This window comes from Centroberyx affinis, unplaced genomic scaffold (genome assembly GCF_046629955.1).
Source record: "Centroberyx affinis isolate AG114_WGS23_722 - 3 ecotype Tasmania unplaced genomic scaffold, CSIRO-AGI_Caff_v1 ptg005081l_1, whole genome shotgun sequence".
Taxonomy (NCBI): domain Eukaryota; kingdom Metazoa; phylum Chordata; class Actinopteri; order Beryciformes; family Berycidae; genus Centroberyx; species Centroberyx affinis.
The window spans coordinates 142,893-213,239 of NW_027282514.1; the positions used below are offsets into that span (position 1 = coordinate 142,893).

Here is a 70,347-nt window from a genome sequence, read left to right on the forward strand (position 1 = left end):
CTCCAGTGCAGATTGATTCAGACCTGTGAATGTGTTTCCTACCTGGGTCCAGAGCGGAGGAAGAGCTGCTCAGCAGAGACCGGATGACAAACACATGCAGGAGTTTCTGAAGAAAACTCATCACAACTCTGAAAGAGAACAAGTTTATTTCAGTGAGTAGAGTCTGTGTGCATTAAATGAATTAAAGCATGTTCCCCAGTAGGCTTAATATATACAGTATATATAAAAAAAATTAATCGTAGAGACAAGTAAAACAGCATTGAAATATGTGAAGCGTGATTAACATTTTTCACTTGCTTTATAAAGAAGACTTCAAGTCTTCATGCAAGGCTAAAACATTTGCTAAGACTAACATTCTTACAGTACAAGTGTCAGGTTTTATCAAAACAGATAAAGCCTTGAGAGAATTAAATAAGTTCTTACCTGGGTGAATAATCCTAGAAGCAAATCCTGGTCCAGACACTCAGCAGCATAAAGACTTAAGGACTAGTGCTGTGTGTCCTCAAGCTGCAATATTTGTCTCCCAGCAGGAAAATCAGAAAGAAGACGAGTTCTCAGTCATAGTGCAAGATTAACTGCAAACCTGCCTCTGCAAACTAAGACTGTGTCAAACCTTTTACAGTATGGAGTGGAGACCAGTGTATTCTTCCTAGGATTGGTCTACTTGTTTGAGTGTGTGTGTGAGTGTGTGTGTTTGTGAGAGAGGGACAGAGAGAGGAGGGGGGGAGAGAGAGAAAATTGATATGTACTATACTTGTTGAATATACTCATACTAGTCAATTCAATAAATTAAAAAAAAACATTGCCTCCCACACATATGCTTCAAGTTAACGAGGTAATCCACTGATTCAAACACACACAGCTCTCTGTTGACACTTGCACAAATGTATGAGCACACACGCATGCATGTACACACACACAAACACACAGCGATATACTGTGGTACTCACCTGAATTCCACTTCCACATTGTTTACCCACTCTTATACCGCAATATAAATCTTTGCGTTGAATCAATATACTATGTATTATAGTAGGTGGTGCCACACCTACTATTCTAAGTCTAATAATAATAATAATAATAATATATTAGACTGATGCATGAAAATCTGTTCTTTTCATGAAAAATTAAAGACATTCCTATTCTGAAAATGCAGTTGGTGTTCTGTTCATATTGGTAATTGCTCACTTGATGGTGATCACCCTTATTATAGTCTTTTGTTACATATCATTTCTCAAGTATATGTTGATGATACGACAGTTGAATTTCCCCCTAGGATAAATAAACTATCTGTCTCTCTCTGAGGTTGTCAAGTAATGTGATTTTATAAAGTAAAAAAGTGTTTTTTCTTTGCCTGCTCAGTCTCAATCTTCTGCTCTTGTCTCTTTGACATTAAACAGCTCAAACAGGCTGCCTTTCCCCTCACAGTATCTGCATGTAAGACTACTTGATGCTCGGAAACAAATGCTGTCTTTTGGATTACTTTCCAGGATGGACTGGATGGTTTATTGTAAATCCTTAATTATGTATTTGCTCTTGTCAATAGGCTCCTGAAACAGCTGGAGCTCACCTTTAGAATCAGGAACTGTTTCCATTTTCACAGGGAAATACATTTTGACAGGCTCAAGTTTGCAGTTCCCTTTTCCACAAGGTACAGACTCACATAAAAGGCAAGCAAACTTCTGAAGGTCTTGTCCCTATCTAATTTGTTAAAGATACACTGTTTTTGTTTTGTACAAATACACATATTGTCGATTCCCAACATTATTGAAATATATTACTACGCTAAATGGACCTACTGTACTACTCTACAAAGGGAAGACTAGTAACCGCATAGTGAAACTGACAAAAACTACTTCACAGTTTGTCTTGTCACATTTCTGACAAAATTAATTAAGAAGGTTTTAGGAGATCATCATGTTGTCTTTGCCTTTGTCTACCAAACTTGGGATGTTTGGTAGCAGCTCTTCCAAACAGTGAACCGAAAGTCGACTGACACTCCAGTAAAAGCTTCCTGTTCAGATAGGGAAGAGCACACGCTGGAAAGAACTGGAGTTTGAAATTCCTTGAACATTTTGAATGCTCTGAAAATAATTTCTCCTATTTTGTCCTAATTTGTCATGCATCCAACATGTGTACTAAATCAAGAAAACAAAGGTTGTGCTCAGCTTTGTAAAAATCTTTATTTCAGTTCAGCAGATCAGTAAAAACATGCATGCAGTTTGCTTCATGTATTCCAATTCGATATTTTCTTCGACTGACAGAAGTAAAATTGCTTAGAAAAGTGCATGAAAGATTAGTGTTACTTATAAACCTATGGTAAGCATAATAATCCCTTGACAATTACAAATATACATAGAACTTTGCTTTTTTTCTGTTTTTTCAATTTATAATTAGGATTTTTTTTTGTGGTCATAAGAAAATAATATCACCTTTTAAAAATAATACAAAATTTCACAAGTTGACATTGACACCAAAGCCAATAACACAAGAAATTATTTTTCTACCAAGACAAAGCAGCTCTATATTACATAAGAGAGTTGAGTTGAAAAACAAAAAAAATCCAAATTCATATACTTATTTTAAATGCGTCAACAAAACTGCAACAAGCATTTATTTCTAAAACCTTAATGAAATTGAACTTTAGCTCCAGTGCGCCATGTTAACTCTTCGGCATGCACTATGTTGAGTGATAGTAGGTAACATTATCTTTGACCTTTGACCTTAAGACTGACCTTTTAATAATAATAAAAATGTATTGGGGTTTTTTATAATATGGTCTGTAGATTCCTATATTTTAAAAATTAAACATCATTAATTCAATATAGCTGATGGTAGCCAGGTTTATTTTTGGAATTATTTCAGGTGAGCAGCCACGTATTCATCCGCAGCTCAGCGATTTTTTTAAGCTGTACACAGTCTCCCATCGCTCACCACCTTCACTTCCTATGGAAACAGAGAAAGTAGTTCCTGGTTGTTCAAAATAGTATGATACTGCTGTATCATATTTCATGTTACTATTACCAACCTCCAACAAAAAACTGCCAGACTTAGCCGCATATCAATTAAGATGATAGAGAGCTGCTTTAGAGTGGCTACAAGTTCTCGTTTTCTCCCTTTTGACATAATGCTAGGCGCCTACTATCACTCAACACAGTGTATGCTAAAGTGTTAGCATGGAGCACCGGAGGTTTTGGAGTCTATGTTCTCGCTTAATGGATAAACTGACCAACCTCCTAAAAACTTGGTGTATTCCTTTAAACATGTAACACTCAGGAATATTTCAAACTTCAGTTCAGTTATGTATAAACTCTTTCAACTCAACTCAATTTGATAACAAACATATTACCGCCCGTCAATATTGAAACTGAAACTTTGGACTTTAAGTAAAAAAGCAGGATGACTATATAAGACACGGTGTGATGTCTGACGCCACATGTTGAAACGGCACTCCTCCGGTCGGGTGCCGTGTCCCTTCACTGCTTGTTGGCACAGTCAGGACAGAGGATGTCTCCCCCGTTGGCTACGAAGCGCTTGTTGGCCAGACTGAGGGAGCATCTCTTACAGTTGAAGCAGTATTCATGCCAGGAGCTTCCCTCGTATTTCACCACATTCACTCCTTTACCAAAACCTGCAGGAGAGGAGAGGAGAGTTAGATACAGATTGATATATGTCCCTGTCGCTGTCCTGTGTCTGTCCTGTCTGCTCTTTTGAATTCAGGAAGTAAAAAGCTTATTGGTGATATCGGTTATGATGATGTTTAAGTACTGATGGAAACGCTGCATATGGAAAAGGTTTTCTGTTATTAGTGGGCTAGCAGCAGTCGTGCTATTCCCACTATTTCCCTTTTCTTCTTCTTCTTCTTCTTCTGCTTCTTGTTCTTCTTGTTCTTCTTCTTTGTACTAGTAGTAGTAGTAATACTGGTAGTAATTGTAATAATAGTGGTATTAGTAGTAGTATCTCCAAAATGTTAAACTCCTTCCACATACGTTCAGCTACTGTTTCAACTCTAAAATGTATAAATATAGGAGATGTGCAGATTAATCTTTTTGATACTTGAACCAGTGAAATGCGTGGTGATTGATGCCCTTCATAGACGTACATTATATTTTTGAACTCCCTTAGCTGCTTTGAATGGCACAATTAATGTAGAGGTTTTTTTTAAGATATGTGAATGACAACACCTGCGGCAGAAAGTTCGCTTTTTAACATTGCTGGCAGCGGTGAGAACCAATCTATACCCTGCAGAAGTACATCAACCATGTTTTTGAAAAAGGTCTATACGTTGTCAGAAATACGAAGCCTTTTTTTTTTACCTTGATTACTAATTCCAAATGAACTTGGAAAAATTTTTTAAAAGGGTGTGCAGACTTTTGATATCCACAGTATGTGCCTGCCTATCTCCCAGTCAGTATAGTCTCTGTCCTTTCATCTGTATTTTCCATTGGTTCATTGTTCATTTTAATGTGCCTTGTATGCACCCTGAGTATGTATTGTGCTGTATGCCTTGCTGTAGATTTCCTATTAGGGACAACAAAACCATGGTCTTGAACCTGAACTGACCTGTGATGGGGTTGTTGCAGCCGCCGCACTTCTTGGCCACGGAGCTCTTGTAGCAGTCGACGCAGAAGACCTGGTCCTGGTGGTTGGTGAAACTGGTCCCTGCCAGAGGCTTCGAACACGAGCTGCACACAAAACAGTGGCTGTGCCACGGCTGCTCCTGGTAGTTCACTCCACCTGAGGTTATCGGCTGGAGAAAGAGTGGAGGAGGTGTGAGGGAAGGGAAGAAGAGGAACAGAAGAGGAGAGAAAAGGAGAAGAGAGCTACGTGTTATTGGCGGTAATATTATATTTGATATGTCACTATGACTGTCAAATAAAATCTAATTTATTTTTAAAACTTAAACATTGTCACAAAGTGCCTTACAAGGCAACAAAAGGGTATAACAATTCAATTTAAAAGGAACATTTTAGATGTTAGTTCATAATTTTTCCCTCTAGACTTTTGTCTTGGTTTACCCTACCTTTACCTTACTAGTCTAGTCTCTCAAAATTAAAACTGTCATAATTAAAACTGAAGCGTACCTGGACAAATTCTGCTCAAATATTTGACTCAATACAGCCTGTAAAATACATGCACAGTCTCAAAAAGCTATCAAACCCCTTTCAAGATGAAATAGAGTTTGTTTGTATTCATCTATTTAGTTCAGGTCGTGTGTGAAGGACAGCGGGTCGGTCTGTTACCTGCTTGCAGCTGACACAGTGCTTGGCAAACTTCTTGTCGTGGCAGGGGCTGCAGTAAACATCCGTTCCTTTGGAGAGGAAACTCTGCGATCCTATTGGCCGTTTACACTGGCAGCAGATGAAACATTCATCGTGCCACGAGTTTCCTTTGTACTCCACGCTCTCTGTGCCTGCAGACAACGAGAGAAGGGTCGATATTAGAGAGAGAGAGTCGTGTTGTCCTCTGGTGATTGCAGTCAAATGCAAAATGTTAACTCTCTATATAGAATTTGTTATAAAATTACATTGAGTACAGTCAAACATGATTTCCAAATTAAAACAGTCTTCACTTTACTAGTTTTAATTACTTGTGGGGTGTTGAATACAAAATTGTTTTGTATATAAAATGTTGTATATAATACAAATACAATTTTTTTTAACAATTTTGTATTTAACAAGTTTTGGTCCAATGAACTTTATTGTACGTTACACAGTTATACAGTTTATATATATAAATATTTTCTATTTAAAAATCATTGTTCATACAGTCAGTTGTTCATGAGAAATTATTTTGTATTTGCCAGTTGGGATGTTCGCAAGAGTGAACACAACCAGCAAGGGCGTTTGCCGATACAAACGTTTCTATTGTTGCAGTCCTGCTGAACTATTTTTTGTTGGAACCATGTAAATTACTTTAGCTTGTAATACAATCATTTTAAATCAATATTTTGTGTCAAATGATAAATGTATTTGGTAAGTAGCCGTGCTTTAAGTGGGATAATGTACGGTGAGCTGGTCATTATTTCAAAATAAGTCCCGACAGGATGATTCAACACCCTGGTGTGAATCCACACCCTAACGTGAAAATTTTGCAATAGTGAACAGCTTGCTGTACATCATGTCTTACATAGCTGATGTAGCCAGGGTTTGGCACTATCTCAGATGAGCAACCATGTATTCATCCGCTGCTCAGTGTAAATTTTACCAGGCTCAGACACAAGACTGACGGACTTAGTCACATATCATTAAGATTAGAGAACATTTAGCTTTAGAGCTGCTAGTTCTCATTTTCTCACTTTTGAGATAATGCTAGTCGCCTACTACCACTCAACATAGTGTATGCTAAAGTGTTAGCATAGAGCACATGATTTACTGGGGACACATGGATCATTTTTGTGTTTATCTCCTTATTACTTAACTGGTAAATTGAACAATGGGCTAATCTCCCAAATATTCCTTTAAGCAGGACAATACAATACAGTGCAGTGTACTGTACTAGTGCAGTATTCTTCTGGTAATAAAGTACAGTATCAGGGTTAGTGGTACAACAGTGTGGTACATCAGTCTCACCAGCCAGTATGGGTTTGTAGCAGCCGTGGCAGCGCGGGGCGTCCTCTCTGGAGCAGCACTTCCCACACATGATGCGGTCGTCCTTGGTGCTGAACGGCTCCTTGGCCAGCGGCTTGTAGCACTTGGCACAGCGGAAACAGTCCTCATGCCAGTGCCGACCCTTATGGCCGAGCTCCTGGTGGAGGAGGGAACCGGGGAGAGATCGATGAAGGGAGCGAGGCAATGGAGTCAGAGAAAGCAAGAGAGACAGAGGGGCACGACATTGACGGGGTTGGGGTCAATTCATCAATTAACTCATAAATTCCAATTCAACTGAGGAATTGGAATTTGAACAAACCAACTGGAAAGCAGAGTTGGAATTTTAGGAAGTTTATATTAATCAAATGAAATTCTGTGAAATTCCATGTTTTTTGTTTTTTCTATTATGTTATATATTATCAATACTGAATATCATAAAATGATAAAGTACCTTTCAGGTGGTATTTGATGCATAACGTAATCGTAAAACATACATTATGACTGAATGTATTCAAATTTTATCTGTCTTTTATTTGGTTCATGTTTGATTTATAATGTTTAGCAAGTCAAGACAAACTCTCTTAGAAGTGGAATTTAATGGAATTCAGTTTTCTGTGATTCCAGTTCCAATTCTGTTTCCATGGAGCTGGGTGACATTCACATTCCAACTCCAACTCCAGGAACTGAATTGGAATTTACCACGCATTCTCAATTCAATGCATGAATGACCCCCAACTCTGATAATTGGTGCTGTGGATGTATGATGAACAGAAAACAGTGAGAGAGAGGAGTAAAGCAATGATGGAGGGAGGAAGGATGTAAAGGAGGTGGCAGGAAAGGAGATACTGAAGCGAGGGAGCAAGAAAGGAAAGGGGCAAAGAAGGAATATTGACGGCTTTTACTCTCTCACACTGTATATGGACCCAACATGGAGTGCATACGCTCATATGAAACGTCCTCTGAATGCAAACACACACACACACACACACACAGCAGTCACACACACCTTTGACTCCACGCCGATGGGTCTGTGGCACTCGGCGCAGGTGTTGGCGCAGAACTTGGCGTGGCAGCGGACGCACACCGGCTTGCCCTCGTTGCGGACAAACCTCTTCCCTCCGAGGTCCTCCCGACAGTAGAAACAGTGAGAGCTCTCTGCCATCGTCACACCTGAAGAGAGCAAGAGTAAAAACCTTTTCACCATGAAGTCATCGAACAGAGATCTAGAAATCCAGGCATCATTGTGAATAATGATACAGTTCATGATGCTTTGTGTGTTTGTTTTTATTTATAGGGGGGCTGTATGTGCCTGCTGGAGCTAATATTGGGGAAAGATGATGATGAGATGAGATCAAGAATCAAGTTGGAGAACAGAAACCGAACCATAATCCATTAATGTTGAATATAGTGTGCTGTTCTGTCATTTTACAGCAGTGTATGAATGTCACTGCCTTGTTTTCTTTACCCTACAACTTGAAACAAGAGCAAACACTACCTATAATCACCACATAGGGGCGCTGTAGGTGTGCTAATACCTACAAAAAAGGAAGTCAAGTTTATTTATTTATGCTAGCCCTTTATCACAAGCATATCTGAAAGAGTTTTACATACCATATATGCATGTCATTTACCATACATACATCATATACATGTCATATATGATGTATGTATATGGGTAGGCAGAAAAGGAAGGTACACACACAGACACACACACACACACAAAAGGGCTTCAGAGAAACTAGGTTGTGATATTTACTGAAGTGATTTGCTGATAAGATGTCTTTCATTTCCCACTCTGACACAAGAACATTAGCAGTGAACTGTTTGTTCTGTGTAAAAGCAAAGCAACCAGGTGTGCATGTCTGTGTTTCTGTGAGTTTCTGTGTGTCTTTGTGTCTATCTGTGTGTTTACATATGTGCACAACATGCATGTTAAGTGTGCTTATGTATTCTGTGTGTGACCATGACAAGCTACAGTTGTCTCAGCTGCAAATGTTCCTCCACATTCATACATCTTATCTCTATCTGATAGGGCTGATATGACTGATAAATTGGACAATAAACGTTGATGGAGGGAAGGACAAATGGTTTGAGAGGCAGACAAATGACCAAGAATGCAATCGCATGGCAAAAGCTTAACAAGTCTTTTAATCTGGTATTGAATTGTGAGATAGCTTCAGTTGCAAACGAACTTGTTTCAAGAGTTTTCCTGAATCAAATGTTGACATTTTGATAATAACAGAGTGATCTGTCTTATTTCAAAAAGTTGAGGCGTCTCAAAGAAGACAAATATGAATATGAATGAATTCCCTCACTGTGCTGTAAGTTACTTTGGCTAGAGGCAGTGTTGTAGTCGAGTCACCAAACCTCGAGTCAGAGCTGAGTCCCAATGTCCTAATCTGAGACTGAGTCACCAAGGTCAAGTCCAAGTTGAGTCTCAAGTCTTCAGTACTTGAGTCCGAGTAACCAGTTTGAAATCCATGCTAAAACAAATTAATAAGAACAAATACAAATTTACATCTGTCACATTACAAGCTAGTCTATTAGTTAGAATAGTGACTCTAAGTTGTGGATTTCAGTCCATTTCATTTGTGTTTCGAAACAGACCAAACATGAGGAAGCAAATGTGGAAATTGTAACATCATGCTGTTGTATATTAACAGTGTGTTAACAGTTTTACCTTCCTCCTATCAGTGGGTGTGTTATAAGATAAATGTTCACAGCCATTGTCTACATGTAGGTCTAGACTGTTCACCAACCAGACGATCGGATACAATTTACATTACGCTGAAAAAATGTGATGCCGATGTTTAAGGTGGTCGAGTACTAAGTTCAAGTCGTTAGTGCACAAGTCTGAGTCCTAAATATTCAAGTCCGAGTCCAAATCCTAGTCGTCAATATTCAAGTCTGAGTCCAAGTCCGAGTCGTCAATATTCAAGTCCGAGTCCAAGTCTGAGTCGTCAATATTCAAGTCTGAGTCGTCAATATTCCAGTCTGAGTCCAAGTCTGAGTCGTCAATATTCAAGTCTGAGTCCAAGTCCGAGTTGTCAATATTCAAGTCTGAGTCCTGAATATTCAAGTCCGAGTCCAAGTCCGAGTTGTCAATATTCAAGTCTGAGTCCTAAATATTCAAGTTCGAGTCCAAGTCCGAGTCGTCAATATTCAAGTCTGAGTCCAGGTCCGAGTCCTAAATATTCAAGTCTGAGTCGAGTCACGAATCATCAAAATTGGGACTGGAGTTCTACAACACTGGGTAGAAGCCGTTTCTCCGAAGTAACCCATTTCTCACACCACCGAGCAAGTCAAATAATCACTCCCCCTAAAATACGCCGCCACATAACCTTCCTAAAGATAGAACTCAAATCACCATGTTCATCACCATAAGTCTCCGACATGGATCTGTGATTACAGGGTCGGGATTTCAGATGGTAAATAAATACGCAGCGAAACGACAAAATGGGTAGAAGCAACTATTCACACAGGCTGAAATATAGAGGAGGAGATGGGTAAAGTCTGTTTACGAAGTTATTTCCCACATGAAGTTCACGCTGACTGACCATGGGGAATTCTGCTAAACTGCTGTGAGAATCGTGCACTTGTGTGTGTGTGTGTGTGTGTGTGTGTGAATGAGAGAGAGAGAAAGAGAGAGAGAGCGAGCTTGTGTGTCAGAGAGACAAAGCATGCATGTTTGTGCAGATTGTTTACGTCCATGCATGCTTCTACTGTATTGTGTGCATCAGAATTGTGCGTGTGTGTGTGTGTGTGCATGTGTGTGTGTGTGTGTGTGTGTGTGTGTGCAGTGAGGTGAACCCAAAAAGGAATGCCTGGTATGACTAATGTGGTGAGATCTGGAATGTTGACAGCCCTTTGACAGAACCACAAAACACACACACACACACACACACACACACGCGCGCGCACACACACTCCCAGTTCTAACATGGACCACTCCCTAGAAAACCACAAAGCCACAAACTATACCATTTCCCTCCTCATTGGGGCTCCATAAGGAAGTTCACCCAGTGTGTTCTGGGTTTGGCTCTGAATCGGCTTAAAGTCGATTCTGGGGCTGCGTTCACAAAGTTTCACATCCTCCCTTTCCTTGTAACGCTCCTTAACCTCTCAACAAAAGTCTGTGGTGGGTCAAGGATTAGTTAATAGATAGGGTTCGACGGATATGGGGTTTTTGAAGGCTGATACCGATATTTTTAGACTGACATTGCCGATAGCTGTCATTTTGTGGCACTATTCAATGTCTTTAAATTTATTGCCAAAAAATTACAAGTATCCAGTGTTTCCCATAGGATTTCATTCCTCTCAGAGTGAAAAAGTCTCTAAAACAGCATTTAGACCATCATGCAACACTAAAACTCTCCACTGAAACCCAGACTAATGAATTCTTTCTAGGTGTGTTAGAAGCTTTTTAAGGCACAATGAGCCACCGCACCTATTCAATGGTAAGGGGAACTCTGGGAAACATTAGGCCTTTAAATGAAGAATTAATTTCCTAAAAACAAAATGTAACAATTGCATGAATGAATAAAACGAAAGAAAATAAAATTTCAGGTTTCAATTTGCAGGTTTTACAGACAGGTTTTATGTAGCTGTGATCAGGGAGAAAACTTCATTATATCAGCAGTGGACGACATGGCTGGCCGATATCCGATATTTCATAAAAGGCCCAATATCGGCCCAATATATCAGTCTAACCCTAGTTATAAGGACAGATAAACAGTCCACTTTAGGACAAAATTAGGATGTTTTGGAACTCCAACAGTATCCTGAAGCTCCTGTATGACAGAGATATTTGGATGTTTACTGATTGGCTGCATCTTAATTTCATTTGAATCATTAGACATTTGGGTAACATTTAATGGCTGACGACAGACAACTATGTGTGGGTGCCTGTACGGTACATGCTCTCCTCTCAGTATCCTGCTAATTCATTATTGATTCATGCATGACCCAGCAGCTGCTCTGTTTGTTGACTGGGTGAGGTGAACTCATTTATCTCTACTGGAAGGCAGCGAGCGCAGCCGGCCAAAGGCAACACACATTCTTCATCTGTTATTTACCCATCATCCTCAGCTCAGCAGAGATGGGGCGATCTCTCCTGTCCCAGGTTGGAACCCTGTTTTCAACCCATCCTCATCTCTTGTTCATCTGCCTCATCTCCTTACAGTAATTAAGAAAATGAATTCCTCCTTTTCCCTGCCTCCTGTCCCAGCATAGATTAACCTTTTTCACCCTTGAGAGAAACTAGAGATGTATACGGAAGAGAACTGGGGCCATTGTAGGTGATTTTTTTTTTTTTTTTACCGCTGCTGGGGGGAGGGGGGTAATATTCTGAGAAAAAACTCTGAATTTCTAAGATTAAAGTTAAGTAAGATTAAAGATTTTTTTTTCTCGCAAATTTCTGACTTTAATCTCAGAAATTCTGAATTTTTCCTCACAATTTTCAGTGTTTTTTTCCTGCAAATTTCTGACTAACCCCCCCTCATCTACAATGGCCCTAATACAGTCATACCCTAAGTGGCTATCAGCATCGTCTAAATGTTATCTGATCACCAAGGGAGCCAAACAATGGCTGACAGGAAGCAACACAGTATAACATACAGCTAGGAGGAAAGAGCAGCAGGTTTCACTGACGTCAAAGAGCTGCGAGGACGGTGTCGCTACATGTTTCACTTTGTTGTTTTGCAATAAATTTCCTCATTGTATCATACCCCCACATTTATAAATCATATTTCATCCAAATGACAATACAAAACAAAACCTTGTTTAATCACCATGGAAACAGTAAGTGAGGGTCTGTATGGGAAATGAAGTCCTGTTTTCTAAGCTGGGTCACACAGCCGAATCTGGAGCCAGGCTGGAAGGCAGCGCAGCAGCCAAGGACAACTGTGCATGTGTGTGTGTGTATGTGTGTGTGTGTGTGTGTGTGTGTGTGTGTGGGTGTGTGTGTGTGCGTGTGCGTGTGTGCGTGTGCATGCAGGCAGCTGTTTGTGCTTGTGTATGTGTACAGACTCATGCTGGTTGCAGCCACTGGATTCAGAAGAATTCAAAACTATCCTTCCTTCCCTTCATCTCTCTCTCCCTCCCTCTCCCTCTCTCTCTCTCTCTCTTTCTCTCTCTCTCCCTCCCTCTCTCTCTCTCTCTCTCTCTCTCTCTCTCTCTCTCTCCACCTCTCTCTCTCAATCCTTCTCCCTTTCCCACCTCAGTTTGAGTTTTATGCACCTGACAATTACAATTAGAGCTGGGTGCTGCTCCTCATCCAAACCCCAAACCCAAAGCAGCCACACAGCGGTGGGAGATCGACAGTATAAAAATAGAACATGGAGAGGTGACATCATGTTATGTGGATGAGAAGAAAAACTCACACACATTTAAAACACATGGAGAGAGAGAGAGAGAGGGAGAGAGAGAGAGAGAGAGACAGAGAGAGAAAGAAAGCAGAGAAACAGGGAAGCAGGACAGACAAACTTGGTGAGGCAATCTAAGTAAAAGAGAAGAGAGCGAAATTAATGTGATGGAGAATGTGGAGCGTCTACAGCACACTCTTCCAGCTGAGGAAACAGTGTGTGTGTGTGTGTGTGTGTGTGTGTGTGTGTGTGTGTGTGTGCGCGCCCACCATCTGCGTATGTCTCTGTGTGTGTGTGTGTGTGTTGGCATGAGCTTATCGCTGAAGAATGTAGTGGAAAGCTGAGAAACAGGAAGTCTCCATCAGAACGGTGAAGTTGGCACAGTCCAGCCACACACACACACACACACACACACACACACACACACACACTCCACAACGCAGACGCAACATAAACACAACCTCGGGTCAGTAAAAGCACAACCTGCGTTGATCGTACTGGCCACTGCTAAATTTGTCAACATAAATATTGCATCAATGTCCGTGGATTCACATGAGCGTTAAACACTGACTGAGCTCATGTTCCACTCAGTGTGTTGCAGGTGTGATTCATGCCAACGCCATTTCCATGCAGGCTTGTCTTTGCAAATTCCTTCAGTCCTGGACTTGGTAGCATGGCAGCCTCACTAGATTTGGCGTGGAATATAATATTGCGATACTTTCCCCCACAATATGATATTCAAACACTGATGCCAACTTGCCAAGTCGCAGTGTTTTTGTTCAAATCTCAAGTCTATACATGGAGAACCGCATCATGTTGTTCTGTTAGATGATGGATGTGGAAGAAATGCTTCAAAGTCTGAGAGATGTCTGAAGATTAGTAGGTGTAATATGGATTTTACATTATTTATTTTTGACATCTTATTGCCTGAAGAGATAACACTTAAAGGAGAAGTCCACCCTTGTCGATGTACTTTGCATTTCTGAGTCCATTTTGTTTTTGGTGGTGTATTTTTTACTTATTCCTGTGGATAACAGATGATGTGAAATCATTTTGAGATATTTCCAGCGGAGCTACAATGGAGATTAATAGTAGAACTGTCACAAAAGTGAGGAGGGGGGCTGGACCCAAACGCAAGACCGGCTCAGAGAACAGGGGTTACGAAAAAGGCTTTAATGACGAAACTAGGCAACATACAGGACAAGAACAATTTCCAGCAATCTAAAACATCAACAGTAATTGTCAGGTTTTGGCGTCAGTCCCCCAGAATCAAAGAGCGAGGGCTTCTTTCTAGAGCCGCCATTTTGCACCGACGTTCAACAATCATACAGGTAGAAACCCACTGTATAGAAGAAGCAGAGAGACCAATTTCTCCACTGACAGAAGCCTCAATAGACCAGAATGCAATACAGCAACAAGACATGTTGTGTTTTGAGTAAGAGGCACTAGTTGGAACTAGTTGGTTAGAAAGTAGTTGGCTATCTATACTTATATGTCCATACTCCAACCTTTGATTGAACGCAACAAGTCCATTCCTGTTCTCTGGGGGTTGTCAAAGGGCATTCTGGGAAATGTAGGAAATCACGACTACTTCAACTGAAGTAGCAGAAGTAGATGAGGCAGGTTGAGTGAAAGTGGTTACACCAAAAAAGTAAATAACAACACTTCATCACAGAATAACTCCTGGAATGCATTGAACATCACAGACTGATATGTGAAAGTGTATCTGAAGTTGGATTTTTCCTTTAAGATTTGTACTGCAGTGAAGTGAAAGAAACCCAAAGTGTCCCATCACAACATAATGCAGTAGAAACTCTTAATACTTAAAAATGAAGGATCACAGTCGTGGCCCAAGTGTCATAACAACATGGCAGTGGGAGTGCTGTGGCGATTCCCACCCATAACACTGATCCACACTATCTCAAAAGTAAATATACAGCAGTATTTCAAGACTGAGCAGCGAGTTCAACCAAACATTTGCGCTCCACACTGGCGTTCAAAGTCAGATAATTGTTTTATTTGGCATAAGCGAGCCACATTCCAGACGAGAGCCCTGCTGCAGATACAACACAGATTTATGCCTCGCAGAGTCAGGGCCAAAGCAGCGCGGCGTGTTGCAGCACAATAGGATCTGAACGGCATCTGTATGGATCGACAGACATGATCGCTTTACCAGATGCTCTCACAACCACCGGAGCAACGCACACACAGCTTGTTAGTGAGCTGTACTTACCATTTAATTTACCTCGCCTTCTCTGTCCTGTCCTGTCTCTCTCTCTCTCTCTTCATATGAGTTACACTCTCCCTTCTGTTTCCCCACTCACCCTCTTTTCTCTCGCACTCTCCCCTAGTCCCATCCCCTTCTCTCTCTCTCTCTCTCTCTCTCTCTCTCTCTCTCTCTCTCTCTCTCTCTCTCTCTCTCTCTCTCTCTCTCTCTTTCTCTCTCTCCACCCCTTCTGACTTTCAGATCAGAACAGCTGACAAAACTAAAAACCATAAGAGACAGAGCATGGAGGCAAAGAGCAGAAATGGATGACCAACTGTCAACTCCACAACTATAACTCCAACAATACATTTCTGTGTATTGTTTTTGTGTGTGTGTGTGTGTGTGTGTGTGTGTGTGTGTGTGTGTGTGTGTGTGTGTGTGTGTGTGTGTGTGTCGATAGAATACAACAGGTGGTGACACCACCTGGCACCAAAGATCAGCCAATAGCAGATGGCAATTGCATGCTTTTTACCATTAGATGTCAGGCTTTACACAGATTTGGGTTTGGGGTTTAGTTACTCTTCAGAGGATAATGTTAAATTGAAAGATTCACACCTATTCCCATCATTACGGTAACTCAAAATCAATGTAATATTCACATCTATTAGCGTCATTACAGCAGCCCTAAATGCTGTAATCCAATGGTTGCACTTTTATGTGTGATTATAAAACTGGATCCAGGATGATTTCTATCTATCTATCTATCTATCTATCTATCTATCTCTTCCTTCCTTCCTCTCACATTACACAAAAAGTACGTCCAGAAACAACCACTAGTTTACACTGTCTATCTGTCTCACTGTCTATTTCACAGCCAGTCGGCGGACTCCAAACACAATGGAGTAGATTTTATGGCTGCAGGTAAATGATGATACACTGCCATGTTTGTCAGTGAAGGTCGACTTCTCCCTCGTCCTGTCAGAGCACTAAAACTACTGGACTTGAGCACTTGAGTTTCCCACTGGGGATCAATTTAAAAATAAATAAACGTCTGCATTGCATTTACATTCTAGCCTATTAAAATCACAAGAGGCAAAACATAACGCAGTTACCATGACGTGAAGTCAGACAAACTGCATAAAATTTTATGAGCCTATGATGTATTTTATTAGGCTGAGCTCATGGTAATTTCTTTCGCATGCAGGCAGGCAGGCAGGCAGCAGGGCGGACTAAAACAAAAACTCCCTCCGGCCTGCTGGTGTGTGTCTGGTAGCGAAAGGTCAGTCACAGTCACACATATGGCTCTTGGTTTACTTGTTCTGTGTGTGTGTGTGTGTGTGTGTGTGTGTGTGTGTGTGTGTGTGTGTGTGTGTGTGTGTGCTGTTACAAATTACTCATTACCTGCTTAGACATGTAATACTCTAAGTAATTCCACATGATTATTAAAAGTCAGAAATGCTGTCTGCTTACTTTTAGATTACTTTTTTTTTAGAGGTTAAACTAACAATTTATTCCAATTTACTGTCACTTTAATAGTGTTGCTATCATGCTCTATGATGAAGCATTATTTCAAAATGTCTGATATGATGTTTGCTTCCATAATCTTACAGTAAAAATGTCTCCTTGTTTCTTAGTGAGATTAACGCATCAATAATCTGATCAGGTTTTTCCTTCCAATAAATCAAGGATTACAGTTACAGTTACAGTCCTGCTATATGTGATCTGTTACACTCCAAGCTTGTGTGTATGTGTGTGTGTATGTGTGTGTAAGAGAGAAAGAGGTCAGCTACACATATGGGTCCTTGGTTTACTTCATGACTCCTTTCAGAATAATGATAGCTGGGGGAAGCAACACTGAAACCATAAGTCACTCACAAAGACACACATACACACACACACACACACACACACACAGACACACACAAGGAGAATGAAAAATAGCTGTACAGGAATTTTAATTGATCTTGGTGATGCATTTTTTAGCCTCAGCCTCAGCGGTTCCATCCTGGAGTGAAAAAACTCCTAACTGGAAACAGATTTCAGGAGTAGGATAGGCTTTCAGAAGTCAGCATGTAACTGTAGCTCAGACACACACACACACACACACACACACACACACACAGACAGACAGACAGCCAACGCCCCAGACAACTTGAAGGCTGTTTCCTTTCAGGAAATCAGATGCTTTGTAAGTGAAGTTTAAGAGAGGTCTCATTGTGTCTCAGCTACACAGGCCATGTCCTTTAAGCAATCACAAAACACCACTTGTGTGTGTGTGTGTGTGTGTGTGTGTGTGTGTGTGTGTGTGTGTGTATGCATGTGTGTGTGAGAGAGAAAGAGTTGTCTGACATAGGCTACTCTATGTTCACACTGACACACACAGAAAGAAAGAAACACTGGAAAAGCAGGCATTATAGTGTCATTCTGGTTATGCTTGTCTATAAAGCGGAACTGATTTTCTCTGATCTGTCTTGTCAAAAATAATGTTAATATTCTTGTCAGTCACTTTTTAAACCTGGACTAATACAAAGATATAAGCCCAAGTCGGAGTCTAGAGGCAAAGAAGGTTATTACACCACATAATGGCACAGACCGCATGCTCAAATAAATAAAATAGCTACTCAGTCTTGATATTGTTTTATCTACAGGAGACAACCAACATAAGGTTTAAATAATCTGTACAGAAAGAAACAACGAGCTCCTTCCTCCAACTTACCGGGTATGCGATGACTGCAGCGCTGGATGTCTCTGTGCTGTTTGCAGGGAGCGAAACTGCTGTTCAAGTTCCTGACAGTTGAAGAGAGAGAAACTGTAGCTGCGTCAAGCTATCGACAAATAGTCAGACGTAGATCGGAAGTTGAAGGACTCTACCTTCAAAATAAAAGCGTAAACCATTTTTAATAAAAAATAAATACTAGATTAGCTAGGCTACATTTTCTCAAGAAAATGTGAACATGCTTCTAGCAACAGACTTCTTGACTAGGTGGACTAGTTTGCTAGGTGATTTCTTGTGGTTGTTAAGCAATTACTAGTTGTTGCTAAGTGTTACTACATTGTTGTAAGATGACTACTAGTGACTGCTAAGATGTTACTAGATGGTCGATAGGTGATTACTTGTGGTTGCTAGGGTATTACTAGGTGGTCGCTAGTTGATAACTATGGTAAGGTATGGTATGGTAAGGTATAGGTGATAAGTTAAACTAGTGATTGTTGGGGTGTTTCTAGTTGCTCACTAGGTGATTACAAGTGGTTGCTTGGGTAGTATATGGTTGCTTGGTGATGCTAGTAATCACCTAGAGACCACCTAGTAACATTGTCAACGCATTGTCATGCGTCAACCAGGTTGAGTGATTACTGGCAACCCTTAAACATGTCTCCAGTGTCTTTCCTGGATATATTTGTTTGTTGTCACCATGACATTAGAATAGTATGGACACTCTTACAGGCTGTCTGCTACGTTTTGTGTTGGAGTCTTTGTGAATTTTTATAGGCCTCTTCCATAATCCTATTGGGGTATGTTTCATGTAGGCTATTTGGGGAAAAAAACAAGTGTAGTCCCATTTTCTACAGATTTCTTCTTAAATATATTCTTCATTTGCACATTGACGTTTTGTAACAGGGGAAAAATCTAGTTTGAGCAATTTAGTCAATAAGGGTTTTGTTAACGGGAAGTCGTTTTCATTCGGTCTGACTTGACACTGCGATCAGCTAACAAATGTAAACGGTAGCCTACATGGGGAGAGCCTACTGTACAGGATATGAGGGGAAATAACAACTCAAGTTAAACTTAAGTCTAATGAGATTTAATAGCGGCGAGACTGTAAGAGAAGACTCATTTTCGCAAATTGAACATGAAATAAAGGTGGAAGTGAAAACAACTGTTACCTGCGCAACTGTGCTGATTGGTCAACGGAAAAAAACACAGAACCAAGAAACTGCTATATTTTAGAGAGCCCTAAAACTGAATTCAATACTTAAACGATATTTAACGGTATCCAATAGAAGCATTATAATAGCGTTTAGATAAGAGAGTTTAGATATTATGATTTAAGACATTTTAACACATTTCAGTCTACAGAAACCCTGTGAACGGGATGGGATGGATCAATTTGTATCAGCGTCCTTTTCATTCATGAAGTGTTACCGGCTAATGAGCATACTGGCTGCTGCCAAAGGGAAGCATAGTTATGCAATGCATGTTTTGGAGACAGAAGATCAGACAGAAGATCCATTTCAAGAAGTTGATTTTTTTATTTTTTTATTATTATTATTATTATTTTTCAGTACACTCCCAAGATGTCTGAACTGAAGAGACACTGTTAATAACTTCGGGACAAAGGCAGGGAAAATCAATTAAGTACATCTCAGAATATGTTTCCCCATAACCTCCAAAAGTCAATTTGAATATATGTTCCGAGTTCACATATTAAAGACATTCACATGTTGCAGATGCACATTTCACGATTAAAACGTCCCATAAACTGTCAAACATCCACACACAGTAGAAACATACAGGTCTTTTTAGATATTTAGTTTCATGTGATGTTGCTACTATGAGATTACAGCTGTTTCTTGCTTATAGTAGTTATACTTCAAATTCCCCATATAAACAAAGTCTGTTTTTATTATCCAAATACATATGAACACCGACCAGGTACAGGTACCTGTTACAGGTACCTTGCTCAAAAAAGATTGTGGCATATCCACTCATGTCAATATCTCCAAACGGTTATGCATAAGCACAAGCCTCATAAAAATTAGTATTTGAAAAAAAAAAAAAAAAGATGAAAACCAAAATGATGAAATAAAATAAACTGTATCCAAGCAGTTAATGCCAAGACAGGTTTACTGGGCCTGTGAACAAAGTGAATGTACGAAAAAAAAAGACAATTTTATTGTAAAAGACCATTTGGATTTGTGATTTCTAATTAATTTCTATCTCAAACAAATCACCTTTACTGTATTATACTGTATTTAGCCAGCATTGCAGTATATAGGTGCCTTGTACAAAACATCTTTGACTGAAGTGGGAAGAGAATAGAGGAGTGGTTGCCAGACAAAGGGGCGAAACAGACAGAAATATTGCATCGGTAAAAAGTTGGCAGGGATTTAAAACAACACAATGAAATTTAAGAGTTCCAAATTGAACTTAAACTGGAGTGTATTTAAAGCTACACTTGTGAGGGGAGATGTGTGAGACTTGTAACTTTCCCTTGAAAGAGGTTGCCAGGTTTTTAAAGTCTGAATGCAGCCACTAACTGTGAGGCAAGGTTGCCAGAAGTGTACCGTTATGCATTTTAAACCAAAGAGAAAGAGAAGGTCTCAAAATAGCTACTAATTGAAATAATATTTTTTAGTAAGTGTTATGATCAAGCCAGAGATGTTTTTAAGAGGAGGTATCGAAAGGTGGATGTGCATTTTGGAAGGAAACAGTGCCTCTTCAGACGTACCGTGTGACTCAACATTATTTGCTGTCAATACTAGTGCTTTCTTCTAGTTTGCACTCTCCTGGGCTTTCATATGTACAGCACAAAGCACAACTTTACTTTTGAATGCATCAAGAACAAATAAACGAAACCATTTCTGAAAACAGGTTCACTGCACACAGCCACCTAACGGCCTAATCAGCCCGGGAATCCAATGTTAAACATCAATAAAAGGGTTTAACATCATATATAAAAAATCAAAAACGATCACCTTACTGCACATTAGCAAATCAAATATGTACAAATCTACATAAAGTAATTGGATTTCTGAATAGGCACTTTAATTCAAAACAGTTCAGCCAGCCCTCAAAGTCGTCTTTGACGGTGTGACGTCGTCACTCCACAAAGACACGGCAGTCGCTTTGTTAGAAAGAAGATCAAACAACATAAAAACCAGAAACAGACATTAGCCCTAATAGCCACATCAGTAGATTTGGAGGATTTGATTCTGACGGTGGCCACACACACACACACACACACACACACACACGCTCATAAAATATACACACACAGGGAAGCGCTAGTTTTCCAAGTATACAGTAGAAGCATCTGCTACAGTAGGGGAAGGAGATATTATAACATGCACACAACACACTCCTGGAATGATTATGTTGCTTATACATATCCAGTTCCCTACTGTATGATGCACCGTGTGCCGGAGGAGTCTTGGTGCTTTTCGGGAAAGGGCGTTTAATACCGACAGTGCAGCCTTTCACTTGTAAGCACGAGACACACTGTAGGTCTTTATACAAAACATCGTAAAGTCTAGCTCTTTCATTTGATCTATCTTTTCACATAAACTTATTTTCCGAGCATGAGTTGAAACTCCCACCGCAAAAAAAAAAAAAGGAGTCCTATTTTAAACAGGGCAAGATAATCATAACAAAGTGAAGTGACACTGCAAAACAAAACAAAACATAAATACATCAAATAAATAATTCAATAAATAAACGTCTTTTTTCTTAAATAAATAAATCAATAAATTAATAGATTGATCAGGAGGAGAAGAGGCAGGCATGGATGACATTGAGGAGGGTGAAGTGGCTCCTGGATGCCGTTGTAGAAACAGCTCTGAGTTGTTTTTAAGTTGTTGTTTTTTTATCAGTAGCTAGCTATAATCCAGATGTAGGCAATCTCCTTTTCTCTCGTCAAATTCAAAACTCCCAGTGTTTTTCATCCAGAGGAATCACAGATGTCGTTCTCTTGGACTACTTGCTTCCTCCCCTCTTTGCCTCCTTGCCCAATCACAATCAAAACGTTTCCTGGGTTCCTCCTCTTTGAACCTTTTCCCCAACAATGAACTTTGAGAGGAAGGCAACAAGACAGGATGCAGAGAAACACTACTGAAAGTCACCCATGGCCTGTGATCAAATTAGACACTAGAATGGTCAAACTGCTCCATAACCACACTGAATATCACCGAATGATACCAAGGCAATGTTACAAGGCGACAGAAACTGTCCTACATGCTAGACAATATGAATTCATCTTACGAATACTTGAGGGAAGCTAGACAAATCCTAGAGCTGTTGTCAGGAGCAACTTCACCACAGAGCAAAGGGGTAAACTGCATATAAAAACAGTTTTCACCAACCGCCCACTACAGCAGTAAGCAGTTGGGGCTTTTAGAGCACAGAGAACAACACACGCTGAGCCTCAAGTCAACACCACAGTAGTACAAACCTAGGAGCAAAAACTACAGCCCCTCTTTAGCCTCCTTAAACAGGGGCAAAATGTGCATTTCAAATGATTTCAAATAACATATAAACTTGAGGCGCACTTGATTTAGGGTACCATGTAGTGTATTCACATTCCAGTTTACAGTAATCCACCCGTCCGGTGAGTTAAATCAAGCGCGCCTCAAGTGCGTCACACATTTGAGACCATTTCAAATCCGCATGTTACCCAGAGAGGTGGTACCATCAGCCTGGGTCCCATATGACTGTAAACGCAGTTCGTCATTTCAACTTAAAATCCCGCTTCAAGTAGCCAAGTCAACTAACAGTTTAAAATTTCACTTGGTTGGATGACTTGTGATTTATGAAGGTGAAACAACGAATTGCGTTCTAACAGCACAAGCCTTCCTACAGTCTGTGTCTGCGCGGGTCGGAGCGCGGCGGGGAGGGCGGCGGGGGCAGGGTGACGGTGGTCGGCGGCTCCACCGGGTCGTCCATGGGCAGAACCAGGCGGGTGCCCCTGATCACCAGTTCATGTTCCCCCAGGGCGAGCTCCTGATCCAGGCCTTCGTCGGACGGGCCTCCCCCGGTGCCGGCGGCGGCGGCGGTGGAGCGCTTGCGGTTGACGGTGCGGGAGCCGGACGCGTCCGTGCTGACGGTGACGTCGGCGTACATGGAGCTCACGTTGGCATCGTTCAGGATGAAGTCGGAGTCGTCGTCGTGGAGCTGACCTTCGTTCTGGCAGAGGGAGAGAGAGAGAGAGAGAGAGTAGAGAAGAAAAGTGAGGAAGGGAATGCATGTGAGAGATGAAGAGGGATAGGATCACGGGAGAGGGAGAGAATCGTGAAAAAACTACTGTAATGAATGAGATTCCGCTTCAAGTGCATTCTGGGTCAAAGAGTATGTTGTGTGTCTGTACCTCATAGGCCTGTGGGCTGGTGAGGCATCGTGCCAGCGGGCCACAACAAGCAGGCATAGTGGCAGTGAGTGGCGGGCCACTGTGGGTCAGGAGGGGCTTCAGGTAGCTGCAGAACGAGCTTCTGTCAAGGACTCATAACATTTCATTCAACGGTTAGTTTCGGCCAAGCAATCTGATTGGTCAAAGATCCATTCCAACTGTGCTGAAAGTTCTGCTTAAACAGGGCGAAATGGAACTGGTCGTCATGCTAACTCTTGTGGTAATCAGGCAGCTAGTTAGCGATCTTTTTTTATTCAGACAGTATGTGTGTGTTGTAACCGTGGTATGAAAGCCAAACTGCAGTCACCCACAGCACCTACATTTTTTTTTTTGTTGGAATATACACACGTTATCAGTACCTTGATGCTTGGACAAACATATTCCATGAGACTTAAACAACGTCCATAACTTACTACTCCACATACAGCAGAAAATAATTACCATCTTCACCTAGAAACAATAGTCCAACCCACATTTTCATACAATCTGAAATGGTTGGGGTCAAAAACTATACCTTTCTCACACCAGAAAAAAAGAAAATACATACATATGTGTATGTGCTAGTGATACAGAATAAAGTTTTGTGGCTCTATCTGTGAACCTCATGTACAAAAAATTCAAGTTCATATTCATTATAGTTTGTAAAGGGAGCCCTCTGGTGTTCAAAGCTGAAATCAGCAGCTACACATTTCACATTCTTCCACACACTGATTAGAGCCAGTACAAACACATAGGATCTGGAGCAAGCCTAAACACACTCTCTTCACTCTGACAGAGCCTCAGAAAGAAGCTCTACAGTTCAAAGGATACTTGTGGTCAAAAGTATACCAGATCCTGAAGGGCCAGGCGCTCTCGTGTTTGGTGTTCCTCCGCTGTGATCCATCCACCATTGTCACCTGTTTATATACAAGGAAGTAAAGGGGGAAACAATAATTGAATTCTACTGAGCAGTGCTATTAATTTAATGGCTGTTTCAGTCCTTGAAAATGCTTTAATTGTGATTATTGCAACCAAAAATGTTTTATTAAAGAAATAATATCAGGGCAATTTGTGGTGTTATGTGCTCATTTGCAGTAAATTGCAGGGATTCAATGAAAACTCCAAGTCAACAAAGTTCACATGACGCTTGTTATATTAGGGATTACGGTGCATTAGAATACTGCAAAGTAATTATGGGTTTTATTTTAATAAGAATGTAGTGATTAGTCAAAACTGCAAGCCGTTGTGACATCTGAACTGTCGATTTGGCAAAAAAAAGAAATAAAATAATCTCAAGTTCCTGGAACACTGTATGTTTGACCTGCCGACCCTGTGACTTATCCAGCATTGTCACCTGTTTCCACATAGTACAAAACATATTCAATGATGCCAGCAGAGGTGGATCCATTTACATATGTCGTGTTCTAGTTCATGAACTTTACATATTGTAGAGAAAACAAGATAATTGCATCTGCAGCGATTACTTACGGAGCTTTCTTGATCCGAGTCCACACCCACCCTGAAAGAGACAAGGACGCAAGTGTGATTTTGGAAGGAAAAATGCCCACCAGACGGGCGAAACACACACAGACACAGAGAGACATACACATACACATAAGATGCTCAGTCTTACGGTATGCTCATGAAGGACAGCATGGGCGTGGTGCCACCTCCACAGATCCAGACGGTGAAGAAGACAATGAGGAGGGTGGTGGAAAACATCATCTGACGGGCGTATGTCGCTGTGTCACGGATAGAGAGGGCAAAGGTCATGGCCCCACGCAGACCTGAGGAGGAGAGGGAAGAAAAAAGAGAACATAAGACAATGAGAAAGCGTGTGTATGACAGAGAGAAAGAGAGAGAGAGGGAGAGAGAGAGAGAGAGAGAGAGAGAACACAACTGAACTTTTGAAGAAAAAATCTAAAATCTCAAACCGCATCCATGTTTAAATAACTGATCGGTCTGAAATGAGAGACTACAGGGTCAAATAGATTTCAGATCAGATTGCATTTCACCTTAATTTTGCTGCTCTTTTGCTCGCTTGGCCTAAATTCTGCTGTGATTTGTTGGCGAGGTTCTCTTACACAGTATGCTGTTGTGAGTGTTTTTAGTACAGAGCATGAAAGCTCCCAGTGGGGGGCAGTAAAGGCATCTATCTCCATAGCTTTGTCTGCAGTCTACACTTCAACGACTACAGATTGTGACAACTGCACATGAAACGTCAGAAGCCAGTTCAAACACATTTGGGGAATGTTCAATAGACCAAACAAAAATGCCAAAAAACCAATCTAAAACCAGTTCAAATTCTCTAAATAATACTGGGATTTAGGAGAATATATGAATCATTTCTTGTCTCAAGCATTTACACACAGACAAAAAAGATTATTATGTGCAGAGGCCTTTAGGTGAGTTCTATTATTAGTCCTGCTTCAACAGTAAATGTCAGCCGAGGTAGGGCTGCTGTTCATTACAACGTCTGAGTAGGAGTGTTGGTGTAGAAGCAGACTGACTGTTATCTAGGCCAGTGTTTTTTAAACTATGGGCCTGTTTCTGTTGGGTCCCCATGTGACAGGAGTGGCAGAATATTTTAATGAGACCGGGTCCCAGGGTGAGAATCAATGTACCCAGTTTGGATTCTAGACTGAGAAACTTTAAGAATTCCTTATCTAGACTATGAAACACGTAAGGAGGCAGGGTCAGTGATCCTAAATCAGCTGTCCTGTGAGACTTGACAGCTGACAATAGAGAGCACTTGGTTGACAAGTTGTATCCGCTCAGTACCTGCAAACATCATGACATGCTGGAAGTTGGATCCGATCTTGTTCTTGCGTCCCAGGTTGAGCAGGAAAGACAGAGGGTAGATGTTCGCTGCCCTGCCCAGGAATACTGCCACCTACACAATGCAGTTAGGTCAAGGAAACAACACACTGAGAAGTAACACAGTGCTTGCTAGGCCTTGATTTCTTTGTGTGGGGTCTAACACCAAGAAGAGCAAAGGATACAAAGGCTCCTATGATGAACAACGGGTTGAAGACGTGCGACTGGAAGGAGAAGAGAGTCAGACCCATGTAGGAGAAGATGAAGTTCTCTGCCAGGAAGTTCAGCAGCTCAAACAACTGATGGGGAAAGAGACAAACAAATACATTCACATTTTTACCGAAATATATTTGGCCTAGTATAGCTAGCTACCGGAACAGTTAGTAAGCTATATATGCCAATCTTCCAGGTAGAGTTTCCCACCCTGAGTGTTCAAAATGGCAGCTGTGAGAATAACGTTAATAGGTCTCTGTGTGCGTATCACCTGTTTGGTCCTGTCCTGGGATTCAGGGGAGAGATTGTTGTAGGTGTAGTGAGCCTGAGTGATGCCACAGAACAGCACAGCCACCACACCTGAGGGAGGGGAAGACACAAATACACCTCACTTCAACATTAAGAAAGGCTGCTCTTTGTGTGTATACCTGTGTCTGTATGTGTGTGTATGTGTATGAGAGAAAGAGAGTACAGGTATAAATGTGTTGAATGTACCTCTACCAGTCTCTCAGCAAAAATAATATTGAAACATGTTGAACCTAACTGATTCTTGTGTAAATTCTACTTTAATATAGTGGGTCCAAAATGTATGGATGTGGCGAATGTGCCGGTGTACCGGTGAACCCGCAGGCCTCGGCCAACAGGAAGGTGCTCCAGGACATGAGGAAAAAGAGAGCCGTCTCCAGCAAGGGGAAGTCCCTCAGCTTAGTGAACTTGGTCACGTGATGAAAACAGGAAGTCAAGGAGCAAAACAAGAACTGGAACTTCCATAAAATACACACTACAGCCCGCGTTAGTCAATACAGCAAACAAGTACATACTGTATGTGAAAAAATATGAAACAAATTGCCTAGTGAAAATCTGAACTGTCAGGACAGAATAAAGAAAATGATACATCATATCCCAAAGTTGTGGCCTATGTTACTAAATATTACACAAGACTGCAATCAAGTTGGGACAGCCAGGACATTTTAAGTCATAAGTAGGGCATCTGATGTCGGGTTTTGTAGGGGACCTGCGAAAAATAACAGCAAACCTCATGTTAAATGTCAAAAGTTTTATGTTACTGCTCATGCCCACCTACTAATATATTGCTGTTGTGGTATAAAAACCTCATAACACGAATTTCGATATTTTCATCTTTTCATTTCAAATGATGGATTTCATCATCCTCTAGGAGTTGAGAAAAATCAATTCAAAAAATGCCCGGTCATCAAGCTAAAAACAAAGCTTTCAGGGTTTTTCTTAGTTCCTGAAAAGTTTACATTTTGCAGAAACAAAGGTTTCACCCGACAGCGATGATATGTACAATATGTAATGGTATGCAGCAGCTCAAAGGATATGAGAGCAGTCATGACACCTGTGGCCACTCCAAGAGCAAAGGACCCACTGAAGACCCCCAGGAAGACACCGAAGGATTTCAACATGGCCGTGGCCTCGAAGCTGTGGCTGTTGTCTCCTGCTGGCTGGTACGCCACGATGGAGCTGGAGGGCAAGACAGGAAGGCAGACAGACAGAAGTACAGACAGACAAAAAAACACAGAGTACACACAAACAAACATGCAGAAACAAACATGAAAAATACAAATGGACAATTAGAAAGAATCTAGGAGAACGAACTGTTCAAATGATAAACACATGCCTACATGGTAACAGAAAAGAGCTGATTTTCTTGAGAAAAATCTAGTCAGGTTTCAAATCCGACCTGCAACAACCCAAATCCACTAGTTTGTCATTTATCTGATTGTGTATACATTTAAGGACACAGTTTATAGTTACAGTTACAAAGACTTAACACATATGATCTGGAGTTGGGTTTTACAGTCATAAAAAGGGAAGAAGTTAGGGTCTTGCATGCCAAACTCTAATTGGATCTTGGATCTCTCAACTCCATATGGTTGATACTGCCAGTATCCAATAGAAAAACGGTACTAGAGAGCAGAAAAAATAGCCAATTTAGCATCCAAAAGAAGTACTGCAAAGTATAGACAGAGAAAGCAAATCACCAGCACTAATACTCATCATCAACAAAAGTTGTGTTTGCTGGTGATTTGCAGGATCTACAGTACACAATGAATACTGTAGAATGATTAAAGGGATGGATATGGATGGGTTGCAAGGGAAGGGAGTGCAGGGAAAGGCAGCGGTCATCTCATGATGGATGGGGATTGAAGGCTGCATTCTAAATAAAACCTCTAATATCTACTCCACAGGGACTGAATTGAGATGATCAGGACCTAGCTCTAACTCTGCCACCACAACTGTACAAACCCCTCCAACCCTCCCACCCACCGGGGGGTCACTGTCTGGTTCTCTCCCAGCCACTCCTCCTCCCCCCCGGGCCAAGCTGGGCCCTCGTCCCCTGGGGAGCGCACAGCTCCAGCCCCGGCCCCCTGCCTGCCCTGCTTCTCCACCCGGAGGAGAACACTGCATACGTACGTACAGGTAGGTGATGAATGACATGGATGGATGGGTGGAGGAAGGCAAGCAGTGAAATGACAGGGACTGGGGTTAGTAAGGTTAGTGTCTATTAATGTTCAATGTACACAGTGTGCAATACAAATGGCAGAATTTTTCACAATTAGCCTTCTTACAGTGCAGTTCAGCATTTAACTATTCAGGGTTCCTACACTCTCTTGGACATCAAATTCAAGGACTTTTCAATGACTTCCAAGGTCTTGTTTGGTGAAATTTAAGGACTCAAAATTGGCATGTTTTGGGGGGTACGGCACTTGGTCAAAATTATATTATAGACTTTGATCAAAATTATATCATAATCATAGAGGCCTCATTTTTTAGTTCTTTTTACTCTTGTCAAGCCAAGCAATCATGGCAAAAGCATTCATTTTCATCCAATCAACTTATCAAATTGCTACTATATGCAAATATCCATCATAGGGTTTTCCTCAGGATGTGAAGTGTTGATGCTAGAATGGTGCCGAGGCATATTGATGAATTTGGGTGCTATATTTCAATGAAAAATCAAGTACTTTCATAGCTATCCATTAATTTTCAAAAACCTTTGAGGCCTTTTTCTCAAACCCACAAACTCACGGATTTTCAAGGCCCGTGGGAACCCTGACTACTGTTGCCCTGCTGAAAGTAAGTGATTGGACATAGTTGTGTGTATATTTATGTGTATGAATATGAATATGAGCGTGTGTGTGTACGCTACGCATGCTTACGAGGAGAGGACGATGGCCACAGCATCATTGAGGACGCTCTCCCCAAACAGCAAAGCGTACAGGTCCACATCTACCTTCAGCTCATTGAAGATAGCCAGCACTGTCACTGAGAGGGAGAGGAGAAGAAACACTGTGTCACGAATCAATGAAGCTGCAGAACACATGACACACAGATACTGTACAGCAGAACAGGAACAGGGGAAGTCACCATACAGAAACACAGATATAACTGTCAGACAAACTGAAAGATAAAGTGCAAAACTGCCTAATAAATATATTTTTTAAGTACAGAAAAGTGAGATATTCTAAACAACCTGACTTTGCATTCATTTTTAGTATAGAAAGCCCTTATCGGAATCAAAGCTCTGACTTTATAAGCTGTAGAGCTGAAACGATTAGTCAATTAATCGATTAGTCAATCGACAGAAAACTAATCGATTATAATTCTGAGTAAAAATACCAAACATTTGCTGGTTACAGCTTCATAAATGCTAAGATATGCTTGCTTATATAATGAATACTTGTGTTTTTTTTGGCTGTTGTTCAGACCAAGTAAGCAATTTTAACTTTTTAAATTATCACTTTGGGCTCTGGTAACTCATGATGGACATTTATAATTATTTTTGACATTTTGTAGACTAAGTGATTACTCAAAAAAATAATTGATGGATTAATCGATAACGACAGTAATTGTTAGTTGCAGCCCTAATAAGCTGTCATCATGTGCTCGTATTACACTGCATTGCTTCTCCTGTTTTCTGGTGAGTTAAAACACAGAACCTACCTGGATCTGTTGCTGAAACGATTGCCCCAAAGAAGAGGCAGTCAGTGAAGTAAAAATCTCCCCCTAGCTGACCCACAACCTTCATGAAGGACACAAAGCCATACATGGTCAACCTAGGAGGGAAAAAGAGAGACTTACACGAGGCATACAAGATATTGGCACAGCTTGCTCTTTCCATGCAACAGACTGATCAGATAAACATAGGGCCAAACCAATCAGTCTGTTTGCAGCTTTTTCAGAGATGGCTAAATGACTTACCCGATAACAAAGCATGATATGACTGTCCCCATGAAAGCATAGGTCAAGATGGAGCCAATGTTCCTGAAGAAGTGTCTCTGAGACAAACGAGAGGAGATATTTAATGATGTTATCATAGTGAGACTATTTAATACTAGTAGTTAGGGCTGGGCAATATGGACAAATATCACAATTATCATGAGAAATTATTCTGATATAGATATATGATGATATCTGTATAGCATATGCAGAATCGCATGTAAAACAATCAAATTGACATTCATTGCATGGAACTGCATGGTAACATAAAGCACAATAAAGCTCATTTTCAAATATTATTCCCGAAATTGTTTCAAATCTGATTTTGCAAAAGATTTTGATTATTTGCTTTTTATCATCAGAATTCTGTATCACAGAGTAGTCTATTATTGCTAATATACAGACATCATAAGTCTTTGTCCTCTGCAAGTTACTTCATATTAGTTGAGATAAGGTACTATCTTATCTAATTTTCAGGGCATTTTATTAGTTTATAGTTAGTTTTGAAATGGTATTTATTTTCTTCACATCCTATGCCTTTGCCCAGTGTCTTGCCTGTTTAGCATAAGTCCATTTGACCATCTTACCCTTTTCAAACTGTAGCCAGCGTGGAAGATGATGGGAGGCAGCAAAATGTTGAAAAACACCTCTGGGTCAAAGGTCACCTAAGGATAGTAGTAAGTTAGAAGAAGTTATAGACTCCAACCTGCATGTACCGAGCTGTCTGATTCTTCAAAACTTTGCATGGCCTTGAACCTGATAACCCCTTTCTTACCCTCATCCTGTGTGTGTGTGTGTGTGTGTGTGTGTGTGTGTGTGTGTGTGTGTGTTTTGTCCAGTCACCTGCCAAAGACTGGTAAAATAAAATTATTAACCTGCCAACAATAACTTAAATTATAATAGAAATATGTAATTTTATTAGGACTATGTCAAAGTTTGGAGACGTTTACACAATACCACTTTGTGTAGAACCAGTTTAACGGGCAGCCAATCAGGAGCCGGTTGGATACAGAGTCTCTGTTTTGCTTTGTTTTGATTGACTGATGGTCAGAGAGAGTGTACGGTGGTCAGCAGGGACAAAGTTAGAGAACAGGCACCGAGGCTTTCAAATGTTATCATCACAACATCACATGTTAAATCACAAAAAGTTACCTGCCAGTGTGGTGGGTAGCCGGTATTGATTTATCCGCCAAAGACACATTTGGCCAGCATTTGGCACTTGCCATGTGGTAATTTAAGACCCTAAGTGGGAGGTTTCTGTTTAACTAATTACAGGTAGGCCAAAATCATTTGTTCCCTCCGCCCATTCCTCCATACATTCATCCCCTTACCTTTCTCAGCATCTCATCATCCTGCACTTGGTGGCCCTTTCCCCGACTCACTTCCCCCTTCAGAGTGTACTCAAAGTATCTCCCACTGACATTAACCAGTAGAGTAGCAGGACTGGCGTTGACAGCACAGCTCAGGATCACGTTACTCATGTTCTGGGGCACATGGACCCCGAACCGCAGGATCACACCCACCAACAGACCTTCAGGGAGCGGGGAGGGAGAAGGAGAGAGGGAAGGAAGTAAAGCAGTTAGCCTCAAGCACAGACATATTGGAATGGAAGTCAGGTTAGGATCTGGTGTGTCTATCCCTTGTATTATTTAATACAATAGGGTGAGGGTCTGTTAACTGAGTTGGGTGAGTTTGGGCATGCCGTTGTGGTTATTTTTGGGTTAGGGTTAGCGTTATTTTTAATTGAAGCAAGCTCACTATCCTCAAACAGGCAGGGGGCATTACTATGACAACACAAGCTCTACGTTATACAAGCTAGTCAACAACGCAGTTTAAAGAGAATTGCGTTGCTAGTTTTCTGGCTAGTTAAAGGAGGTGGTGGGTTGCTTATTTTTAGCTAAGAAGCTCATCCATGTCTAAAGATGAGCAAATGTTAGCAGTAAGTTAGCTGTCAACTAGAGGAGCTAACAGCATCTTAGCTAGCATTAACTTAACGCTAACGTTAGTGGTGGACAGATATTAGTGGTCATCTTACCATAGATCATGGCAAGTCCTGTTTCGTGCAGAAACCTGAATCGCCGGTGTTTGAACAGCCATATAGTTAAAATGGTGAGTGTTAAGAGCATTATGAATATAAGGAGATTGGCACTGTCTTGTCGGTGGCTTTCCTCAGCCAGCCTCTCGGTTGCAACATTGTCCATGGCAGTGCTCTCGCCTTGGCTCCCGACAAGCAAGACTGTAAACAGACAAGGCAAGAACAGCAGCGCTTTCGACGGTTTAACACCAAGAGACAGTCTTGATGCAAATCCCATTGTGGCTTTCTGTCAAACGGTCACATTTGTTGATGAATTAATGACAATTTAGACGGCAAGCTAATGCCTACTCGGGAAATCGGGGAGACGAAACGAATGACAGTTTCTTCCCTAGCCGTAATGGCTTCATCAAAACATTGGTACTTCCGGTACTTCAAAATAAAAGTCACCCCATGTCGGCTGTCAATTTCCATCAGAACTGTAGTTCTTAAAATGGGGCCCGGTGCCCTTGATGGCATTCCAAGGGGTCCCCTTCAAAACGAAGAATAGTTTAAGTTCATTATAATTCAACAGAAATCATCCCAAAAATTAAATAATATAGAAGAATGCCTAATCAAATAATCGATGTCACTTTCACCACTACTATATTCCCATGTACACTGTAGACAGTTGAACAAGTCCTTACTAAATAATCATTTTTTTTAGTAATACAATTAACATACAATGAAAGAAGAGAGCATAATCGAATATCCTATTGCATAAAACTGTAAGGTGTGGGGTCTGAGACACTTGCAATGTCAAACTCATAACTCATAGTAACTCCTGATAGAGCCATGGAGCCAACAATCTGTGACAAACATGAGATAAGCACAAGATGTGGGACAAGTACTGAGTGCCATTGTAAGTGTTTAAGGTCCCGCAGCCAGTGGAAAACTTGACCTGGCATCCAAGACTTTAAGTCAGTCAGACCTAAGTGTATAGCATAGGGACAGAACACACACAAACACATTACTGTAGACTACAGTCCCGTAGCCTTGCTGAGTAACCTAAAATCTCAAAATCTATGCATACTGATGCCAATATTGTTATTTTTTAGCTTGGAAAAAAACAGTTGAGAGACTGAGCTGCTAGTTAAGTTATAGCCACAAAGCCACAGCAGTACAGGCTCTAAGTTCACTGCTGCATTATAACATAACATTTAATTCTCTTGTCTGAGAAGGCAATGTTTGACACCCACCTTCTCTGACACATCAGTGTCAGGAAAGTTTGTTTGCTAACCTAACTCAAGTACAAAACAGGGCCCTAAGTTATAGATTATAGCTATAATATTGCAAGTAAAACAATATCTCTGCTGAGTACCTAATTTCCTTATAAGCAGAGTAAATGCCTCATCTGCACCAGTGACTCAGCGGAAAATCCCACTTCACCAACTGTTTTTCCAGGAAGAACTGAAGAATCAGTCAGGAATCTCCAAAGAACCATATGGGGACAGTAATGGTTCTTTGTGTAATGGTGGTACGATAGCACCACAATCCACTTCAAAGAACTACTGAAGAACCTGAATTTGTCATGAAAACAATTTGCTCTTAAACTTAATGCTTGCCAACAATGCAATCAGAGGAAATATAGCAGGACCAGTGACTCCTTTGGTTCAAGTTATATAGTAGGAGTGTGCCAGCCTTGCTGTCTTGGGCTCAAGCCTTTGTGTCTGGACTGCTTGTTAACGTCTTGGATTCAGACCTGACAAATGCAAGATCATGAAAAACACTCCTGAGTAGCTTTATTTTGAACAACTGCCAACTCTTTCTCTGATATTTTAGTATTGGTCTCAAATCATTCTCAACTTGCTCACCCCCATTGGCCTTTTTGTTGATTTTGGCTTGATTATTTCTGGTCTCGTTATGTCTTGGATGTGACTGTGATCTGTGGTCTTGACTACATCCCTGCCATAGAGGTACATGCATCATCATACATCAGGTACATGAGTAGGTAGAAAGCTTTTAGCACTATAATATGGGGGCATTATATTACCTTTGATACTTGAGTGCTTTTAATATCCAATTTTAATATTTTCTATCATTTTGCCCTGCTGTTCTATCTTTATTTTTTTATTGTTGTTTTTTTTTGCAGTAAATTGATCAGTCAGTGCAAATAAGAGATAGGCAAAAAGGCAAAAACACATCTGAGTGTTAGAAATTTGACATACTCCTTCAACAAATGTATCAAAATAAACTACAAAATACAGGTGCAAAGAAATGACATTAATTTATTGCTATAGTTTATGCAAGAGCTGACATTCACTGGACTCCAGTATGACACTTCTTAAGATGACTGTTAACAGCTTGGCCTTCTCTTTCATGCAAACAGGCCAAAGGGCAATCAGCATCTTGCTCACAAAAAACCCTTTGCGTGTTTCACTGGAAAAGAGCTGAGATGAGCAGATTGGCAACGAGGCCGCAAAGATAAAATTAGATAGAAAAAAAGGTCTTCACAGAGGTGGGGGTTGGGCGCTAGTGCTTGATAAAATACTTATAGCAAATTTAGTAATACTTTAAATGATTGTTACCAAATTTGTTGAGAGTCTGACCCAGTGTTCTGGGACTTCAAATATATTGCACAATACATTGATTGTAATTTTCAATTATAACCTTTTAGAACAATGTATTTTGCTGTTGCTTTTGCATTTTGACAGTGAAGGATCACCACTGTGCATTTAATTTCCCTGTTTCAGAAACATGATACTGGTCCAAAAGTTACTGTCATTTTTGTTGTTTTGTTAGTGTGTCATTTGAGGTAAACAAACACTTTACTGTATGTGCTCTGTTTTACCATTCATTTATTATGGGTATATCTGAAATAGGCCAACTTACAGACTAAAATTATCTTATCATGGAGGCCAGTAATGACCCATTATCCCATTATTATTGATTATGACCCATTATTATTACCAGCTTTAGCTCACTTTACCATTACTTGCTTTTGAATTTAAGTAAGACAATGATTACACAATTACTGAAATTATTAGTTGTTCCACAAAGTATAATACTGTATGTACAATAGAAGTGACCGAAATTAAGGTAGTCAGTGTGATTTGACTTACAATAAACATGCAATAAAGATGATTTTTCAACTTTTCTGTGTTTTATTTCACAACTTCAAAAGTACCTTCTCTGTAATTGTGAAACAGTTTCCGCTGACAGGAAACAAAACCCACAAAACTCAAGTTAGGAGAAGCCAACGCAGCAATGAAACACGTATCAGATGTTCACATGTAGAAGTACGCCTAGTATGAAAGCATCCTGTTTCTAGTGCGCCACGATGCTGCTTGGATTGTTTCTCCTTCTCTATTTTACTGAACATGTGTTTGCCAGAAAACCACCAGGTAAGAACATTTTGAAACCTCTTGGTAGCGCTTCTTTTAATGTATAGTTATTATTATTACATTTAAACATACTGTATTTGTGGTATGTGTCAGATCAAAGCTATTCAACTATTCAACAGGGCTTTTCCAGCTCTCAATGTGCATCCAATTTCTAATTCTGACACTTGGCTATTGTTTTACTCTAATTTGTATTTCTATTTAAAGATGTTTTGTATTTGTATATTCATTTTTAATCACTATAATGTTCCACTGTAAAATATCCACAGGAAACAATAATGCCTTACATACAGTTTATTTTGGGGATTTTCCCAATGTTTTTACAATTCTTTCTTGAAAAGGATTGGAAATAGAAGGAAACAAAAAGCACAACTGTATTGAAATTTGATCAAATGTTAGCAATGCTATCAATAATCAATCACTTATGGTGCCATATTGAATTAAATTATCGAATTAAATTAGTACACATTGGGTCACTTCCTTGAAACTCTCCATTTTGAGTTTTCACCGTTTGTAAATTCCCTTTGACGTCAACATGTGCTGCCATTTGAGTGCTTGTGTATGTGTATCGTATTGGCATAGGTGCAACCATGCATGTAACAGTGTGTAACCAAGTTTTACAGGTAAATTTACATGTACGGCCCCTCTGAAACTCATAGTAAACTTGTGAAAGAGCAGATTTTTGGTTTATTTTCATTATAAAACACTTTGCTGATCTCAACTCTCCTATGTCTGACAGATGTGAATTGTATGGTGATGAATCTGGAGTATGTGCAATGTATGTGGAACGGGCACGGGACTCCAGACGTCAATTATACCTTCTCCAGCAGGTCAGTACCAACTTGGAGTTAGAGGCACCATGTGAAAGTATATGAAGAGTTTAGATTTCAAGATATTTATGCCTTTTGGAACAACTGAGTGATAACTTTCAAGTAATGCTTTTCCTGAATAAAGATGTGTAGCATACTAGAATGAAAGCCTTTTATAAGAACAAATGAAAACAAGTCCTGCACACTGCCTTAACTTGCAGGAATTACTTTATTCCAAAAAATAAATTCAACCACAGACCACCTTTACTTTTAGCTAATACTATAATGTTTTTCCAGCATGTGTCCTTGGAGCAGGCTGGTAGGTTATTTTGCAGGGGCACTTTGGTAGTATTGGGTACTGTTGAAACTGTTAGGTACTTTTGAAAGTGGGTATAGTACTGTTGAGTGCTGTTGAAACTGCATATCTTACTGTTGGGTGCTGTTGAAACTGGGTAACATAAGTGCTGTTGAAACTGGGTATCTTACTGTTGGGTGCTGTTGAAAATGGGTATCTTACTGTTGGGTGCTGTTGAAACTGGGTAACATAAGTGCTGTTGAAACTGGGTAACGTACTGTTGGGTGCTGTTGAAACTGCATATCTTACTGTTGGGTGCTGTTGAAACTGGGTAACGTACTGTTGGGTACTGTTGGGTACTGTTAAACTGGGTAACATACTGTTGGGTGCTGTTGAAACTGGGTAAAATACTGTTGGGTGCTGTTGAAACTGGGTATCTCATTGTTGGGTGCTGTTGAAACTGGGTGTCTTACTGTTGGGTACTGTTGAAACTGGGTATCTTACTGTTGAAACTGGGTATTCATTGTTTTGTGTGTGAATGACTGATCTGTGATATATTGTCTATTCAGGTTCAGTCACGAAGAGTTCAGTAAGTGCGCCACCTACATCTCAGAGAACAGCACTGTCATTGGATGTAACCAGCCCCATAAGAAATTGGCCCTATCTAGATTCCACACCTTTTACACAAAGCTGCAACTTGACAACGACAGTTTTCAGCTTCAGCATGATCTCAAATCGAAAGGTATGTTTATTTGTTTACTACCTTATAAGTTCAAGAGTGCCATAATATTGATAGAGCATCATTATGTGCACAGTGCTAAGGGCATTAGGGCATTACATCATTATTTGCATCATGATATGGTGACAATGATGACAACCTCAAAATATTGCTAATCCCATTTGAACATGAGGCAGCTTTTTGGGCAACAATGATAGACAAGCTCATAGGGGCACTATAATAAGCCCTAAAAGTCTAAGGCTCAGCCTCACCGTGCTGTTAGTCATAGAAATGTGAAATTTGGCCGAACGTTTTTGCCTGTAGGAATTTTTGGCTGCCATTTTGGATTGTGACACAAAACTTGATTTCCCCACCATGTTGAGAAGGTTAAAGGTCATCATTGTATCATAACTCGGAAACTCTGGTAGCAAAATTTCCCCTGACATCCCAAATTTATTATCTGACTTTGAAGGTGAAATTTCCAAGAAGATTTGTTTTTCCAATATATCTGACAGCACATGAATGGGTCAATTGCAATCACAAATCTTAAATTGTTGTAATTTTCCCTGGGGAACCTTCCTTCAAGGGCTTGTTAGTTGTGAGTGAGTTGGTATTATCCCAGTAATTCTGCCCCATCACTATGTCATCACATTGTATTCATTGTCATTTAATATTCTGCATCATCTCCAGTCAAGCTAAATCCGCCAACCAACCTGACTGTCAAGAATGGAACTGACTCTAACCTGTGGTTCTACTGGAACCACACCGCTTCTATAGACTGTGTGGACAGTGAGGTTCGCTACAGGACCAACAACAACAAGTGGGAGGTGGGCAAAGGTGGTGGGTCATGGAAAGCCTATGCTGGAATTTTCATGAGTAAATACATAATACTGAGATTTATTTGAAGTAATCTGGCTCCACCTCTCACCCTTCCTCGTTCTCTTCTTTCCTTTTCTTTTCTTTTTTTCTTTGGGCTTCCCGTTTCACATCCCTCTCCTCTCTCTACTCCATCTTCTCATATTTATCTTTTCCACAGACCTTTCCACTCGGTAGTGGCAAGCAGAACTACTGTATCAACTTGCCCTCCAGCAGCTCCCTGTATGAGCTGCAGGTGAGGAACAGTATAGCGGATTCCTGTGGTCGGTCTGAATGGAGTGACTGGAGTCAGCCTGTGTTCTGGGGCTCCATGAGGCAGAACAATCGCACGGGTAAAAAGAGAGAAAGAAATGGCCACAATACAACTTTGTTTTTTTTGCTTGTTTTTTTTACTTTAAAGTCACACTGAAATTAAAATTACTCTTTTTATACTGTACACCTATTTGACAATTTATGCTAAAATACAAAAAGATATTCGATCACAATCTCATTACTTTTACTTCCTGGAAAATGTAAGATCTTTAGTGGTGACTTCATCGTGTACCAGGAGGCCAAAATTCCTACCAATTAAATTACATTGATTTTTTAACAATCCCACCCCTCCCATCAAATTTCTCTCCTTAACTGATATCCCATTGGTTTACACTTTTGAATGGCCCCTCTCCACTTTATGTCCCGCCCCAATATCCTGTTTCAACAGGAAATACATCACATTAAGCAAGAATACAAAACATATACAAAAATGCATTTCATGGTGAGTTTAAAGGTGTATGAATTAAACTATGACCTCTGCTGGTGACCAGTGGGAATTGCAACAACATTGGGAGAATTTGTCTCCTCCTACCATAGACTGTAAAAAACAGATGGACGTAGTGAGTTTGATGTCACCCATGGGCTTGTGAAGTGCCATTTTGAAGCCTGGAGATTGTGTTTACGGTCGCTGCCATGTTGACATTTTTTTTGGAGCCAGAGCAGCCAAAGCGAGGTAAAGGGTGGAATTCAGGTTGTCTGCAGAGCCGCAGCACCACCTACTATTGGCCCATAACTGATGACCTGTCGATCACAGGACAGGCGACCTGTCAATCACCAGGCAAACAACCCCATTTTATATCCATTATATCCTGTTAATGACACAATTATTTTGAAAATCGGCATGAGGACACCCACATTAGAAGATGTACTACTCTTGTCGAAAAAAATTATTGACTTTATATTTTTAGCAGAAGTTGGGTTGTGGTCCCATTGACTTGCATGGAGTTGGGCCGAGTTTGGAGTCTTTTTGGAGCCGGCCCCTAGTGGACGTTAGAGGAACTGCCACTGCCGCCACTAAGCTTCAAAATTCACCTGTGGTTTTAGCCGCTTGTCTCCTACACAAGTCTCTGGCACAGACCCCAAGCCTCTCACACCTCCAGCCCCCCTGAGCTACGGTGGCCTGTAATTGACAGAAACAATAAAGTGATAATTTCATGATACAGATGAGTAAGCTAATTAGACCAGAGAGCCAATAGAAATATCTAGTGAAAAAGTAATATATTGCACTGCAAAACACTGAAATAAAAAATATAACGATTTCATGATTCTGTTTTTTTCTAAATAGAGATGAGATCACCAGTAATCAGGTGATCAGGTCAGGGTGCTGTCCTCCACTTGGATAGCTCACTTGGTGTTTCTCAGTCTGTTTGTGTACTTTTGAGGTTACAATTAGTTTCCCTAGACACTCTTTCCAAAGTTAGTACTGGCTTCTAAACCTACAGCCTGCATGTTTGGCAGCCTCTCCCTGCAAAACTTTTCAAAGAACTTTTTCCGATTGCAGGACCCTCAAGGCTTAATATCATCAGTTTGTCACTTTCTACTGGCATTGGACATGTGCACAACACAGTGAAGGTACACCGATTATAATATGCAGGCCTATAAAACTGTCAATCCACATCTCTCTCTCTCTTTCTCAGTCAATTCACCGATTGCTATGTCCGTATGGACTCCAGTGCTGTGTGTGGTGGGTGCCTGCACCCTATTCCTACTGGTCATAATGTTGGTGCACCATGAAAGGTGGGTTGGCTCATATGAAATGTTTAGTTATGCTTGACGGTTATATTTTGGGGGCTGGAAATTGATTGGTGGTAGTTATAGTGGGATGGATGGTCACAGAGCATCAATGAAGTATACTTATCTCATCATTTTGTCATCAACATTGTTAGCATCATGCAAAACCCTTTATCTGCTCAAGAACTCAAAAACTGCTTGATATTCCCATTGTCACTTTTTGACTTTTTATAATACACTTTCAATCATTTGACTGAGCGACTGTCAAGAAAAATGACATGTGAGAGACAGTGTTTTCTAGTCATGGAAGACATTGTCTGTCTATTATAGCCAAATATAGAAAAAATGATTGGAGAGAAGATGCTAGTGATGTTTTATGTAGAAAGTGCAGCAGCACCCGGGTGGCCATACAGGAGCATGGACAATAGAAAATCGAATGAAATCAGAATGACTTCTATAACCCCAATCTGGTGCTAATGCCATGTGCCAATTGATCCAGGTAGATGACTAGGCTTTATCCACTCCACTACAGTGTTAAAGACTTGCAGAGTACCAAGGTCATGTCAGCTGTTGTCTCTGTGATCACCTGTGAGAGAACGTGTCTCTATTTCCCATACAGGCTCGGAATCATCTTCATCCCCATCGTTCCCAAACTAGACATCCTGGATGAAATCCTGATCCATGACAATGTGGAGGTTAGTAGCATCCAGAGCCTTGTGCCTAAGAGATGCATGAGATAGAAATCCCTGGAGGCCCCGATTACAAAAAGATTTGTATTTAAAGCTAATGCTGCCTTATGTGGCAGCCAATACCCTGCTAATTATAATATTAGCAGGGTCTGTTTTAAGCCTCCAGTGATATAGTTTCTATTTCTGAGATATAAAATTGTAATGTAATAGTTTTAGCCAAACTAGGCTTACTGTCTGTGTTGGCTGCCACATAAGGCAGCATTAGCTTTAAATACAAATCTTTTTGTAAACTGGAATCTGGAAGCTCTGGAACAGTCATTTCCATATAGTAATATCTGATGTTCATACTCAGCTGAAGAAATTCCCATTTGGTGGAAGAGTGAGTGACAGCAATGTACTGTATTGTGAGGTTACTTCAAGACAAGTCATGTAACATTCTTTTGTTTTGTTTTTAAAGAAGTGGCTTCCCATCAACAAAGTCCTGAAAGAGGGTTTAAAGGCTAACTTCAATGAGCGTGCCTGCCCCGTCCGCGAGTACAGCTGTGTTCCTCCGTCTGATAGCGAGAGCTCTGACAGCTCCAGCTTCTCCACCACCACCGACCAAACTGACTTCTCCATCTCCATGCCAGCAAACGAATCAGAGGACCTGTCTACTTCCTGCTCCTCTTGCTCCACCTCCACTCTTCCTGTCTCGTCTGAGGAGGGGCAGAATGCCGTTTAGGAGGCAACTCAGTCAGGGGTGGGGTTCCCCAAAACATTATGATCCAGGGTGTCTTATTTGACGCATGTCTTGCATAACTAACATATACTATTAGAAAATGTGAACATGATTTATGGTCAGTTCCCTTTATGAGAAGAAACCAAATTTGTATTTGAGACACTTTGTAGCTCTTGGAGAGTTCAGAGAATTGTTTACAAGGAGCCAGGGAATTACACATAGCTACATATAAGCTATGAATGTTTGGGGATACCAAGCACCTGATGGGGCAATAATGTGAGAAAAAAAAAGCAGTTAACCCAAGACAAACCAAATTCTCCTTAAAATGCTTGATTCTAGCAGTAGAAGTAGTTGTCGAGCATTTTAAGGTTTTCACTTTGAGACAGATCTATTGATTTCACTGCACTGGGAAAAATCACGTTCGCCTCAAATACGGTCATGTATTTCTTACAAAGTGCATTTTAAATCCTCTCCTTTCCTCCTTTCCTTTCTGTTCAGATGATTGTTTGATTGGTTAAATTGTCTTTCTCTTGACTAATGTAATTTTCTTAATTCTTGCTTCAGCCAAGTAACTTTTTTATCTGCAACTTTAATGTGTATTTGTTTTTTTGAACTGTTGAATAGACCTGAATAGAGCCAGCAGGGTCAGCTGTCCCTAAATAGAGCTTGTTGATATCATGTTGATGTGTATTTGATATAGGCCTATGTGTATTTCTCATATTTTTAACCTCTTGTAACCCATAATGGGATAATGTGATTATGTGAGACCACATCCACATGCACCAAACTTCAGATATTGACTAATACTCAGCCCAAGACCAGGTACCCCAAATTTGATCAGTCAAATTTAGAGATGATCTATTTGCGGCATTTGGCTGAGATAGTTAACAAGTTTTCTTTAACATCTGTGCAATGTTTCATGATAATTAGACAAACCATTCACAGTTCATTTTTTTATAATAATGGTTATCAAAATGGTAGTTTACAGAACATTAACTCAGTCCTGGGAATATAGGGTTTCAGTCTTACAGACACATAAAATGCCAGTGGCAATTCTGAGGTTCGAACCCAAGTGTTAAAGATTTTTGATCCTAGACCAGTTCACCTCGATTCTTCCTCTGTTCCATTATTTCAGGAAATATATGCATATAGGCCAATAGATCAGCATTTGAAAGGTTGATTGAAGGTTCATTCCAACATGTATATATTTTGTGGAAAAGGTATGAAATGTATTTCAGCAATACTGACGGTTGCATACCACAATTATGTTTTTGTTTTTTAAGCATATGTAGGCTATATGATTTTTCATAATCATTTTTGAGTAAGTTTCATGTCATGCAATCATTTTTAAGAGTAGGTGTTACATTGTTTCTGTGTATCTTATTTTAGAGTTGAACTTTTCGTTTAGTTGGATATTTTGTACTTGTGCTTTGTATTTTTTGTCTTACCTGCCATTACCAAGACTGACTGAAGTGTATCCCTCTTACTGTATATTTTCCAATTTGCACTTGAAATAAACATAAACTGCTTACTTCCGTCAAAATCATTTTTACACTACTAACGACTGACATTCTTGGTGTAAAATGCAACTACAAAGATTGACTGAAGAAACGTGTTAGGCCAGTTCAGGCTGCCCCGTCCAGTTAGTTCCTTGTCCATTAGAGGGAGTGAAGAGTGTCCCACACACACAGTACGGAACTGAGTCAACGCATTTTTCAGAACAAGCAGGGTAGGGCGCAGGGTGGCTGGCCCCCGCAAGAATAGCTGTTGTCGGAGCTACAAGTCAGCTACTCACCTAGCTGAACCGATCAGCTATCACAACAATTTGATGTCTTCAGATGAGATTTAAGATTTTGCGGTGCATTTAGTTGGTTTGACGTTGTTACGCCGTTGGTCGTCCAAAAAACGACAAAATGTCAGAACCTACGGTGGCCGACACTCGCCGGTTGAATTCCAAGCCCCAGGACCTCACGGATGCTTACGGCCCCCCCAGCAATTTTCTGGAAATTGACGTTTATGATCCACAAACCGTCGGAGTTGGACGAACCCGTTACACAACTTATGAAGTTCGCATGCGGGTAGGTTTCCAGGCGGCTCGCCAGAAGACTTGATTACCAACGTTAGCTTTTCTCGCTAAGCTAACTGTTAATGTCAGTGTTTTGCTAGCTGGGTTAGCAGACTGGCAGAAGTTGTCACACGGGGCTGTGACGCTGACGTTAGCCGGCCGGAGGGCACCAAGATGGCGCGGCAATAAAAATCGAGGGCCGGGATTTTCCGCGGCCTAGCTAATGTTTTGCCAATGATCCTTTGGTGTCGTTAGCAAGTCTGGCATCTAGAGCTTCCTTTACACACCCAACATTAAGTAGTGAAAATAAACTAGCTTTTCCATTTCGAAGCACTTTGTTTGGTTTAAACGTATTTCAAAGGATGTAAATCTTACTAAAATGGAAGTTTAAAGATGGAGACTCCAGGTAAATAAGGGACACTTGGCAGCTAAGCTACGTGCACGGTGGCTTTAACCTTCAACAAAATAAGGAGTCACTATCTCCAACGTTAAGTTGTTGGTAACAAAGCAGTATTTTTTGCTAACATTATGCATACAGGAAATATCTTGACGCTTAACATCTGACTCGTGTCCTTTTTAGTTAAAATGAGGATACTATCAATGTTAGCAATTACACCGAAACGGGAGATATGTAAGGCATATCATAAAGTTACAATGGACAAGTGTGAGTGACGGGAACTTAGTGACACAGCTAACTTTAAAGACAGCCTTTTCGGGAAGTTAATGCTAACACTTTCATTATGCAATTGTAACGATGAGAGTTTGCTTGTCATGACAAGACAGGCATCCGCATTTTGTGGCATCTGCAGCTGTCTCTCACGAGAGGTTGGGCACAGTACTTCTCTATTTATCGTGTTTTGAAGCACCTGAATGCTGTTTTGTAGCGCAGCATTCACTCAGGTGTTTTACAATGGCTGTTGGTATATCAGTATCTTTATCAGTACCTTGTGTAACTACTAACAGCTAATTGTGTAACTTACACATCCAATGCTTATGGTCTGCTGATACAGGGAAGTCTCACAACCACACACACAACCAAACCATGCCAAACCAAAGAGAAACCAACAACCAGCTTTAATGCCACTGGAATGCATTGTATCACAACCCATTGACTGTCCACGGACTTGAGCAATGAATCATGGGAGAGTCATGGGCAAGGAGTTCTCACTCAGTTTTCAGTTAAAAATTAATGAACAAGTAAATAAACAAATAAAGTCATTTTTGCATACATTACCAGTTATGTAAATTTATGGATATAATGCATAAAAGAATGAACTTCACAGCACTCAAGCTTTTTTACGTGCAGGCAGTTGAACTGCCCCTTGTTTGACTTCGCACTGAGGACAAATCACCCCTCATATTATTTCTGGCCAAATAAAACTGTAGTGGGCTGCACAGCAAAATAACTGCATCCCCAGCTCAAAGTAGCTTGCTGGCTCACAGTAGCTTTTTTGTCTGCAAAATTAAAGGTAATGCAACTAGTCAGCAGATGGAGAGTCCCTCGACTGATGAGTTAACACAGCCAAACCACCAGTTGATCCTTCATTAGTGGTACTTCCTATAAAGCCCCGTTTTCAACTCTAACCAATATGACATGGTAGCTGCAGCCCGGTAAACAACCAGCTAACACCGTGACCCTAAATGTGCTACATTACCTATATATTTGATTAGGCGTTAAGATACATTTCCGATTCCTGCTGTTTTTATTGTTCATAAAAACTTAGCCAAGGGATCCATCAGTAGCTCAGTAAGTAGTCGTCTCTAGGCCTAAGTAACGAGGTCGAGGCCTAAGTAACCTTCTGTTGGCCAATGTCAGTAAATCCGGTTGTTTTCACTTTCCAACAGAAGCCATACGTAAATGAATGTTGTAAGTGAACTTCTGTTTTGTTTTTGTGCCTTCTCCATGTAGACAAACCTTCCTATTTTCAAGCTGAAGGATTCCTGTGTGAGAAGAAGATACAGCGACTTCGAGTGGTTAAAGAATGAGCTGGAAAGAGACAGTAAGGTGAGTGAGAGCGATAATGGCAGGTTTCAGGGTAATAATTTCAGTGGGTTGGCCGGTGCAAGCTAATAGTTACGATGATCTGATAAGTGATGATGTTACAGTGTTACAGCCTGTACAGTTTCTCACATACACTAAGTATTAGGATTATATGTTCCTTCTCTTATACTAATACAGCAGATGAAAGTCTAAGTCTTGCTGGTGACCTCCTGTTCATTGATGAACAATTGAGATAAGTGGTGTTAAACTGTATTGAATTAGTTCAAAGATTTCCCTACTATTTTTCCACATTCCAAATAACTGTTTATTTCTTGTCTGGACCTAAAGTTTGCTGAACATGTTTTGATTGAAATATTTGTATTTGTATTTTTCATGTTATAACATTAGGGAAAAGGACAATATGCCTATCCCACGATACGATTCAATGTCATTAAAAAGAGCAAATAATATAATTTAGATGGAGAACTTTTGAAATTGTGATTGGCAAGCCGTCTCATTTGTGATTACTGTGGACTGTGGGTGTTGTTTTGCAATCATAGACTGGAAAAAAAGATGGACGTAGTGATTGTGATGTCACCCATAGGTTTCTAAAGGGCCATTTTGAAGCCAAAAGATTGGGTTTACGATTGCCGCCATGTTGACAAGTTTTGGAGCCAGTGCAGCCAGTACTTGTGCCAGCCCTGAGCCGCAGCTCCGCCTGCTATTGGTCCGTAATCGGCAACCTGACGATCACTGGACAGGCGACCTGTCAATCACTAGGAAAACAACCCCATATTATAGCCGTTATATCCCGTTAATGACGCAATTATTTTGAAAATCGCCATATGGACACACATTAGAAGAAGTGAAATTAGCTACTGAGATCATAACCTCTTGTTGAAAAAATGTATTGAGTTTATATTTTGAGTGAGAAGTTGGGTTGTGGTCCCATTGGCTTGCATGGAGTTGGGCCAGGTTCGGAAACTTGGAGCCAGCGTGTAACAGACCTTAGAGTAACTGCTGCCGCCGCCATTTCCTTGTTGGCTTCAACATTCACCCGTAGTTTTGGCCGCTTGATTGCAATGCTTGTTTTTCACCTTTCTTGTTCCTGTTGTGTTTTTTGGTTTTGACCCCTGATGCCTGCAGATTGTAGTACCACCTCTGCCAGGCAAGGCCCTGAAGAGACAGCTGCCGTTCCGGGGAGACGAGGGCATCTTCGAGGAGTCCTTCATTGAGGAGCGGCGAGTGGGCCTGGAGCAGTTCATCAACAGGTCAGCCAGTTCAGTGCCCATGTCATAAAATAGTAGATACTTTGTAAAATTGATGTTATGTAAAGAAAAAAAGCATGTAAAACCATTTGTCACATACAAAAATGTTTAATCTTGCCGAATTGAGTCTGAACTTATCATGACTTGGCTGACGGAGGAGCTACAAGACTAAAACCCATTTGTATCAAAAATCACTTTGTGGGAAAAATAAATCTACTGTTGAAATTGTTAACTCTGGGTGGTCTTCTGTGTTATATTCAGTTTGCAGATAAAGCCTGAATCAAAGCTGTTACTGTGTTCTCTGCAAGTTTTCTAGGCACAAAACGCTTTAGCCCAAGTGGAAATTCAAACATTCAATGGAGTTAGACATTGCCAAAAATGTCGAGCACTAGAGGAGGCTTAACCTAATCTGTGTCCGGATAAGCAGACCGAAGTTGACTAACTAACCCACAGTTGCATTTTTCCAGCCGCTGTCCACGAAAAGCAACATCATCAGCACCAGTTGAAGCGTTTAAAAATGTGCACTGAGTGAATTTTTATCTCCTCTGTCTGTCTGTCTGTCTGTCTGTCTGTCTGTCTGTCTGTAGAATTGCAGGTCACCCCTTGGCCCAGAACGAGCGCTGTCTTCACATGTTTCTGCAAGAGGAAGGCATTGACCGTAACTACATTCCTGGAAAAGTACGACACTAGGGTTACTGAGGGAGATGGGGAGGTGGGGGTTAAACTCTGGGATGTAGAACGGACTGTTTTCTGTCTTTCTCCTCCCTCGCTTCTTGTCTTTACCTCTCCCAGCCTCTCTCTCATGCTCTCTTTCTTTCTATTTTTCTCTTTCTTTCTCTCTTCTCACTCTGTGTATACAATTGTAAAGTTATGTTCACTTTATCTTGGAGTTAGAGTACGTTCTTCTACTTATACAACAGGACATGTTGATAATGTTTCAAGCAGCTCTGTGACTCTTCCTCTCTCCCTTGTGCATTTGTTTTATAACTGTAAAATAAGGAAAGCAGCCCTCTGTAGTTGTGATTGTATCGTGAGGATTTGGCTCTCTGATCACTACTTTCAGGACAAAAAAATTGTCAGATACATTCAGTCTTTCTCCCATGAGTGTCATATATTCATGCTTGTAATATAATGTGAATAAAGTAGAATAATGTATAAAATATGTGTGTTGGCACTAATGTGTACCGTAGAGATGCATGTACGCATAAATGAGTGTCTCTGATCATGTTTTATTCTCTTTTCTTTTCTTTTTTTTAGGTATGAATGAAGTAAGTTTGTTTTATTATTGACATCCTGTCTCTAAAAGCTTCTATGGAAATCACAGGTGGTTGCATGGGCACTGTAAAGACCAAAGGCGATAGTTCACAGATACTTGGATTGTAAATCAATACAGATACGTTTGGAATAAATACCTTATGGAGATCTGACTGCAATCTATCAATACACACTGTAAATTTGTTTGACACATACTTGGTTGATTGTCACAGAAGTCAACCAGTTATTCCACATCACAAACATGTTATGAAGCTGTGTTGCAATGGTTTTGTACGTGTCAGTGCTAGTGCAAGGGGAAGAATGTTCTGCAATACACTTTTGCAATACCCATTTTCTAGCACACACAAACATTTGGGGTAAATTACCCATTGCAAGTTTTTGAGTGTACTCCTGTTAATAACGGCAACACAGAGTTCTCTGAGAAAATGTGGCTTGCAGAAATTTCTCAGTGTATTAAGATCAGACTAGTGGAAACAAACCACCACTACTGAGTAGAGTTATGTGAACTATTGTTTAAAAGGAAATTGACACATCATCCATGACTAGAGCTCTTTTAAACATTTCTGTCCGAACTAATTCTCTTCCACCTTGTCGTTACCAACCGTACTAATCATTGGCTGCATGGCAAGCTTGCACGCTTTTTTGTAATATCTGTGTTAGTTCTGCTTACAAAAAAATATTATTTCACGTGCCTCCGATCTTCACTGCTGATTCAGATCTTATTTCCTTGAATTCACTTGTTGAGAATGTTTTTCCAGGCATGGGCTAAATATCGCACTAATATGAAAAGAACATTTATAGTTGTAATTTTTCTGTCAAAACACACATTTCTTAGTTTCTGTGTGGAAAAACAATGTAAACAGTGAATTCTGCCATGAAGCCAATATGGATATATCCTGCATTATGATTTTGCAATTATGAATAGCCATTGTCTCTTGCTTCTGAGTTCATCTATTCAACATATTTACATTGTATAGAATTAACTATTTTCCCTTGATACAATTGATATATTAATATGTAGACCTAAAACACTTAATTGGAGACTTAATTAAATTCAGTATCCAGACACATGGTCACATGCAAGTATGGGGCAATATGCTTATCACACAATACGATTCGATACGCGATATGGGGTTCACAATTTGATATAACCGCGATACGATGTAATAAAAGTTCAATGACAACAAAGCATAACTGCAGAATCCTGTTCATTTCTGAGCCACAAATCTTTCTAGCGATGGCATTGGCTTGCTAGAATGTAAACAAAGATTAAAAACTGTCATTACAGAGCAAATAATATAATTTGGATGGAGAGCTTGTGAAATTGAAATAGCTAATATTGCGATAAATTTTTCCGCCCCACGATACGTATCGTCACGTTTTTGTATTGCGATATACTGAATTTCGATATATCGTCCCATCCCTACATGCAAGCAATGGAAAACATTAGTGGCAGCATGCACGTGTCGGCAAAAAAGACCTTTTTTGACATCTCAGGTGACAAACCACCTCCCAGTGTGGATGATAGAAAACATCTCTGTTGCTTGATGCTTCAGATGTTTTATTGGTGAAGCATGATACATGGCCGCCAGCTCAGGATACATCTGTGCAGTTGTGTTACTGTGTCGTCGTGGAAACCGCACGCCGTCCTGTGCAGTGTACCGTGCTTAGCTGATCAGACCCACCGTCAACATTTCTGTTAGCTGCCTGCCTAACAGAAGAAGGGTCAATTACATTTTCAGTGCAGAAAGTCAGTTGCACAGTGGAAGAACAGCATGTTAAATTTCAAGTGTCCTTCAGTAGATGCTAAAGGTCTGCGTAAGCAAGAATGTTTTAATGTCTTTGGTGATAATTCATATTCCACTTCCTGACTTGTCTAAATTAAAAATGGAATTGACCCCGACCTGCAGAGCCGGAGCCGTATTCCCACACCGTCCCAGCATGCCAGTCCACAAATTGAAGAGTTTCATTCCAAAGCAAGGTGTCCGTTTGAAAAGAAATGACACCTGCTCTTTCAGTATGACTAGCACTAAACTAAAACGAATTATAGTACTTTTTGAAAGAAAGTCAGTAACTTAAATCCAAATAATATCGATATTTTAGAGATACTGAATCTAATATCTTTGTTTTCCAAAATAGATTTATAGTATTTTGGAATACAGCTCTTCAATTGGTCTACAGGTCAAATGCAGATTTGTTTTTCCTTGTGAAAAACAAGAATACACATTTAAAAGGACTTTAGGGACTCGCAGCTATGCAACCTGGTCCCGTGTCTTGTCTTGTACTGTATATATACTTCAATGCCCAATCAGCTGCCTGCTCTTAAACACAAGATTGCCACATGTGTGGCACTGGAATAATCAGGGTTCCTACACAATTGTGCAAATGTATGAGAAATTAATCTTTAGTCTTTTTGTTTTTGGGAAGAATTCCCTTCAGCTAGAGAGTCATGTTGCCTAGTTGCCATTGTCATTTTAGGCAATATGTTGAACACCAACCGTAATCTTCAAATCCAGTCAGGAAATTAAGATCTGGGAAAAGTATTGGAACATTTTAAGATGGAAAATATGTTGGAACCCTGACTAAACAGCATTACTATATTGTGCAATTTACTTTATCAGTGCATCAGAATTTATTGATATTTTAGATATTTCCAAGCGCTGTTCTTTTGGAAATAAGTACACGTTAATTGAAGGATACTATATTGTTTCTCATGTTTCCTCTCTCTCTTTCTCTCTCTCTCAATCTCACTTTCTCTTTCTCCCTTGTTGGAAAGACAATACAGACTGCTGGAGCTGGCCCATGTACATTTATTTCTACATCATGTCATATTAAAGCTGGTGGAAATGTCCGAACTAATGAGTATCAATGATATAGAAAAACTCCTATTGCTCCTGGAGAAAAACCGAGTAAGAGATCAAATGTATAAATTGTTTGGTATATCTTTATTTAGTCATTCCGCATACATAATTTGAATTTATTAATCAACGAAAAGAAAACACGTTCCATCATTTTTATCATAGCTAGAATTTATTTTTTTGCCTTTTTTTTTTTTTTTTTTATACAATGAATATTACATTGTTATGAATGTCTTTAATTGTTTAGATGTTCAAGTTAAAAAGTGTCATTCCCTGCTTTCAGTAGTGTTTCCTTTTGCTAGTGGAGATTTGATATTGGTGATAACCTCCCAAAGTCGAGCAACATGTAGCATTATCAAAAAGAGACAGTAAAACGGCATTCGTTTTGTCCGAGCATTTTCCCCATGGAAATGAACCCCAACTTTATGTTCTTGACACGCTTTCACACGATTGTTTAATGATTACTTGTTATTTTAACCCTGCTGTCTCAGTTGGATCATCATGCCTAAGTTCTGGCTGTGTGTTGTCAAATCAGCTATTGGGAATGTTAAGTCAGGTAAATAACCATATCTAAGCACTGTGACAAGAGGTTCATTATGAACAATATTTCATTGTTTAAAGAAGTAATCAGCATCTAGTTTATTGACCTGAAATACGGCTTGTTCTCTTATTTTCAGCGGTTTTGTTATTTCTATCAATATTATTGTGAAGCGTATTAATACATGTTATCATTGCAGTTTCACTATGGGTGAAGAGGAACTTCCTTGTTGTTTGTATCCACCAATAAAATTCCCTGCTGCCTGCTGTGTCATGTCCACTGGTCTCTTTTCAGCCCACACTGAAGAAGAAATCCAAGTCACTTTTACTCACATTTCTGTTAGTTTTGTTGTTTGTGATTACTGTAAAAATTAAGGAATTCTATTCTGACCAAAAATATAAACGCAACACTTTTGATTTTGCTCCCATTTTTCATGAGTTGAAACAAAAGATCTAACACTTTTTCTAAGATAAAACTGCACATTTTAGAGTGGCCTTTTATTGTGAGCAGCCCAAGGTACACCTGTGCAATAACCATGCTGTTTAATCAGCATCTTGATATGCCACACCTGTCAGGTGGATGGATTATCTTGGCAAAGGAGAAGTGCTCACTAACACGGATTTAAACAAATTTGTGAACAAAATTTGAGAGAAATAAGCCTTTTGTGTGCATAGAAAAAGTCTAATTTTTGCTTTTTTGTGAAAAACTGAATAGTTTTCAGCCTTTAGGCCTCCTCTGATAATTAATGTAATGAAACAACCTGAAAAGGGAAAATCACTGTTTGGTTGAACTGTTCTCCACTCTGTAACTGGGGTCGCGAGTGGGCATCGCTTCGTTTTAAGGGGTCACGAGCCAAAAAGCAGCACATCTATTCTGCAGTCTTTCCAAAAAGAGGGATCAGAGAAAGTCACGGGACTTAAAAGAATTACCTCAGATTGACAGATGACCTAATTAAATACAAGTGAAATGGAAAAGGAGATTGACTGAATATTTTAGAAAAAAGATGGAACACTGCAAACTAAAATGCTGCTTTTCTCCTAATTGGGCTTGTGATGGTCAAATGTGTTTTCCAGAGGTATTATTTTGGAGGATATTTTACTTTTGTGCACATAAATTTCACAACTTGTACATAGAGTATATGAAGAGACTTATAATGATAAAAGACATTAAGACTGTATGTTGGCCTTACAATATTCAGACTAATATTTACTACTTCTGACACATCTGGTTAACAAAAAACAATTTCATATTTTCTGTCTATTTTTACCTGGGCATCGCATTGGGTGCAACCCTACACCCACTTTTCTGTGCAGTTCCCATTCAACATAAGCATCCCAAGAGAGTTGCTGAGTAATATTATTGAGTAATAATTTATTTGTTTGACCTTTAAGATTTAAATTATTTTTTTAACAGACCTGGCCAAGCAAGCAGCATCTATGACAAACATTAAACCAACAACATACAATAATGTACATAAGCAAAAATAAGAATTTACAGTGTTTATAAACAGGATTGATGCTCTATCATGTCACTATTTTAATACAGCAAGAAATTAAATACTGCTAATGCGGCAGGTAGGAAGTAGGTCTGGTACTTATATGGCAACACTTGGTCCTTTGATTTGACAGAACCTGAATCTGAAAGTCTTCTAATCTTTTTCGTGATGCCAATCTTCTCTAGGAAGTGATGGGATTAACAGGGAAAGGGGAATGTTGGCCACAGGTGGATTAAAGTTCTCCCAGAATAGCCATCCTGTGATGTGGACCTCGACCTGCAGGTGACCCAAAGTAGACATGACTGTAATTGGACACAATTGTGGCTTACACACATGGTAATTATAGGAATTATATATACATACATGCACAACGGCCCTGAGCTGCGCAGAGTTCCTAGAAGGCGGGAAAATGTTTTTGATCATTTCCTTGTCTTGAACAGTTTTGGAATTGGACAGAAAGTCTGGAACAGAGTGGGGGGGGAACTGTTGTATGCTCATGATACCCATACACACATTACTACACAATTGATGTTGTTGTAGGCTGTTTCACGTATAACATTATGTTGTTGTGAAGAATAATGTTCAGCTAGAGAATAATAGCTGATTCATTCTACCCAGCTGCTACCAGCATAGAATATATTGAACAGAAACCTTTATCTTAAAAAAAAACAGTAAAAAAAAGACATAACAAGGTGAGTAAAAAGTAATTTAGAAATGGGAAATGTGTAGGAAGCCTAGGATACGTCTGCTGATGAAACCACTGAGACCCGCCTCGCCAGTGAAGTCTGTCTGACCTACAAAACCAGCGAGCTTTGATGTGCTGGCCCTGTCCCGAGTAATGAAAGCAGGCAGACTGGATGGGCACAGTGGGCCAAGGCTGAGATTAGGTTCTGTTTTGTTAGTGGTTCTGACACTGGAGCCCAGTGTGCAGCCATGACGCTTGTTGTGTTTGCAGAGACACCCAGTTGGGTTAGCTTGATAAAGTGGAAGTAAATTGAAAGAGCAACCCAAAGCAGTGTGGCTGGGCAAGGACAAAAGGTGAGACGAGTGGCTACTATAGTTCTGTCAAACAGGGAGAGAGAGGGAGAGGTTCATTCAATTTAAAAATCCACTTTTATTAAAAGTTCCTTTTGTGGATGTAGATCGGGGTATGAAAAAGAAGCAATCCAGAAAAGACACTGTGCAGCCTCTCCCCGAAACAGAAACAATAACAAGGAAGTCGAAACCACACACATACAGGAAAAGAAAGTATATCAAAAAGGAAGATACAACATTCCATCGTTTTGGTGTGTGTGTGTGTGTGTGTGTGAGAGAGAGAGAGAGAGAGAGAGAGAGAGAAAGAGTGAAAGAACAGAGGGAGAGTAGTTGGTCACTGGTAGGCAAAGGCCATGCTGATATCAATGAAATATTTTGGAAATATGCATCAATGTCTGGCTTAATGATGGGCCTAAAATTCTGCCAAAACAAGCTGTACTTGTATTATGTGGTTGTAACATGACTTGCAAACCTGCATGACAAATGCACAAATGTGAACTCCAACATCTGTAAAGTTGAAAAGTTGAAAAGTTGTTGTGACACTTTCATGCGGTGAGGGCCACTGATCTGAGCTCGTTCATCATCTTCAGGTTTCGTCTTTTTTGGGAAGAGAGGTGACTGTGACTGTTCTTTCCAGACCTCTGGTACTTTTTGCTTGATCATGGAGGTTTGGAATATAATGAGTCGCCTAATGGCTCACAACTGACTATTCTCTCTGTCCAAACCTGGGCGTTTCCTGCCCTTGGGTGACTGATTCAAGACATGATGGTCAGGACTCAGCAGTGGATGACACTGACCTCAATTGCCCACGCTGTTTTCCTGAAACCATGAACATCAAATCTATTACAGAAGTCATTCGGTCTGTGATGAGTTTGTTGCTCTGCTGTGAACCAGTCGGTGTCTTTATATCCTGCCAAGCTGATCTTAAATGTCCAGAGGTGAGATTTTCCTCAACTTTCCTCTCATACTTTAGTTTGTCACCCTTTTACATCCACTATTAGCTTTCTTTCTATCCATAATAGACCCATGATGCCTCTTCATACCTGCCTCTTTAATGGTTTTGTTATCCAGGGTTTGTCAGACGTACTTGTGTGGGCTACAGCTGGGGAAACACTAGACAACTATTGCCCCGATTTTAGCCAGGATTCATACACAAAACCTTGGCTGCCAGATGCCGATTTTAGACCGGAAAGTCAGGTTTTATAATTATTATTTATTAGCCTACATGTCCGGTTGGTAGTCCTGACCGGACAATGTAAATGCGCAGTCCGGTTTTGCAACATAATCATCTGTCACCGTAGCCAACATCGCCTACAAACATTTCCAGCTCCCACTTCATAGCTTTGGCTCCATTATGTAGCAACAGGTATTTGATTCACATTATTGCTGCTCACCTGCAGCTCCTCTGCGGTCCATACTGCCAAGTCTGCCCTTCCACAACTTTATGTAAATGCGTTTTGGGTCTGTGTATTTTTTGGTCATTTTATTTCCTCCCTGTCTGCTTCTCTCTCTCCTTTCTGCTTTCCAGGCCTCGATGGTGCTGAAAGACGCACAGCTCTATATTGTTCACTAAAGGTTGCAATCCCAAAATTGGCTTTTTTAAGTTTTTGTTATTTTATTTTCTGTTTTACAAAGGAAAAAAGGAAAATCAAGTCCTTTGTAAATGTTGCCTGTTTCTCACCAGGAAAACGGACAATGCCTTGAATATTTCGGTTTTCCATTTTTGAATTTTGAAATGAAAATTAAATCATCATTCGTTTTTCATTTTTTATTTTCTGTTTCTGAAAAGAAAATAGAATGACCAAAAAATACACGGACTGTTTTGCCCTCTGTTTCGTCCTTTATTCCATGCAGATGGTGGCGCAACAACAACAGCAACTCTAGTACCCATAAAAATGTATAATGTGAATTTATATCTATGCTGTACCCCCGTGTTTGCTTTGCTATCGGCATCTCGTAGCGTACCGCGAGAGCTCGTGTTTTCATGTGAGTTTGGTGCGTTCAGTTTGGTTCAGTTGCAGTGACCAGTCGAGTAGTGTGTGATCTCCCATCTGGCGTATAGTCGTTAAGTGTGTGATCCCCAGTTTTTCAGTCGTCATGAAAAACCTGCAGAAACCAGTTGGTTAGTGTATACGCCCAGTCTTTTCATAATCTATTAGGATTTTAAAAATTCTGTGGTGTATCCCCAGTTTACAGTTGGCAAAGCATACTGTAGGTGATTTCCCGTATTTTACATGAGATTTGAAGACTGTCCAGTTAAAAAGGCTACCAACATGCCCAGATAAAGGTCACTGGGTGCGCAGACGGCATGAAGGACATTGTTCAGGTCTTTCCCTCCTTTTCGTTTAATCTGTGGAACAAAGCAACAGCGGATACAGTGGAGAGCCGCTGGAGCCTATAGATAGTTTGGAGAAGGGGAGGAGACTGACGCTGGTTTTCCATATATGGGCATGCCTATTTAGGCAAGAACACACGCATACGCACACAAACACGAGCGCATGGACATACATGCGCGCGCACACGCTCTCTTCCATTCTCTCTCTCTCTCTCTCTCGCTCTTTTCTCTGCCTTTCTAAAACTCTACGACATTTTTGATATCACACTGCAACCGTGTCATAAATGTTTTATGGGTGGAAAAAAACGTCATATACTTCCATTCATGAATGGCAAGCTCCACCTCTCGAGCTGCGTCACGGTTTGTTTATACACCCCGCCCCTCGCGGATGATCAAAACCACACACCAACACACCCGAGCGGGATATTTCGTCAGCTACCGCGGAATCAGCCGCTGTCTCGTTTCGTCGCTGGTCATTTGAACATATCTGCAAGACGACATAAAAAGGTAACAGTGTTAATGTTTAATCACAACATAAAACTGTGTTATATTTTATGTTTATCGAGTTGTAGGCTAGAGATTTTTTTTTTTTATCAGATGTACTCCGCTTCCGCTAACTGTAGTACTCACCTTGTGGTAGAAGTGGACTGATGCAATCCTCCTCGTGTGTTGTCAAATATAAAGGCGCACCAATTCGTGAAGTGCTTAATGTTTCCCGTCTTCAATGTGTAACGTTAATTTGCAAAGAAAAATAAAAAATGGTACATTTTCTAGCAAGGCGTTACAGACAAATACGCGATTCGTAATAGTTTACGTCTGGTAAGGCGGTTTAATTGTCATTTAAGCGGGTAATCAGCTGATAGAGACCACTACGTACACGGAAAAGCGGAGACATAGTCGAAACAGGACAGTTGTGGAAAAAACGACGAGAAGGTCTTCAAATTTTAATGACATAGCTCACCACGTTTCAGTGGCTATCAGTACGAGTTTTCATTCATTGTTTTTGGTACTAGCGTGCTAGCACACACACGCTATTACTGGTAGCGTCGTGGTTGCTACAAAGCGTGAGATGTACTGCTGCCTTCAGTGGCTCCTCGTAAACTCCCTCTTCCGATTGTCAAGCATTCGTCGGATATAATCACAACAAGGACCTTGTGACAAAAGCAGTTTGTTTTATTTATTTATTTATTTATTTTAGAAACCAAGTAGCACAGAGCTGAAGAACTGAATAAAACGTGTGACTAAGTGTTAACGAGTTAAAATGTAAAACTCAACAACCATACTACTTACCTAGAACACCGAACAATTGCATAATACTAAAACATAACTTTTACCTTCGGTTATTAAAACGGCTTCCGTGCACTCCGTCCCCTAAAGGTCGCATCTCGGCAAGTCTAGTATCAGAAAATTCCCACTTTTGCAGTCGTATTTACCGCTTTGTCAGGTCCTTTATATGTGTACATTTGGTAATTACGGTATTATGGCAGCACTTGAAGGTAGCAGTTCCACCACGCGAGAGCCGACTGAGCCACGTAGCTCGTTAGTAAGCAGCAGTCACTTGCAGAGGACAGTTGGATAGTTGCATCTTTCAGTCCGGTTGAAACTGGTAGCAGGCGAGCTAACTTATCGATAAACATTATTTTGTGCGGTCTCCCGGCTTCACAACATCTGCACCTGCGAGAGACATCAAAGTGAGTCATCGTTTCGAGACATGAGCCCCTGTAAATGTAGCATGGTGCTGTCTGTGTCCCTATTGCATCAGCTAGCGATGACAGCTACTCCTAGTTGACCAGAGCAACTAAAATAATTGTGGTGAGCGCAAGAGTGAAGGAAGGTAGTCACCAGGGTGTGTAATGTGACTCTTAATTTGCATGACAAATTAGGTTAAGTGTTGGCATTACATGAGGTGGAGTCGGTGCTCACTCGGGTTGTAGCACTAACCAGGCAGCCAAATGCCACCTGTCACTACCTGAACTGGACTGACAGCTCAGGACAGCGAAAGGCAAAAGTCCTGAACTTGCTTCATGAGATGCAGGACTTATTAATTCCTATCAAAGAGCAACTTTTTAAGATCTACGGTACTAACTAATTTCTTCAACAGCGTTCCCAGCTTGTCATGTGTGGGCTGAGAAATAAGCTCAGATGTTGAATTTACATTGTATTTACATTTTTCTAGCTGCGGGGGCAATTTTCCCACGGCAGCCGAAACAAAGAAAACACCTTTCTTGAACATGTTTTAAGCGTCAACATTCCTCTCCCAGACATTAGGTCACTGTGGCCTGAGAGGAATTTGAGAGCAACTAGTTTGATAGAAAAGGCTTAATGGGCCGATGACTGTCAGAGTCGTTACATCCTATTGAGTAATGGACAGAAGAAGGGAACTGAATCAGAAATACTGGGTGTGTTTCACAAAGGGGTAGATTTGGAAGATTTAAGGTCATCAACCACAATCAAATCATGATTCTGGTCCCAATAGCCCCATCTAACACAAACCTATAGCAGATTTGGGTGAGTATACTGTGGCAAGGTTTGTCTTGCCACAGTATAAAATTGGCTAAGACGGCAACCTTGTGTTTAGGTAGTCAAAACAAAATATTCAAAAGTGTGTTATGCCTATTGAGCCACAAAGATGGGTGGAATATTATTATCATATTAGAAACTCCTGTTGTGTTTTTGTGCATGTTTAATCTCTTCTGAAATGATAGACTGTATCTTTACTAACATGTTGGCGTACACGTTTCCAGATAATGTACAGTGATAAGAAAGGCTAGCCAGCCGTGTTAAATCACTATCATTTCTGCTGGAGAGTCGAGGGTGCCTCTGTTGGTGGTGACGAGTGGCGAGGGAAGTTAATAGCGCCGGTGTTGCTCATGGGAGAGTGAGTGAATTCTTCGTTTGTCACATTCCATCACACGGGGAGAGCGGTTGTTAGTGGTAATGGTGGCGCCCGGCCAGTTGACTTAAAGGGTCGCTCAGTTCAGTCCCAGCGGTCAGTCTGTCCACACAAGAGTACACACACACACACACACCAGTCAACAGAAACACACACACGGCCTCCATATGCACATGCAGTGTACACATACACGGCTCAAAAGACACACTGTTCCATAACTTCAAACGGTCACACAGCCATTGTCTGTGACGCATGAGCTATAGTTCGCCTGCCATCATGCAGCGCACCTTCCCGGGTTACAGGAGTTCACGTTCACTCCTCCTACTAAGGTTGACCCTGCAGGGTACTGAACATGATGTTCCTTTGTTGCCCCCCCCCCCCCCCCCCCGCCCCTTCCCCAACACCGGCTCATATTAGGGAAACAAATCTCATTCCAGTTTTCTTTGGATTATCGCTGTTAATTGTCATGCAGCTATTTTTACATGATCATTTTCTTAGATTTTTCTTTTTGGTTTCTCTCTTCTTTTTTCATCTGTCTTTGCTGCATGGACGTTTCGGTCAGATGGGCTGCCCGTCTATAACTCTATAGTTTAGTCGATGTCTTGTTTCTACCACTTCGTTCTTACCTAGGTTCATGTGTCCCGTTTAGCTCACATGATGCACCGGATGTGGACTAGCTGGTAGTATTGTGCACATAAGTCAGTGCGTCACAAAGAGGTTTCTGTGGACACCCCTGAATATTTTGTATTAAACCTGTGAGACGGGGAGCCTGGAAAAGTCTGAGTTTCCAAGGATTTCTAAATCCTCTTTCGTCACAGACTGTGCCATTCTCCTTTTTTTAACAGTTAAACTTGTTTTAAGTCTGGGTGGCAAGGTGAGATAATGCTATAGAATAATGTCGACATTTTAGAGGACACATAATCGAATCATTTAATCTGGTTTGCATTTGATAATTTATTTACCAGTTCTACCTTAATACAACCGAAATAAGCCAGTCAACAACGGAGAGCTGTGTTGTTGTTGTTTACTGTGGCAGTCAAAACAAAGCCATGCGTTGTTGAGATGGATGGAGAGAGCAGCAGCAACAGGCTATAATGACATTAGCAGGTTTGTTAGTTCTCCTGCTAATCCTCTTAAGAGTCTGTGGCAGCAGCAGCAGCAGCAATCCTCAATCAAGTAACAGGACCATTAGACCTGCAACCTGTTGTAACCCCGTTGTGCCGTTGGCCATAGTCCTCCATGTGAGGTAGGTGTGGACTGTGGAGTGTTTTTTTTCTCTTTTTTAAGGTTTAAGTGCCATTTAGTTGGTCCCATTTTGGTGAATTAGTGTGTTATAGCTGAAGGGACTAGGATCAAGTTTACATGTGGCTAAGGAGGCTACACAGTCGAATCCAACTGGACAAGTTGATTATAGCCGAATGAAAAATGGAGACTCCTGTCAGTATCTCTTAACATTTTTTTTGTTGTTGTTTCCTAGCCAAAGTCATCTGTATTCATTTTACAACGTGGAATGGAAAATGGCTGCCAGCTCGGGGCGTGGAAGTCATCTAGCAGGCTGGTTTACTCTTGTGGTTAGACTCACTCTTGTGAGTGTGTGGGTGTGTGTGTGGGGGGTGTTACGTGGTGGAGTTTGCAGACGGCACCTTTCTGAGTATTGCGCTTCACCTACAGCCACGCCTCCTTGCAACCTGACGTAAATCTGCCCCACTTACACACACACACACACATGCGGGCACCCTCGTGAAAGCCACAAGGAAAAGATTAGCCTATTAACTGGCTGAGGTGATGGTATAAGGTGCTTTTAGCATCATTTTAATGAGACCACCCTAAAGTGAGGCCAAACAGCAGTTAGGTGTACATTTGTATGTTACCTTGAGCTAGGAACTTTACTATTGTATCTCTGAAAACTCCAGAAAACATGCTTACTTTCACTAAGGAAGTACAGATCTGAACACATTCCCCAATAAATCAATCTTGTCTGTGTTGGAGTTGTGGTTGTACTAATTTTCAGTTAAGAAATTAGTAATCTTAAGTGTTATAGGTGTTCTACAACCTAATTTTGCCTGGTTTGAATTAAACTTTTGACCCACTTACTGAAGGTATGTACGATGCTGGGCCAACCCCTGAGGAGATCAGAGTCGGTTGGGCACAGTAGTTTGGTAGTGAATGTTTATTGACACAATATTTACACGCTCAGATCTCAGTTCCTGGTGTGGGAGTGGTAAATGCTACTTGGAATGTCACGCCAAGCGGGGAGCGGCGGCATGTCCACTATGTACCAGTTTCCCATCACTCTTCACAAGGCTGAATGTTTATTGTTGCGGTTGTCGGTTTCTTTCTGTGCTTTTTTAAATTTCATTGTTTGACGGTGTTTGTTTTTTCTCTCAACACCTAACTGTACTAGGCAGGATATTCTCTTTTGAAATGGTAAGACGAGAAGCGCTTTGATAATGTAGGTTTTATTGTTTTAATGGTATTAATAGAATGTTGTAATTGTACTGAAACATCCCACACTTCTTTCCCACTGATAGAAACCTGCAGCAGTCCTTACAGAGGAAGATGGTGCTGTTTTCCCGTCTCTGTCCCCAGCCAGTCCATCCTCCGTCCTTCGATTGTTGAATTTTTTAAGTTTTATTTTTTGTTGATGCAGTGGTTTGTGTGGTTTCGGCATTTTCTTCTACTGCTGGCAGTGTGGTGCCAACATTTTGTACTGCTTCAGGATGCGTACGCAGTCGTTTACTAATCAAAAACCGATCCATTTTTCTCATCCAGAATGCAGTGGAAAGATTCCCTTAGTGGCAAATATTTGATAACTCGACGAAAAAATATGAACGGAGTGAAAGGCAAAAATTTTTTGCTCCATCATCTTTAATTTCACAGGCAGTCAATGAACTTGAAAGGGCATTTTTGCCCAGAGCCCCGGTTAATTTCTGACCCTTGCAGACAGCCACGTGCACAGGTCCAGACTGTACCACACCACCACCTGTACTGTCGGGTTAGTGTTTCACTTGTTCTCTTTGCTGCCTGTCCACTGTCATGACTGATAGGCCTGAAATGTCCGTCTGCCTCGTCATCGGGCGCACCGAGGCTCAGGTGTCATGGCAGCAACGGCTTCAGACTGGCATCATTGGGGCAACAGTTCTGCCCCAATACTGACCTTAAACCTCTTTTGGGAAAATTGCAGGTATCCACTACCAGTGGATTTCAAGAGGAACTTAACTCTACATCAAATTCGTGGCACAAATTTAATGAAATGCAAGAATGTGAAGGACAGGTGGATCTTTTGTCAATCAGTAAATGTCATCAGTTAGGGCATCACAAGGTATGATGCAGCAAAGAGATAGGCTAGATTCATGTTTTGTCAATCTGAAAATAGCATCAATTGGGTCACCACAAGAAATGTTTACATAGCCATGAGTCTGTCGTCAAACCTCTGAGAACTGTGGGTAGCTGTTTATTCTTGGAAAGCTCCAGGATGAGGATTGTTTAATTGTTTAATTATATAGAATTGTATGCCAACACACACATCAGCACGATCCTTTTTGTCAAATTGTTATTGGTTCGTCCATGAAAAGGGCGTTTCATTGTCACAACCCTGGTGTAGTATTTGCAGATAAGGTTAACTTGCTTTGGTGTGACAGCAGAAACGGCTCAGAAATGTTAGTCATTTTGCTTATGTATCTGTTCTATTCGGACAGTTATCCAACTTTACAGAAACAATTATAATGCCTACATTTTTTTAATTTAAGCTTTTAATTAAGCCTCTGATTATAAGAATGTGCCCCAAATCCTTCATTAGCCTACTCAAAAACAATCATTGAAATGACAGAAATTCTTACAACTACATCACATTTATCAAATATGCCAACATTGCTTGGAGAATTAGGCTAAAGAATCTGTTTTCCGGTATGTGTGCTTCTAGAAGAGGCACTTGGCAAAAACAACCGCCTGGCAGATTACATTCTTACTGTTGGCCCAAAATCTTGCTGAGCATTTTTTCGGCAAGGTGGGGTGGACGCACCTACCAAACCTTTTGAAGCACCAGGTGTTTCCACTGCCTGCAGTCTAGGCATAGGCTATGGGGAGACACTGATCCATGTAAAAATTGTCAATTCTATATAGCACTTTTATCATTTTTAAATTCTACAGTCTACTGCCTAGAATAAATGTAATGGCCAAAAACTTTCCTGTGCATGTGTGTGCACACTTGGGGCGTGTGCTTGGTATGTTGCCGTGCATACATAACGACCAAAACATACCACAAAGGTCATCAACCTGGGGCCTTGTTGGTGCTGTTGACCTCTTGTGACATTGTGTATACTCATGTCGTTGCACCTGAATTTACAACAGCTTTGTGACTTTATGCACAAATGGTGATTGACGTCAGGTGTGTGTGTGTCCATCCATCCTGGAATCTGACTACCACAACAGTATTGCTCATTATTGTCAGTATTGCTTTGCAGCATGTCCTTGGACTGTCATGAACTCCTTGTGTGTGTGTGTGTGTGTGTTTTGCTGAACATGGTGTAATCATTATTATCATTGACCCTTTCCTGGACTTGACATGCTTATCGCTATTGACGTAAGCTTTGTTGCTGCTGTCCTTGAAGATGGTTCGTGTGTGTGTGTGTGTGTGTGTGTGTGTGTGAATGAATGAATGAATTTAATTCTTAAAAGAGATTTTGAGGATTGCTCAGATTTCAAACCACCTTTCTAGTCACCAGTCACCAGTCTCTTGTAAGTTCAGGTGTTCAGTTTTAAGTGCATTTAACAAGGATGTTACAAATAACTTCACAGAGCAAGGATGATAAAAACCATAATAAAAAAAGTTGAAATTGTTAGCAATGTGTACAGTTCTAACTAGAAGTCACCACAGTTCACTACCAAAAGCACACTTGACGACCTGTCAACAATAGTATCTGAACCCTTCTAGTAATATTGTAAAAAAAAAAAAAAAAAAAAAAAATTTGAAATATGAAAATATTCATTGACTGTAGCAGAACTGTCCTCTGCATCTAGTATAGGAGGTTTGATGATGGTGATTTCCTCTACTGCACACACATTGTCTATTTGGTTCACAAATAGACAATATCAAGTGCTCACCCATAGCTTTAGTTGGTGATGATGATAGTAGAGGTGCTGTGAAAGAGCGCAGCACAGGAGTGTCTTTTCGTTCGTTCTATTATCTTTTCTTTTTTTTATGTAGCAGCTGCATTGTAGTATTCTCTCGACTTTCTCCTAGTGTGGCTGGTTCACCTTATCAATCTGCTGGCTATCACTGTCCCCCTCCTCCTTGTTGACATTAGCTGGGCCGGCTGCAGCCATATCGTCCCTTCGCACCCTCTGGCTTTCCCAGGCTTCTCCCTGTCAGCCTCTATCTGCTGAAAAAACGAAACACGAGTAGTAGAATTGCCGGGATCTCAGTAAGGGAGTGGTGAAGTACTAAGCTAGGTGTTCTTTTGTTTTTATAAAGGTGTGTGCCATGTTACGTTTATTTACGTAAGTAAGATTAGATTAAAACCTAGTAGACTGACACTATTACAATGTCTTGTGTTTTCATAAGCCTTCTCCATGTCTCATGATGTGCTATTACATTCAGAGGTGGAGGTATGAATTCCAGGAAGTTACATAACTGGTATTTGCACAGCTACATTACAGGCTCCTGTAGTGAAATGTCTTTCTCGTCTCTCCTTCCCTGCTGACTGACTGACTGATTAGCTCTTTGGTTGTTTGAGGGGAGAAGAACATTCCAGAATGGGTTCCAGCATCTCTGGTATTAGCTGCCTTCACTGGAAACCGATGTGGGACACATGAGTGCAGAAATTACAGATGAAATTACAACTTGTTCCTTGTAGCATGAAGTGTGGCTCAGTTGGTAGAGCGCATGGTGCTCACTGAGGTAAAGTATCTCAGTTGTGAGCGTTTCTGTGATTTTTATAAACTCTGCTCTGGTTTCCCTGCAGTTCAGAGTACCTTTTGTTAGTAAATATTCGTTGTTGGAAAGCATTGCACAGTGCTAAATCTAAGCTTTGGCAATTGCTGAATAGTTCCCTGTTTTGAACTTGTTTTCTTTTTGTGTTTCCTCACAGGTCCTAATCTGCTGCTGCAAAATACTGTGACCATACCTGACACCTCCTGTTCTCTGTCTGCTTCAGTGCCTGTTGCTAAAACGAACACACCTACACTCAAGGACCTATAGCAGTCGAGCACCTGGTTTACCAAACTACTTCTGCTCAGTCCAGCCACACACATTGCATTTCAGCTGTGTGACTCACACACACACTCACAAAAAGAAGATACACACAGTCTCTCTTCAGCGCCCACACACTCACACCAAATATGGCCAACAAGCTGGCCACCCTGGGTAAAATCCTGCTGCGTCGCCGGGCATTAGATTGCTCTGGCGAGGAGACCCGTTTCGCCCGCTGCCTGTCCACCCTGGACCTCATTGCCCTGGGGGTCGGCTCCACACTTGGCGCTGGCGTCTACGTACTCGCCGGCGAGGTGGCCAGAGAGAAGGCAGGACCCGCCATTGTCCTCTGTTTCCTAATCGCTGCGCTCTCCTCCATGTTGGCGGGACTCTGCTATGCTGAATTTGGCGCCCGCGTCCCCAAGACGGGTTCTGCATACCTTTACAGCTACGTGACGGTTGGAGAGATCTGGGCCTTTATCACAGGGTGGAACCTCATCCTCTCCTATGTGATCGGTGAGCTTACTAATGTTTCAGTGAATTTACTGTGGCATGCTTTATATAGCGACTCCTGTTCATACCACAGTGACATTGATCAATTAAATTAATTTTATTACACTCCCTGAGTAAAAAATGAAAATGACATGGTGCAGATGATGAATCCTGTCTTCCCTTGGCAGCTTATGAAGAATGAGAGAAGCTTGCGGAAGGCAGCTCATTTTCCTGTCATCACATCCCATCACAACTTATCTCTGTTTCTGTCCTCTCTCTCAGGTACGGCCAGTGTGGCAAGGGCATGGAGCTCAACCTTTGACAACCTGGTGGAACAGAAGATCTCTGGGTTCTTCAAAGCTTCCATGGCAATGAAGGTGCCAGGGAATGTCCTGGCAGAGTACCCCGACCTGTTCGCCCTCATCCTGGTCCTGCTGCTCACCGGTGAGTTTGTCTTGCTAGTACTCCACACAGAAAGCCCTTCTTACTAGGGATGGGACGATATGCTTATCTCAAATACGTTTCGATACAGGGTTCATGATTCATGATACTATGTAATTAATAAAAGTTCAGTGACAATATCGTCCCATCCCTACTTCTTACCCAAGGTGTTTGTTGGATTCCAAGACTAGCCTACCTCTTTACCACCCAGATAAAATTTTTCAAAAGGATAGTGGCGATAAAAAACCTTAGGTGATGGCTGGTTGCTGGCAGAGTAGAAAAATGTGTTTTCTTGTTGGCATCCTAAATGAAATAAATGGCATAATAATCAGTTATCACACTAATATCATAGCAGCTAGTGTGGGATGCTATGCCAGTTGCAATGATGGGTGTCACTGACTGATGGTATGTTGGAAGTGATGAAGCAACAACACATCCACCCACACACCAGAACATGCAATAAGTGGTGCTGAAATATGCGTTCTCCCATCCCTCTCCCTCCTTATCCCCCTTTCTTTTTCCTCCCTCTCTCCCTGTCCTTCCTGCCCCCCCCTCAGGACTTCTGGCCTTTGGTGTGAGCGAGTCGGCGTTGGTGAATAAGATCTTCACGGGCATCAACCTGGTGGTGTTGGGCTTCGTTATCATCTCCGGCTTTGTTAAAGGAGACTCGGCCAACTGGAACCTCACAATGGAGGACTACGTCGAGTACTACAACGTCACCAACAAAAGCACGCCTTTAGAGTAAGTATTTGACACAAGCACCAGTCAGTGAATGAAGTTATAGTCTTACTGTTTTTATGTATGGTTGATGATTAGAATTTTATCCAACTGACCAAACTGTGTTCCTCTCTTCCTCTGCCACCCAGTGTTGAAAACGAATTTGGCGTAGGTGGTTTCGCTCCATTTGGTCTGAAAGGGATTCTGTCTGGTGCTGCCACCTGCTTCTACGCCTTTGTGGGCTTTGACTGCATCGCCACAACAAGTGAGTGGTTTTAACATTCATTTAAATGTAAAAGGCAAACTTCACCATAACTAACTAACAGATGCATATAGATCATAATTATATTGTCAGTATCTCAATGGATTGATTTCACTATGGGCCCGATTCAGACTGTAAAGTTATGTGAGGTTTTTGGGCGTGCCTTTACTTGCACAGAGGTTTATTCAAAACCTTTGCTTGTTTGTCCATTGCTATGGCAGAAAAATTAGGACTTTTTTTCCTTTTCATGTCTTGATGCTGAGTCATTGCCACACATGCATTTAAATCGGTTTCGTTGAGGACGACTCGCAAAAAGATTGAATTTGCAACATGTCCTTGTGACAAATGCTATTCTGCATTTCACTGGAACATTTTTCTATTCATGTAAATTTGTCCTTGTGCGCTCTGTCTTTATGGTCACATGTGCAGCTAATGTTTGGATAGCACACACTCCTTGGTTGTGTATCTTTGCTCATCAGTGCATACATAAATACATGGATAGGCAGTGGGAGCCAGAGCCCTGAGGTGTTCCCACAACATCCCCGGACACCTTGTCCGGCTGACAGGAAACATCATACACAGATTTCTTGTTTTACACCAGGAAACCAATGGGAGCGATAGACATATTACAGGGTTTTGGACGCGCTAGGAAAGACACACCAACGGACCTAAGTAAAGGGTCAGAATCCACAAATCTTATGGATACGCCTTGATTTACTTATTCATCCCCTCAAGTGCGCAGCGCTTTAAATCAAGATCTGAATCGGGGTCCTAGGTCGCGATCAAACTGGCTGAGTGTCAAACCCTAATCTTGGAATATTGTCATGCAGCTCTTGATCTCTGACAAGCCCATATCTTTGAGTTTGACATGGCTCTAAAATGAAAGCATTTACGCAGCAATCTTAAAATTTCAACCTCACCTCGCGGCAAAAGCGGTTGCTAGTTGTTTGCGTCAGACAAATTCCTCATCTAGTAGGAAGAGTTTTATTTTTTCCAGTTGACTTCCTCACATGAACTCTGGCCACCAACTAATCATCCTTTTTTTTTTTTTTTTTTTTTTCTCCTGTTGTCCCCAGGTGAGGAAGCCAAGAACCCCATGCGTTCCATTCCTATTGGCATCGTGGCCTCGCTGCTGATCTGTTTCTTTGCCTACTTCGGCGTGTCCGCGGCTCTGACCCTGATGATGCCCTACTACCAGCTGAACACCCAGAGCCCCCTGCCCGAGGCCTTCAGCTATGTGGGCTGGGCCCCCGCCAGATACATAGTGGCTGTGGGGTCTCTCTGCGCTCTCTCCACCAGGTGAGTGAAAAGTCCATGTTGAGATTCTTGTTTTGCCACTCCATATTCCTTTGATATGGTACTGTCCAGCGTTTGTGTCAGGCTAACTATTAGTTTCCTCTCTTCTGTGCTTCAGTCTACTGGGCTCCATGTTCCCTATGCCCCGCGTCATCTACGCCATGGCAGAGGACGGGCTGCTGTTCAGAGCGCTGTCCAGGATGAACGAGCGCACCAAGACCCCGCTCCTGGCTACCATCGTCTCTGGCATCGTTGCAGGTAGGCTCGCTTCTCAGCTGTCTCTTTCTTTCTTTCTTTCTGTCCACCCTGTGTGTCTGTCTATTAGTATCTGCCCATATCCTGTTTGTCTTGTTTGTTCATCGGCAAGGGCAGGCAGGCTGTCCTTGCTATGTCTATCTATGTCTATCCCTCTTGATGTCGCCTCTTTTTTTTTGTTTTTTTCTTTGTTTTTTTTTAGTTTGCCAGGGTCACAGGTCTGTCTACTGAGCTCAGCTGTATCTCGCTGGCTGTCTGACAGGCTGTCTGTTCAGGATCAATAACACTTTACTCTTACAGCAGTCTGGGAAAAGATTACTCAGGAGTTTTTAGGCTACATTTTGCATCCAAGCATTAATTCAAATCGGTAAAAGCATTGCTTGCATTCATCTCAGAGATGAGGTAAAATGTAAATTTGATAAGAAAAGTACTGCAGACTTATAGCTACTGATAGTAATGTGTGTGTTATTTTTAAACGTTGTCTTTTCTCCATTTAGCCCTGATGGCCTTCCTGTTTGACCTGGCAGCTCTGGTTGACCTCATGTCCATTGGAACTCTATTGGCCTACTCCTTAGTGGCCATCTGTGTCCTCATCCTGAGGTAAGTGCTTTACTCTCTACTAGCCATGGACTCAACTGACCTAGTCAGCCAAGTCTTTTGAAGCCATAATAGTGTGCTAATTATTCTGTAGTAGCTATTGTACTAATGTCATTACCATGTACAGGTAATGCCAGTTTAATAGCACAAGGGATAGTTGCATTATATCTTGTGTATTGGTAAAAGACCAGGGTCAATTGTGCAGTCCCATTCTTACATTGGCATTGGACTTGTTTTAAATTGACTTTTCCTCTTTGCAAGA

General features: G+C 40.9%; 5 protein-coding genes across 11 annotated transcripts in view; 3 read left to right on the plus strand and 2 right to left on the minus strand.

Moving 5' to 3' along the window:
• Positions 1-2,197: 2,197 nt before the first annotated feature.
• On the minus strand, positions 2,198-17,940 carry LOC139666664 (four and a half LIM domains protein 1-like). Of its 2 annotated transcripts, none has more exons than XM_071545956.1 (6): positions 17,875-17,940; positions 7,597-7,760; positions 6,573-6,747; positions 5,244-5,413; positions 4,564-4,750; positions 2,198-3,631 (listed from the first exon to the last, which is right to left on the minus strand). In XM_071545956.1, exons 2-6 carry the CDS (start codon positions 7,750-7,752, stop codon positions 3,477-3,479), a joined length of 843 nt encoding a protein of 280 aa, XP_071402057.1. In that variant the 5' UTR covers positions 7,753-7,760; positions 17,875-17,940; the 3' UTR covers positions 2,198-3,476. The 2 variants fall into 2 exon arrangements, with proteins under 2 accessions (XP_071402057.1, XP_071402058.1); XM_071545957.1 differs by lacking the exon at positions 17,875-17,940 and adding an exon at positions 15,186-15,300.
• A 1,512-nt stretch (positions 17,941-19,452) lies between these two features.
• Positions 19,453-32,948, minus strand: LOC139666660 (sodium/hydrogen exchanger 6-like). 2 transcript variants are annotated; one of them, XM_071545953.1, is made up of 16 exons: positions 32,568-32,948; positions 31,960-32,063; positions 31,120-31,197; positions 30,515-30,591; positions 30,257-30,369; positions 29,473-29,578; positions 27,631-27,772; positions 26,904-27,009; positions 26,559-26,647; positions 26,260-26,373; positions 26,039-26,150; positions 24,891-25,044; positions 24,746-24,776; positions 24,089-24,174; positions 23,240-23,345; positions 19,453-23,058 (listed from the first exon to the last, which is right to left on the minus strand). In XM_071545953.1, exons 1-16 carry the CDS (start codon positions 32,842-32,844, stop codon positions 22,729-22,731), a joined length of 2,025 nt encoding a protein of 674 aa, XP_071402054.1. In that variant the 5' UTR covers positions 32,845-32,948; the 3' UTR covers positions 19,453-22,728. The 2 variants fall into 2 exon arrangements, with proteins under 2 accessions (XP_071402054.1, XP_071402053.1); XM_071545952.1 differs by having other exon boundaries at positions 31,864-32,063.
• Positions 32,949-35,835: 2,887 nt separating this feature from the next.
• On the plus strand, positions 35,836-43,623 carry il2rga (interleukin 2 receptor, gamma a). Its single transcript, XM_071545993.1, has 8 exons — positions 35,836-35,947; positions 36,684-36,774; positions 37,618-37,790; positions 38,457-38,593; positions 38,803-38,974; positions 40,592-40,691; positions 41,305-41,380; positions 41,832-43,623. Exons 1-8 carry the CDS (start codon positions 35,884-35,886, stop codon positions 42,093-42,095), a joined length of 1,077 nt encoding a protein of 358 aa, XP_071402094.1. The 5' UTR covers positions 35,836-35,883; the 3' UTR covers positions 42,096-43,623.
• A 173-nt stretch (positions 43,624-43,796) lies between these two features.
• Positions 43,797-48,519, plus strand: snx12 (sorting nexin 12). Of its 5 annotated transcripts, none has more exons than XM_071545971.1 (4): positions 43,797-44,170; positions 46,094-46,162; positions 47,285-47,409; positions 47,994-48,519. In XM_071545971.1, the coding sequence occupies exons 1-4, from the start codon at positions 44,006-44,008 to the stop codon at positions 48,094-48,096; spliced, it is 462 nt and encodes a 153-aa protein (XP_071402072.1). In that variant the 5' UTR covers positions 43,797-44,005; the 3' UTR covers positions 48,097-48,519. The 5 variants fall into 5 exon arrangements, with proteins under 5 accessions (XP_071402072.1, XP_071402073.1, XP_071402071.1 ...); XM_071545972.1 differs by having other exon boundaries at positions 43,797-44,104; positions 46,067-46,162; positions 47,994-48,514; XM_071545970.1 differs by having other exon boundaries at positions 43,797-44,158; positions 46,067-46,162; positions 47,994-48,511.
• Positions 48,520-57,399: 8,880 nt separating this feature from the next.
• Positions 57,400-70,347, plus strand: part of slc7a3a (solute carrier family 7 member 3a) — an 18,133-nt gene continuing 5,185 nt past the window's right edge. The window contains exons 1-8 of the mRNA XM_071545967.1: positions 57,400-57,449; positions 65,925-66,541; positions 66,800-66,961; positions 67,516-67,699; positions 67,825-67,940; positions 69,014-69,236; positions 69,352-69,491; positions 69,986-70,088. Of these exons, the coding sequence (XP_071402068.1) occupies positions 66,175-66,541; positions 66,800-66,961; positions 67,516-67,699; positions 67,825-67,940; positions 69,014-69,236; positions 69,352-69,491; positions 69,986-70,088 (1,295 nt within the window). The 5' untranslated portion in view covers positions 57,400-57,449; positions 65,925-66,174. The remainder of the gene's footprint in view (positions 57,450-65,924; positions 66,542-66,799; positions 66,962-67,515; positions 67,700-67,824; positions 67,941-69,013; positions 69,237-69,351; positions 69,492-69,985; positions 70,089-70,347) is intronic.

Coding starts and splice junctions, on each gene's coding strand:
- LOC139666664 (XM_071545956.1), bottom strand. CDS start 7,752: ATGGCAGAGAGCTCTCACTGTTTCTACTGTCGGGAGGACCTCGGAGGG. Junction 6,748..7,596: donor CCATCGGCGTGGAGTCAAAG/GTGTGTGTGACT, acceptor CTCCTCCACCAG/GAGCTCGGCCATAAGGGTCG. Junction 5,414..6,572: donor CTACAAACCCATACTGGCTG/GTGAGACTGATG, acceptor CGTTGTCTGCAG/GCACAGAGAGCGTGGAGTAC.
- snx12 (XM_071545969.1), top strand. CDS start 44,006: ATGTCAGAACCTACGGTGGCCGACACTCGCCGGTTGAATTCCAAGCCC. Junction 46,163..47,284: donor AGCTGGAAAGAGACAGTAAG/GTGAGTGAGAGC, acceptor TGATGCCTGCAG/ATTGTAGTACCACCTCTGCC. Junction 47,410..47,993: donor CTGGAGCAGTTCATCAACAG/GTCAGCCAGTTC, acceptor GTCTGTCTGTAG/AATTGCAGGTCACCCCTTGG.
- il2rga (XM_071545993.1), top strand. CDS start 35,884: ATGCTGCTTGGATTGTTTCTCCTTCTCTATTTTACTGAACATGTGTTT. Junction 36,775..37,617: donor AATTATACCTTCTCCAGCAG/GTCAGTACCAAC, acceptor TTGTCTATTCAG/GTTCAGTCACGAAGAGTTCA. Junction 40,692..41,304: donor ATGTTGGTGCACCATGAAAG/GTGGGTTGGCTC, acceptor TTTCCCATACAG/GCTCGGAATCATCTTCATCC.
- LOC139666660 (XM_071545952.1), bottom strand. CDS start 32,844: ATGGGATTTGCATCAAGACTGTCTCTTGGTGTTAAACCGTCGAAAGCG. Junction 29,579..30,256: donor CGTTTCAGCAACAGATCCAG/GTAGGTTCTGTG, acceptor TCTCCCTCTCAG/TGACAGTGCTGGCTATCTTC. Junction 24,175..24,745: donor ACTCGGATCAAGAAAGCTCC/GTAAGTAATCGC, acceptor GTATATAAACAG/GTGACAATGGTGGATGGATC.